The sequence below is a fragment of the Camellia sinensis genome, chromosome 1, assembly GCF_055761805.1.
Source record: "Camellia sinensis isolate YWXY chromosome 1, ASM5576180v1, whole genome shotgun sequence".
NCBI lineage: Eukaryota > Viridiplantae > Streptophyta > Magnoliopsida > Ericales > Theaceae > Camellia > Camellia sinensis.
The window spans coordinates 140,844,197-140,916,285 of NC_138961.1; the positions used below are offsets into that span (position 1 = coordinate 140,844,197).

General features: G+C 43.4%; 2 protein-coding genes across 2 annotated transcripts; both read left to right on the top strand.

Annotated features, from left to right (window-relative positions):
• Positions 1 to 30,091: 30,091 nt before the first annotated feature.
• Positions 30,092 to 30,664, top strand: LOC114313903 (uncharacterized). The gene has a single exon (XM_028260337.2). It carries the CDS (start codon positions 30,092 to 30,094, stop codon positions 30,662 to 30,664), a length of 573 nt encoding a protein of 190 aa, XP_028116138.2.
• Positions 30,665 to 30,718: 54 nt separating this feature from the next.
• Positions 30,719 to 32,164, top strand: LOC114313904 (uncharacterized). The gene has a single exon (XM_028260338.2). It carries the CDS (start codon positions 30,719 to 30,721, stop codon positions 32,162 to 32,164), a length of 1,446 nt encoding a protein of 481 aa, XP_028116139.2.
• Positions 32,165 to 72,089: the final 39,925 nt, after the last annotated feature.

Consider the following 72,089-nt stretch of genomic DNA (forward strand, 5'->3'; position numbering starts at 1 on the left):
AGTGTGGTCAGAAATTCACCCACACAATTTGGCGCCGTCTGTGAGAAAGAAAAGAGAATAGATGGCCAGTGACGGATAGAAGGATAAGGTTGGGGACGAAATCCCTGCTGGGAGTGGTAAACACGTTGACCCAAATGTAGAGGAAGATAGTCACAATGAGGAGACTTAGAACCAGAATCACGGCAGGAAAGACGTCGACCAGGATGGCGACGTGCCAAAGAAACCAGATCAAAGCGGATACTACAACGAGGACGACCTCCAGGTATGGAAGGGTAAATGCCTGCGGAGGGACGAAGAGGTGAAAGAGATGGCAAGCAAGTTAGCAGACCTGCAATCGGTCGTCAATTTTATGATGCAAAATAACGTTATGTAGCCACCATTCCCGCTGCAGGACACGCCGATTCCAGCGGCCAATGCTCAGAAAGGAGGGCAGAAACCAATCCCAATAGCCCCTCAGCACACCAAAAGCGAAAAACACTCTCATCGGCCTTCCAGGGAGGTCGGGCGAGAAGAGTCGAGGAGAGAAAAGTCACGAAGGACACATCGCACTAAAGAAGCAGACACCAGAGAACATCGGCATGTTCAAAGGCAGGAGCTGTGATTCGACACAACTCATGGAGAAAGGTCGAAAAGGGCCCACAACGAAGCTGAGAGTAGTATGCCGAAAAGACTGAAGTGGGGAGATAGTCGAGCTCCTGGGCGGAACAAGGAAGACTTGAGAGATTACCTCAAGAGGAAACAACATAATGCTGATGCCGAGGTAACTTCACCTGTTAAGCCGAGAACATCATTCTCGGTGGAATTGGACAAATTTGAGGCTCCAAAGAGATTCAATATGCCGAGGTTCCAAATATACGATGGTAAGTCAGACCCCAACTTCCACGTTGGATTATACCTGAACTCAATGGCATTGTACAGTGGGAACGAGTCGTTGCTCTGCAAAGTGTTCCCCTCATCCTTCGGGGAGATTGCATCGGATTGCTTTCACAAACTGCCAAAGGGAAGTGTGAAGACCTGGGAAGGCCTGGCAGAGATGTTTGTGGCCAGGTTCGTAACAAACAAGCTACAGCCATTAAGGGTGGACGCATTGATGGCTTTGAGAATCAGTAAGGATGAAGGCCTTAGGGCCTACGCAAAAAGGTACTACGAGGTGTTCAATCGAATACCCGAGTGCAACCAAGAGGTGGCGGTCGTATCTTTCAAGAACGGCCTAAAAGACGACTGTCCACTACGAAAGTCTTTGGCAAAGACATTGCCAAAAAGCATGGAAGAGCTCATGGCTAGAATCGAGAAATATGCCACAGCCGAGGAAGACACATCAGGAACTAAAGAGACAAAGCAAGAGAAAGATAACGGCTCGTCGAAGCGAGGCCGAGGTAACAACGGGTCCAACAAAGAGATAGGACTGAGGGCTACACAGGCAGTCACAACTGTGTTCTGAATCCCAATTCATAAAGTCCTAGACAAAATCTGATCCCAACCCTATTTCAGAGCACCAGCCAGGGTGCCAGGAGAATTTATGGGAAGAAGCCTTGGTAAGCATTGTGCTTACCATAACGAAGATGGGTATATGACTCAGGGTTGTAGAGCCCTGAAAGCACACCTGGAAGACCTGGTAAGGCAAGGCCATTTAAGGGACCTTGTAGACGAGGCCAGGACAAGGAAAGAACAGGCAAGATAGCCTCAAGCACCAGCAGCTCCATCCTTCCCAGCACAACAACCGCAGGCGGGCGGACCTCGGGTAATTAATGTAATTCACTCGAAGGTCAACGAAAATGAAATACGGGGGGAAACCCAGAGGGTAAAACACTTGCAGCACGTGTACCAGGTCGGGGAAAAACGACATCGGGCTAAGGTGTACCAAGGACCAGCAGTGTCCTTTACTGAAGTCGACCTTGAGATGGTCCAACATCCCCACAATGATGTCTTGGTAGTATCCCTCCAGGTCGGGGAGTGTCAAGTGAAGCGCATCCTAATCGACCAAGGCAGCTCTTGTGACATCATGTACGTTAGGTGTTACAAGGAGCTTGGCCTTCACCCAGATGATTTGGAGCAATCCAATGGCCTAATGGTCGGGTTTAATGGAACGCCGACGTGGCCACTGGGAACAACGAGCTTGGTGGTGTAGGCTGGCACTAAAAAGATACAGACAGAGTTCACCGTAATCGACACACCCTTCCCTTATAATGCAATTCTGGGGAGGCCATGGCTGCACGCAATGAGGGCTGTTCCCTCAACATTGCACCAACTATTGCGGTTCCCAACAGAGCATGGGATAGAAGAAGTCAGAGGAGATCAGCTGCAGTCAAAAAATTGCTCCATGGCAGCAATGAAATCTACCTGCAACATACGAGAACCAAAGAAGGCAGAAATCGAAGACGAGGACGTGAAAGTCCTAGAAGATGTCGGCAAGGAGCTAGCCGAGAAGAGTGAAGAAGCACTGAAGAAAATCCTCGTCCAGGAGGGAGATGAAGAACGCTTCTTCCTTTTCGGCTCGGGCTTAGCCGAAGAAAAGGAAAAAGAGTTAGAGGCTTTCCTGAGAGCAAATATTGAAGTGTTTGCCTGGACGCCCTACGAAATGCCTGGCATTGACCCCGAGGTCACTTGCCATAAATTGAACGTTGACAGGTCAACCAAACCTGTAATCCAACAAGCAAGAAGACCGACGTTGATGCACGTCGAGGCAGTGGAAGAGGAAGTAGACAGACTTCTGGAGGCCAGGGCCATTCGAGAGGTAAACTACCCGACATGGCTATCGAACATAGTAGTGGTGAAGAAAAAGAATGGTAAATGGAGGGTCTGCGTTGACTTTACCAGCCTAAACAAGGCCTGTCCCAATGACAATTTTCCTTTACCCAAGATTGACCAACTGGTGGATGCCACTTCAGGGCATGGAAGGATGAGCTTCCTGGATGCCTACAGGGGGTACCACCAGATAGCCATGTACCCCCAAATGAAGAGAAGACCGTGTTTATCACCCCAAAAGGGCTGTATTGCTACAGAGTGATGCCCTTTTGGGTTGAAAAACGTAAGAGCAACTTACCAAAGATTGGTAACTAAGATGTTCAGACACCTGATTGGCGGTGGAAGTTTACATCGACGACATGGTTGTGAAGACCAAGGAACCTGAGGGTCGTCTGGCCGACCTAAAAGTAGTCTTTGAAATCCTTAAAACATATCGGCTCCAACTTAATGCATCGAAGTGTGCATTTGGAGTTGGATCTGGTAAGTTCTTAGGGTACTTGGTGACCAGAAGGGGCATTGAGGCCAGCCCAGATCAGATCAAGGCCATCCTGGAGTTGAAGAGCCCGACGTCGACAAAACAAGTACAAATGCTGACTGGAAGGGTCGCAGCCCTGAATAAGTTCATAAGCAGAAGCTCAGACAAGTGCAAACCTTTCTTCAACTTAGTGAAGAAAGCCATAAACTTCTTATGGACCGAGGAGTGCGAAGCTGACTTGGCCGACTTGAAGAAGTATTTGACAACAGCTCCAGTTCTTTCAAATCCAGAACCTGGAGAGGAGTTGTTCCTGTACCTGGCAGTTTCAGAACATGCGGTAAATGTAGTGGTAATCCGAGAAGAAAAAATGGAACAAAGAGTTGTCTACTATGGAAGCAAAACCCTGGCTGACGCAGAAACCAGTATTTACCCCTAGAGAAGTTAGCGCTGGCATTAGTAATGGCTTCAAAGAAGCTGAACCATTACTTCCAAACCCACAAAATTGTGGTGTTAACAGAACATCCATTGAAGTCCCTGTTACAGCAGGGAGACCTGACAGGGAGAATAGCCAGATGGGCAGTGGCCTTGGGCCAGTATGACCTGGAGTTCAGACCCAGAACAGCAATCAAAGGCCAAGTTTTGACCGACCTCGTGGCCGAGTTCACGCCTGAATCCATCATACATTGGGCTCCGTTAAGCCGACGTGAACGATGTCCAAACCAGCAAAGAGGAGCCCAGCCGAAGGCAACGGAACAAAGGAAGGAAGAAAAACTCAGACCCTGCAGCATTTACATCGGCGACTTCTTTCGACTGTTTGTTGATAGGAGTTCAAACCGACAAGGAGCGGGGGCAGGAGTAGTTCTAGTATCTCCAGATGGACAGATATTAGAACAATCCATTCGTTTGGGGTTTAAGGCCTCAAACAATGAAGCAGAGTATGAAACACTGATTACAGGACTGAAGCTGGCAGTAACAGCAAAAGCAGATGAGGTAATAGTCTTCTGTGATTCGCAGCTCATAGTCAACCAGACAACGGGCGAGTTCGCAGCTCGAGATAAAAGGATGTCGGCCTACGCAAAAGAAGTCAACAGGTTGGTAGCCTTGTTTCAGAATTGCCGACTACATTAGGTAAGCCGAGATGATAACAGTCACGCCGATGCACTGGCCAACCTGGGTAGTGCAATACAACCTGGAAAAGCAAGAATAATTATAGTTGACTACTTGTCGGGCCCCAGCATCGAGCCATTGACCACAGAGCGTGAAGCAATATGTGTGAATATGGGACCAAACTGGATGGATGCAATTGTAGCATTCTTAAAGGAAGGGAGCCAGATGACCATAAAGAAGCACACAAGATCAGATTGAAGTCGGCAAGATTTAGTCTGACAGCGAAAGGACATCTCTACAGAAGATCCTTCACTGGACCCCTTTTGAGGTGTGTACATCCTTCACAAGTTGAAGATTTTTTATATAAAATACATGAAGGAATTTGTAGAAGCCATGTTGGGGGCAGATCACTAGCTCATAGGGCCATCACCCGAGGATATTGGTGGCCCTATATACAGAAGGATGCAGAGGCCTATGTCAAGAAGTGTGAAAAGTGCCAAAGGTTTGTGCCACTGATACACCAACCAGCAGCAGACCTGAACCCAGTATCTAGTCCTTGGCCGTTTGCCCAATGGGGCATGGATCTTGTTGGGCAACTGCCCCAAGCAACTGGACAAAAGAAGTACTTGCTGGTAGCAACAGATTACTTCACCAAGTGGATAGAAGCTAAGCCCCTAGCCAAGATCTGAGATGTGGACGTGAAGAACTTCATATGGAGGAACATCATCACCAGATTTGGGATTCCAAGAGCAATAGTTACCGACAATGGAACACAATTTAACAGTAAGCTAATCAAGAGATTCTGTGCAAAATTCAAGATCAAAAATTATTTTTCAACCCCAAGCTTTCCTCAAAGCAATGGACAAGCAGAAGCATCCAACAAAGTTATCTTGGATGGGATAAAAAAGAGGCTGCAGGTAGCGAAAGGAAAGTGGGTGGATGAACTGCCAAGTGTACTCTGGGCATATCGGACTACGCCGAGAAGATCAACTGGGGAATCCCTATTTGCCAAGGCTTATGGCACAGAAACAGTCATTCCTCTGGAGGTCGACATCCCAAGGATCAGAACCCAAGGAGTAGAAAATGGAACCAATGATGTATTATTAGCCCGAGATCTGGATCTACTAGAAGAGAGAAAGGAGAGAGCTGTTGTAGACGGCGCCCGCGTGGGCCTCGCTGCTACAGTTCGGACTCGATTTTTGTCACGGTTCTTAATCTGAACCAAAGAGTCCAAATCTGGCAAATCGTTTTGAGAAACAGATTTTTGAAAAAGTAGTGCCAAACATGGACTGCTTTGCCAGATACAGAGTCGCCACCTAAATATTTTTGAAATGGGAAATTTAGGAAACCCTGACTCGGTGCCGAAGGCCACATGTCCGTCATCACCGGAGTTGTCTCGGCTCGGGAGCTTGGGTACGATCGGGGAAGGTCAGCTATGAGCACCCCCTTTCGCCCGGTCCGAAGACCGGCCTCTACTAACCGCGATATCCAGTTTTGAAAACGTTATGTGTTCTTATTCCAATTATTAGCCTAGAATTACTATGTTATGCGTGCAGCAAACAAGTATAGACTAGATTGCCTAATTTGGAAATAAACATTGCATATCCGTTTGTTTTGAAAATGCTTTGGAATTTGCTACTCGCAAGTAGGCTAAAATGCGGATTTCAACGAGTCTTTCCAACTCAAACAATCCGGCCTTCACCCACAGGCATTCAAAACGGTTTAACACATAAGCATCTAGCCACATGTTAAGCATGCTGTCATGGCAACATTCACACTCATGCGATATGCTAAAGCGGAAATACTTACATAGCACTCCATGCCAAAACAAAGAACTTGTTAGCAAACATGCATGATCCAAGTCCATGTTAAGTGCCTAATGCATCGCATACAAAGTGTTGTTAGAATAGGCTCGGCTATCCTAAACATGTCATGTGAAAATGCACAATTATCACGTATTCAGTTTGGGAATTGAAGTATTGATGCAATTAGCGTGATGTACCGAGCCTAATGCATGCAATACAAATGCATGGATGCACACATGCATAGCATAAGGTATGCTAAATTAAACGTGCCCTAATCTACCATCATAAGCAGGTAAATAAAAGGGAAGAAAGACGTGAGGTTGGAAGACATACACACACTCACGCACACTTATTACAGAATTGCCCTCGCTCGGAGGGACCAAATAAATATTACAAATTAATTAACTACGCAAGCTAATTAATATTACAAATTAACTAATTTAATTAACAAATTAAATAAATTAATTAAAGCAGGAAAACGCCTCGGGAAGCGTGCCACCATGCGCAAGCTGCCTCTGCTTTCCTTCCTTTCCTCCTCTGGAGGCTGTCAAAACCTCAGGACTGATCCCTTGGACAGAGAGGATCACCACCGGCTGATTGAAATTTCCACCGGCAGTGTAGCATGGCCATCGGCACAAAATAGGGTCTGTCGGCAGAGAAAATGGTGCCGGTCGGCACATTACACTGCCGGTCGGCAGAGTATTCCTGCAGAACCTGCAACTCAGAGCAACAGAGGGCAAAACAAGGCATGGCAGCACAATTCAAGGCATGTATGCACCAACCATGTCTCTTATCATTGTAATGACTCAAAGGGACATGTGCCTCGGTTCTCGGACCACCAATCACGCATTTCCATGCATGATGGTCCAAGGAACCAAGCATGCAACTTTGGTTTCAAATGCACGCAAACCAATCAAACAAATTAGGCCCAATTCCTATCACCAATTCAAGGAACAAGGCATGCATGCAAAATGCAATGCAACCTAGGCATACAAGCTAGGAATGCAACATGACATGGCAAGGCACTTATGTAATCATGCAAGCATACATATGGCAATGCAAATGGATGGCAAGATGGACTTATACATGAATTAGGCAACTCTAAAAAGGCCTAAAACAGTAGCCAAAAGTGCTAAAGAGTGAGAGCTAAATGGCATGCACACACACATGCACATAAGGGCCAACACTTAAGCACAAATCAAGCAACATTCAAGCACACTTGAAAGGAGGAAACATGGACAATTAGCATGCGACATGAGCCCTAAAATCATGTTATAAAATGATGCCAAATCAAGTTATAAATCAAGTCAAGCATGCAACAAATGGCCTAAGTGTTCAAAGTAAACCAAAGTGGCATTGAGCTACACTTAACAAGACCAAACAAGGCATGCATCAAGCAACCAAAGACAGGTTTATAACACGTTAAATCAAGGCTAAAGGGCTCTTTAGATGGCATCTAAATGGCCCAAATACAAAGGCATGCACCATGGCCAAAACATGGAGCATTGCAACACATGCTTTCAAAGCATTAAAGAGGCATGCAAGGCAATCAAACAAGCATGGAAATGGGACTGAAATAGCATGTAGAATGATCCCAAATCACCAAAACAATGCGAAGATGGCATGCTACACATGCACATGCTCAAGGCCAACAAGCCTAAATACAAAGGAGCTATATAATGCATGTTAAAATCAACCCAAACGACTATGGACAGAGCTAAAACATGGCAAAATAAGCACATAATCTTCACAAGACTAAGCCTAAAACATGCTCCAACTAAGGCTAACAACCTAAGACATGTTAAGGCGAAAGCAAGGCATTACATGGCAACTATGCTAAGCATGCATGGAGTTCCAAAACCAACTTGAAATCATGTTATATTATGGATATATAAGCATGAAAAACAAACCAAACATGCTCAACACACACTCAAGCATAGGCTTCCTAAAGAGGCCAAAATGTGTCCTTTTCAAGGACAACAAGGAGAGGGGGTGGCCCTCTCCTTCTTGGGACTTCAAAGCATCATCTTTACCACTGAAATCCCTCAAGATTTCAGTGGTGAAGAGACCTCAACACCAAAATCCCGGAGCTAGCACAAAATGGTCCAAAAAGAGGCCTTTCAAGGCCTAAGGGTGGTCAACAACCCTCAAAAAACGAAACACTCTTGATAAACAATGAAGAGGGCTTAAAAACAGAACTTTTTTATGTTATACAATAATCACAAAAACAGCTCTAAGACTAGTAGAAAATCAATGCAAGAATGGGGAAAAAAAGGACTAGAATCTCACCCTTGAAGACCCCTTTACAAATGGTGCTCCAATGGCCTCCTTGAGCTTGAATCCAACACCAAAATCTCAAAACACACTCTTTAGAACCTCAGCTCCAAGAGGAAGGTGAAACACTAGGTGTTTGTGTGCAATAGTGAGACACAAAACACCTAGTGTGCAAATAAGAGGGAAGGAGAGATAGAGAGTGTATGTCTAACCCTAACCCTAGAAAAACCAGAGCTTCTCTCTGTATTTTTTCCTCTCAAAAATGTCTAAAAGCCTCTTCTTTTCCTTAGAGAGAGACTCTCTCTATATGCCTCTTGTAAAGCTTACAAGACAAGCTTTGCAAGAGGGAGATCCCTCCATACACGTGTATGGAGGGGAGCAAAAGCAATACAGCTGTCTAAAAATATCTGCAAAAGCAGATGAACAGCAATCGGCCGGCCAAAAATGCCATCTTGGCCAAAAAGAGTGCCGACCGGCACAAAAAAGTGCTGACCGGCAACAAATAGTGCCGGCCGGCAAACTATATTGCCGGTGGCAGCAAAAACCAGCCGGTGGCATCTAGCCACTGCCGGTGGTGGGTAGGGATGGTCTACAAACCCTACCCTGCCTCTCAAAGGCAAGATGCAAGTGTTTGGTGCAAAACCAGACACTAAACGGTCGAGTTCGGGGATCCTGAGGCAAGGCGCGCGAGCCGAGACCTCCGGGAACTCCAAACGAACACAAACAAGGATAATCACCGAGTGTTCAAACGGTGACGTCCAAGTCTTGAGGACGGTCAAAAATGGGGTGTCTACAGTTGCCCCTCTTTGGCAGAACTCGAAAGTCATAACAATGACGGGAGTGAATGTCAAAGCCCAGAGACGACCCATTTTTGACAAGGCCGAAGACTTAGACAAGCATACAAGACAAATAAGGTATGCGCCCGAAGGCAGGGGCAAAATGCAAGACAATGCACGGAGCCGAGCATAACTTATGATCATGCAAAGAAAGCTGTAATGAAGCAAACATGCGACAATTTTAAGCTAGCATACCAAACTACACTACAATGCAGAAAGGATGTAAGAGAATTATGGAATTCTCAATACGTCTCACTCGGGAGATACAATACCTGTGCGGCTCGTCTGGTTACACCAGCTTCAAATGAACCGTACATACAATATCGTGCCTGCAAAGAAAACAAACTTAACAGGTGCAATATGGTTAGCAACATGCATGACAATGCAAATGTGGTGTACTCGAAATGCGTGACAGCGCAAAGCAAGTGGGGAGCATGAAAATGCTGTGAAGATACAAATAGGTACGTGGAGCAAGCGGTCTACGCAGGCAACAAAATTGATCATGAACATGCGGTCTACGCAGGTGATGATATTAGCAAATATGCGGTCTACGCAGTTGAAACATGCGGTCTACGCAGGTGATGAAATTGATAATGCGGTCTACGCAATCAAGACATGCGGTCTACGCAGGTAATGAGATTTGGATAAGCATGCGGTCTACGCAGTCAAAACATGCGGTCTACGCAGGTAATGAAATCGATAAATCATGCGGTCTACGCAAGCAAAACATGCGGTCTACGCAGGTAATGAAATTAAACATGCGGTCTACGCAATCAAAACATGCGGTCTACGCAGGTAATGGAATAGTAATACGGTCTACGCAATCAAAACATGCGGTCTACGCAGGTATTGAAATTGAACATGCGGTCTACGCAATCAAAACATGCAGTCTACGCAGGTATTGAAATTAAACATGCGGTCTACGCGATCAAAACATGCGGTCTACGCAGGTATTGCGCGGTCTACGCAATCAAAACATGCGGTCTACGCAGGTATTGAAATTAAACATGCGGTCTACGCAATCAAAACATGCGGTCTACGCAGGTATTGAAATCAAACATGCGGTCTACGCAATCAAAACATGCGGTCTACGCAGGTAATGAAATTAAGCATGCGGTCTACGCAATCAAAACATGCGGTCTACGCAGTCAAAACATGCGGTCTACGCAGTCAAAACATGCGGTCTACGCAGGTAATGAAAGTTTAAACATGCGGTCTACGCAATCAAAACATGTGGTCTACGCAGGTAATGAAATTAAGCATGCGGTCTACGCAAGTAAAACATGCGTTCTACGCAAGTATTGAAATTAATAATGCGGTCTACGCAAGTAAAGAATTAACATGCGGTCTACGCAAGTAAAGAATTGATATGCGGTTTACGCAAATAAAGAATTAACATGCGGTCTACGCAGGTAAAGAATTGACATGCGGTCTACGCAAATAAAGAATTAACATGCGGTCTACGCAGGTAAAGAATTGACATGCGGTCTACGCAAGTAAAGAATTGACATGCGGTCTACGCAAATAAGGAATTGATATGCAAACATGCGCAAGTAAGGAATTGAGATGCGGTCTACGCAAATAAAGAATTAACATGCGGTCTACGCAAATAGAGAGATGATTACAAACATGCGGTCTACGCAGGTAATGTAATTAACATGCATGACAATGCAAAATGCAATGAGATGCGCAAAACAGCGCGACGAAATGCAATGCACAAAACAGTGCGACGATTTGAAATGCACAAAACAGTGCGATGCGCAGAACAGTGCGAACAATTTTGAAATGCACAAAACAGTGCGATGCGCAGAGCAGCGCGAGGTTTGAAATGCACAAAACAGTGCGATACGCAGAACAACGCGAGGTTTGAAATGCACAAAACAGTGCGATGCCAAGTGTGACATGCATGCCACACGGAGTGTAAATGGGTTTGAATGCGCAACAACGCACGTATTCCGGAATGCATGACAATGCATGGAATGGAAATGCAATGATGATGCATGAGAAATGTGCACGACAATGCAAAGGGGTGCGTGTTGCAACGCATGTAATACGTGCATAACAATGCAAATGTGTGGCGCACGACAGCGCGATGCAATGCACAGAAGTAGTGTGATGAACTCGCGCAACACACATGGGGTAACTTTTGGATTCAAAAGGATACAAAAAGGATACACCTTGCATGAATTCGAGTGCCACGCACTGGAGACACGGCCCGCGGTCAAAACGGAGGCCGGTTGAACGTCGGAGATGCATTTTCTTGCACTTTCTTGAGCTATGAAGACCACAAACTTCTCATATGGCCTAAACAAGGCTGTGGGAACCCCACCGGCCGAAAGATGAGGCCACCGGCTGGCCATCGGCACAAAAATAATTCCATCGGCACAAAAAAGTGCCGGCCGGCACAAAACATTGCCGACCGGCAAACAGTTGCTGGTGCAGGGCAGTTTTGTCTTTTCACCTTGGGTGTTATAAAATAGGGCTTCATGCCCTATTTTCTCACTTCTCCACCGCCGAAAACCTTTGCCCTCTCTCTCTAGAGCTTTTCCCTCTCCTTTTTCGTCCATTTCTTCGCGTTCTACGCTCGTTTCGTCGTCGGATTCGCGATCCTCTTCGCGTTTCGGACATTTTCCACCGATCACATTTTCGTTTCGGTGCCTCGTTTGGCGTTCTAGCCTTTTCGGGGTTCGTTCCCCTCACTTTCCTCTTCATTTCCGTGCCTTTTCACATTCCGACCTTCCCGGCCATTTCCGACCCTCTCAGGAGTTGACTTTCCGGTTGACTCTTGGTATTCCGACCCGGTTTTCCTTTTCCGGGCCATTTTCACACCATTCTCTACATGGCGGACGACATTCCACGTGGCGGGACTCCCCTGGACCACGAGATGGATCCCGGGGTCGAGCTCTTACCACTGAGCGAGCGCCCGTTCGACCCGGCGACCTACCGGCCGGCGATCCACGTTCTGCCCCCAGACGGTCTGCGTCAGTTCCGGAGCTTTGAGAGGTACGCGGCGCCTGAGCTACTACTACGCGAGCCTACCTCCCACCTTTCATTCGGCACTTCCGAGGTAACTTTTCATCTTCTGCTTTACTTTCTGCAATGTAGGATACAAAACTGCCATAGTTAGTTGTATTCTCTAACTGCTGAAATCTGATATGCCGTAGACCGTAGTTGACTGTAAACATACATACAACTGATATCTGCTTGAGACTGATACATGCACACACACTGCACTAGCCCTGAATCATTCAAACACACTGCACTCACTGTATTCTACTGCATACACACTGGCAACCAGTATTTGTCTGAATCGGTTAGATTTGCACACAATGCTATATCTGTTCTGAAACACCCAAACACGCTGACACAACACACGTATTCCACTGTAAGCACACCGGCACCCGGTATTTGCCTAAAACTGACAAACTTGCATACATGCTATATCTGTCCTTTTCAAAACTGCATTTTGAATGTTGTCTTGCAATTGTCATTTTCTGTTTGCAGGAGGGTTCCCATACCATTCGCGGGTATGGGAATACTGGTGCGCGGGAGTGGTATGATGAGCTCCCTGATGCGGTCCAGCGCATCGTGGACCGGGCGGGCTTCGGCACCTTCTGTCGAGGGCTCTCCAGGTTGTCCACATGCAGGCCTCTCTTTGCCGCTCTGGCGGAGAGATGGTAGGACACCACCGATTCTTTCCACTTCTCTGCTGCAGGGGACATGACGATGACCCCTTATGACTTCTCGATGCTCACAGGCATCGGGGTAGGGGGTGATCCGATCCCCTTCGACACCGACATGGATGAGTGGACCGCCGCTCAGGTCCATTTACTGGGGGAGGCCCCACCACTAGCTCGTCCAGGCTTCGTGCGGTACTCCTGGTTCGAGACACAGTTCAGGGTTCAGCCCGTTTTGGAGGAGGTGCAGATGACCCCAGAGGACGAGGAGAGGTATGCTCGCGGCTTCCTCATGTTCCTGTTCGGGACTACCATCTTCGCCGACCGGGCGAACACCGTGCCTCTCTGCCTTCTCAGCGCACTGGTGGACGTCCGTGACATCTTGCACTACGATTGGGGCGGCGCTGCTCTGGCCACCCTGTACGGATACATGAGCTCGGCTTCTCGTGGCAGCGGCCAGCTGCTTGGAGGCTACTGGCGGGCTTGGGAGGTACATTTCTTCTCCGCTTTTTCATTCCTGTCTCGTACTTTCTGTACTCTGTACACTGCACACACTGTAGTCTGCTTTACACTTACTGTATACTGTACACACGGCACACACATACATTCTGCTTTACACTGACTGTACACTGTTCACACTGTACACAATACACTGCACAACACACGGCTCTGCCATTTCTGCTTCATTCTGTGTATTCTGCTTTATCTGATGGTCATACTGACATCTGTTTTACAGTTGTGGGTTTACGCCTACTTCCCTAGGCTTGCCCCTATGCCAGTTGCGGAGCCTCCTCCGGCTGTTCCCTTCTCGAGTCGCTTCGACGGGAGATGCACCCGGCGACCACGGGAGACATTCGGCTTCTTCCGCCGATATTTTGACACCATCACTCCGGCCGAGGTATGCTTTACTTTCAGTTCATTTAGCTTCTCTTTCCCACTGCATATTTCAATAACAGTAGATAACAAACTGTCTGTCACTTTCAGATCACTTGGCGGCCATGGGCTTCCTTGCCGTCGGCGATGCGGGGTCGGTTCCCTGGTGCTGAGGAGACCTCGCGTTTCCGGATCTTGCTAGAGGGCCCGGTCTGTCGGGCTTGGTACCTGGGGGAGCGTTTTCTACGCCAGACCCTTGGGTTACCTGAGCAGATAGTCCCGGTTCACCCTCCTGCAGAGATGAGGGAGACCGAGGGGCTGACCACTGAGCAGCTGGATGATTACTCCATCGGCTGGGAGGAGGCCGGCTTCCGAGGCACCGGCGACTATCAGGAGTACGTGCGGACGTACCTGATGCGTCCCTTGAGCGGCCGTCGAGCAGAGGGGGCCAGGCCTGTAGCATCGGCGGCTGGGGCCGGAGCGGGAGCAGGGGCTGGATCTTCGAGGAGGGCCCGGGTCCGTGGTAGGGGCGGAGTGCGGGGAGGACGAGGAGCTGGCTGGCCTGCCCTGCCTGCTGTACTGACTTTCCAGGGGCAGGGTGGGTCGACCTATCAGATCCCCTTCGCCCCTCCACCGGCTGGTCACGAGTTCATTGATGTCCCCGACTTACCGCCGGTATGTTCTACTGCATTTTGTACAGTCATTCACCTCAGTTTACTTGATATTCCACAGAATATTGATGCATCTGATACTTTTGCAGGCCTCTTCTGCGTACACCCGGCAGTCGTTGGCGATGAATGCCTCGATGATGGGGATGCTCCAGCGGACATTTGACCTCCTAGCCGTCTACAGCATACCGGTATGTCCTTCTGACACTGGCCTCAAACCATTCATTCATTGCTTTACATAATCTGATGCACGGCACAACACCTGATACACTGATCTCACAGTATCTAAACACTGCATACACTGCATTCTGCACCAAACTCTGTACTGATAAAATGCTCACGGCATTCATACACTGTACTCACACACTGCATTCTGCACTGATAAACTGCTCACGGCATACATACACTGTCCTCGACATTGCATTCTATACTGTTGAACTGCTCACGGCATACTGATGCATTTCCCTTTTCGTGAACTTTTCAGCCTCCTTTCCAGATTCCCATGGCAGGAGGTGCTCCGGCCAGACCTTCTGTCTCTGCTCGGGGGAGAGATGAGGAGGGCAGGATATTTCCCCGTACCAGGGGAGGGCGTACTCACGTTGGGAGTAGCTCGCAAGCTCCAGTCCCGGACGATGATGATGACGAGGAGTCAGAGGCGGAGGCAGGGTCATCGGAGGAGGAGACCGGAGACGGTTCTAGCTCGGGCTCTGATGACGACGCTGATGATGCTCCTGGACCCTCGTCCAGGAAGAGGACCAGGACGGACTGACAGCCCTTGGAGTGTTCGGCAGAGATGCGGATTTTTGTTATCTTTCTCTTTCTTTCTTGTACTTTTCTTTTGTTAGTAGTTAGATTACCTTGTACTGCCGCAGGCAGGTTTTGTTTCCAAAACTTGTACATTTGAAAAGATAATGAAATGAAACGGACTTCTTATCTGAAAAAGTGTTTACATTTACGCATTTCATGCATTGCATCGCATCTCATCATGTTACACCTCAATGTAAATGGAATTGATTGGTTGTCTGAAAATTGAACACTTGCACTGCAATAATCAGATAACTAAAACAGCCAACAGCAAAATAACCCAAGCAACCCACTGCCTGATTCTGGACACATAGTCCTTGCTCTACTGGGGATTAATCTGCACACAGCCCATAACACAACATTCGATTCATTCTGCACACGGCAATTTCTGAACAAACAGCCCAATCTGACAAGACGGCCTCAAAGGTGGAACCGGTTGAAGTTAAAACACGCTCGAATGTAGAGAACGGCACAGCATTCTTGAGCATAAATGATTTTTGAAATCGAATGAGGGTTTTTCAAACCGGGATATCGAGCCTACAACTGAACACAGCGGGGAGGACTCAAATACAGGTGCACGACCTAAACACAACGAGACACGCTCGGGAGAGACTCAAAACAAAAGACGAGACCTTCAAATGAAAGAGACACGACACACAGACGCGTAAACGAAGATGGGAGACCTCGGACCACGAGGAGCCAATTCAATCTGGGTATTGTTTCCCACCCTTTCTCATTTGTGATCCTCACATCACTCGACTCCCAAGCTCGGATTTTCTCTCAAAACCCTTTTCCTCACTTTTCTCTCAACTTACACCTCTCTATTCTTCATTCTCTCATTTTTCATCCCTCCCCGGGGTGATTACTGGATGAATAGGAAGTTGCGGGTTCACGCCTGACGCCGTTAGCTCACAGCTATTTCTTCCGACGGGCAGAGTGCTCTTCTGGCAAGTACGTTGGTGACGGGGGAAAGACAGAACGCCTGACTCAACTGTGCCCCTAGTTCATCATTTTAACCATTCTTTGTTTTTGCTTTCTACTAAAACAGTTTTGATCAAAATGAGAGTCGGATTAACGTACTTGTTCGACTTTTGATTTGAAAAGCATGCAAGTCAGGCAGCAAGCACTGAAAATTTTCCTTTTGGGTCCAAGACAATGGTCCAGTTTTGGAAAATAGAATAGTTTTCGAGAAAATAGTCAACTTCAGTAAAAATTTTCAAAAACTATTTTTCAAACAGCTGACGCTTAACAAGCATAGAACTTACCCTTCGAGATGCGCAACCTCGGATCGGAGGCAATGGAAAATTGCCCCTGGTTTGAAGGGGGGTGGGAGGCAACGGAAAGTTGCCCCTAGTTTGAATGGCGGCTCACGGCGGCTGGTGGCAACGGAAAGTTGCCCCTTGTGTGGATGGTGCCGTAGCAATCTGTAAACAGTCTTCATTGGCGGTGGTCGAGCTCTCAGACACCGAGATGACGAAGACAGTCGCAACACATATATGGACACAATCACCTTGAAGGGTGTTGGCCACTGGACTTTGAGGTGAAATTGAAACCATTGCATGGACTGAGACGCTATGAAAGCGTTGGGGGCTGGACTTCATGATGAAGTTGCCTACGTATCCCAAACATGGGAATCAAGCCTTACGTAGTTCCGGTTAAGGTACACTCGGGTATTTTAACCTTCACTTTTTTTTAGGCTCTCACTTTTGCCAAGGCGCCCAATGCGGGTTTTCGACCTTGCGAGCTTCTTTTCATTTTCTTTTGTTCGTTTCTTTTTCTTTTCTTCTTCTTTTTTTTCTTTTTTTTTTTTTTGCCCCTTTTTTTTTCTTTGTCAATCTTTCTTTTTGTATTTTTCTCTTTTTTTTGTATTTTTCTCTTGCTCTAACTTTTGCCTGGGCCGCCCTTCCGGGTTTTCGGCCCAGCGAGCCTCTCAAAGGGTAAAAGTGTAGCAAGTCCATGCCAAATGGTTTTTTTTTTGGAATTGAAGCCCCTCTGTGTCTAGGAGAACGGCTGTTGCACTGATTTGCAGAAGAATCCATCAAGGTTGCTCCACGAGCTTCTTCCGGCGAAATCTACTCCTTCTGATTCGGCTTTGGTGCCTCTTGCTCGAGGGCTGTTTCGAAACTGGCCACACGGGCCTTTCATGGCGTTTGTCCGTTGAACTTTCTGAACGTTCTGAACGGGTTGAATCTTGAGGCTGAGAGCGATCCTAGGCTGCGCAATCTCAAGAGCGATTCCACACAGGTCTTCGCAGTGCCGCGTAAAACATTTGCTTTTGAAAGTTTTTAAGGAAGCGACGAATCGCTCGCGCCGAAGATAGTGTGGAACCAATCTGGATCAGGCCAGGGTCCTTCTCAGTACTCACGCCGACAAGCATGATTTCATTCATAAAAAGGCTTAGCACGCCTTTCTTTCTCTCAAAATGATCAAAATTTTGCAAAACCCAAGGAATTCCTTCCTCTTCGTTTTTATCAACGCAGTGTTCAAAAATTTGAAAAACTTAGGTTATTGCAATGAGTTTGGCACACAGGAGAGCAGGCGAGATGTACTGTCAGCCCATTCAAATTCTCCGACACTTATGCTGAAAGTAAGCATGAAGTTGAGATAGCAACAGCTGTTTTGATCGGCTTTGTTGGTGCAACTGGCCCCTCGGCAGAAACAGACTCAAAACAAAAACAGATAATTACAAAACAAAACGGTGTTCGGGACAACAACCCCAGAATCACCTGGTATTATATACAACGGGGACTGACTCGATACAACCAGACAGACCCTTAAGCACAAAAAAGACTGACTCAAGACAAAGAGACAGACTCAAAACAAAAGACTGACTCGACATCCAAGCCAAGATTTACAAAACTCGGTTTCACCGATGCTCAAAAATGCGTGCCAGACGCTTCATCCAAAATGTACCAAATGTTGCCCGCAGGCGGTTTACTTTACATACTCGCAGTATCTGAGCCCTCGAAATCCAACAACTGAGTGGTGACGGGCTTGCCCGAGGTGGGTGGTAGGATAACCTTGTTATCAATCAAATCCTGCACTTCATGACGAAGGCGGGAACATCCATCGGTACTGTGACCGGACTGTTGATGGTACGCGCAGTACAAGGTAGCATCATGGGTGGCGGGGAGATTCTTCGGGAGTGGCCGGGGCTCCAAAGGCTTAAGATGCCCATTCTTCGCCAATATTAGCAATGCCCTAGACAAAGGCATGTGGAGGTCGTGAAAGACCCTGCGCCCTCGGGGCAGGTACTTTGCAGTTTGAGGATTCTTGCCAGATGCGCTGGCAAAAGGATCAGCTGGCGCTGCCTTGGCTTTTTTAACCTTCCCCGGTGCAGGGTTGGGAACTACTGGAATTGTCTGGGCATGACGGGGCCCATCCCGGTTTTCTGCCTGGCTTGAACTGCCTTTGATTGGAGCGGGGAAAGCATCATCTACAGCTTTGGTTACTATTGCAGATGTTTGTTGCTTGCTCATTCCTCTGGCCTTCAGAGCCTCGACTGCCTACAGCAATTGTTCAATAGGGTCGGCATCTATCTTTGCCTTGTCTTTTCCTTTGGCCTCAGCCTGATCAAGGGTCTGGGTTGGTGCTGGTATGTCGTGGCTATGGCCGGAAGCCACCTCTGGCTGGCTGAGCTCTATCACAATCCGCCCCAGTAGCGGGGGCTCCTGTGGTACAAAATTCCCGGCATACGGCGCCGCTGGCGGTGAAGCCGACATTCCATAGGTGAGGTCTGCCACAGACCTTTGGAGATTGCCTATCATCCCCATTAATTCGAAAGTGGTGGGCTCACGAGCCTGGTATAACTGGGGAGCCCAGACTGGGTGCACAACGGGCATCCTGGGCGGGTGTGACATACTGATGCTGGCTTCACTTTGCGGAGCGGTTCCCTGCTCCAATGCAGCCGTCATAACCACAATTTCTTCTGAACTTTGTGTCGCCATAAATCCTGCCTCAGCAAAGGGGAGACACTGGCTGTTCTGTATCAACTCTGCCACTCTCTGAACTGAAAGGAAAACAGACAGCATTTCAGCCCAAACTGATCAAACACGGGTGTAGCCAAACAACTGTACCCTACTGCTGATCACTGTTCCCAGAAGTCACTGTTCCCGAAAACTGAACCGATACCCGCGGATAACTGATTCTCACAACTGACACTGATACTGGTGTCCCCAGGTTTGATACTCACACTTGCAAACTGGCATGTGCGTTCCTGTAGAGCAACACTCTAAAAGCACATAGCAAGTAAAGAGAACAAAACACCCCTATGTTGGGGTAGGGTTTCCCTGTCCTATTTTGTCAGGAGCTAGGGTTTCACTACGCACACAGCGGTTTCAAACAACTTAGCATCGGGTAAGCAACCTGTCCTAGCTTGGAATGGTCACTATGGATCCGAATATGCACTAGGTCGAATGGTCAAAAAGGGTGCCCCGGTAAACCGGGGTTTGTGTTCCCATGCTATCAGAGCCCATAGCCGGTCAGCCTTATGGACATGCCTTGACAAGACAAGCCTCGGGCAAACCGTTCAGGAATGGCAGATGGCAAACACTGTGTTCCTAGGCGCACCAATGCACATGCAATGCAAAGAAACACATAAATGAGATCAAAACAGGATATCATGAGTTCGAGTCAAACTCTCTAAAAATCCCCAGCAGAGTCGCCAGAAACTGTAGACGGCGCCCGCGTGGGCCTCGCTGCTACAGTTCGGACTCGATTTTTGTCACGGTTCTTAATCTGAACCAAAGAGTCCAAATCTGGCAAATCGTTTTGAGAAACAGATTTTTGAAAAAGTAGTGCCAAACATGGACTGCTTTGCCAGATACAGAGTCGCCACCTAAATATTTTTGAAATGGGAAATTTAGGAAACCCTGACTCGGTGCCGAAGGCCACATGTCCGTCATCACCGGAGTTGTCTCGGCTCGGGAGCTTGGGTACGATCGGGGAAGGTCAGCTATGAGCACCCCCTTTCGCCCGGTCCGAAGACCGGCCTCTACTAACCGCGATATCCAGTTTTGAAAACGTTATGTGTTCTTATTCCAATTATTAGCCTAGAATTACTATGTTATGCGCGCAGCAAACAAGTATAGACTAGATTGCCTAATTTGGAAATAAACATTGCATATCCGTTTGTTTTGAAAATGCTTTGGAATTTGCTACTCGCAAGTAGGCTAAAATGCGGATTTCAACGAGTCTTTCCAACTCAAACAATCCGGCCTTCACCCACAGGCATTCAAAACGGTTTAACACATAAGCATCTAGCCACATGTTAAGCATGCTGTCATGGCAACATTCACACTCATGCGATATGCTAAAGCGGAAATACTTACATAGCACTCCATGCCAAAACAAAGAACTTGTTAGCAAACATGCATGATCCAAGTCCATGTTAAGTGCCTAATGCATCGCATACAAAGTGTTGTTAGAATAGGCTCGGCTATCCTAAACATGTCATGTGAAAATGCACAATTATCACGTATTCAGTTTGGGAATTGAAGTATTGATGCAATTAGCGTGATGTACCGAGCCTAATGCATGCAATACAAATGCATGGATGCACACATGCATAGCATGAGGTATGCTAAATTAAACGTGCCCTAATCTACCATCATAAGCAGGTAAATAAAAGGGAAGAAAGACGTGAGGTTGGAAGACATACACACACTCATGCACACTTATTACAGAATTGCCCTCGCTAGAAAGGACCAAATAAATATTACAAATTAATTAACTACGCAAGCTAATTAATATTACAAATTAACTAATTTAATTAACAAATTAAATAAATTAATTAAAGCAGGAAAACGCCTCGGGAAGCGTGCCACCATGCGCAAGCTGCCTCTGCTTTCCTTCCTTTCCTCCTCTGGAGGCTGTCAAAACCTCAGGACTGATCCCTTGGACAGAGAGGATCACCACCGGCTGATTGAAATTTCCACCGGCAGTGTAGCATGGCCATCGGCACAAAATAGGGTCTGTCGGCAGAGAAAATGGTGCCGGTCGGCACATTACACTGCCGGTCGGCAGAGTATTCCTGCAGAACCTGCAACTCACAGCAACAGAGAGCAAAACAAGGCATGGCAGCACAATTCAAGGCATGTATGCACCAACCATGTCTCTTATCATTGTAATGACTCAAAGGGACATGTGCCTCGGTTCTCGGACCACCAATCACGCATTTCCATGCATGATGGTCCAAGGAACCAAGCATGCAACTTTGGTTTCAAATGCACGCAAACCAATCAAACAAATTAGGCCCAATTCCTATCACCAATTCAAGGAACAAGACATGCATGCAAAATGCAATGCAACCTAGGCATACAAGCTAGGAATGCAACATGACATGGCAAGGCACTTATGCAATCATGCAAGCATACATATGGCAATGCAAATGGATGGCAAGATGGACTTATACATGAATTAGGCAACTCTAAAAAGGCCTAAAACAGTAGCCAAAAGTGCTAAAGAGTGAGAGCTAAATGGCATGCACACACACATGCACATAAGGGTCAACACTTAAGCACAAATCAAGCAACATTCAAGCACACTTGAAAGGAGGAAACATGGACAATTAGCATGCGACATGAGCCCTAAAATCATGTTATAAAATGATGCCAAATCAAGTTATAAATCAAGTCAAGCATGCAACAAATGGCCTAAGTGTTCAAAGTAAACCAAAGTGGCATTGAGCTACACTTAACAAGACCAAACAAGGCATGCATCAAGCAACCAAAGACAGGTTTATAACACGTTAAATCAAGGCTAAAGGGCTCTTTAGATGGCATCTAAATGGCCCAAATACAAAGGCATGCACCATGGCCAAAACATGGAGCATTGCAACACATGCTTTCAAAGCATTAAAGAGGCATGCAAGGCAATCAAACAAGCATGGAAATGGGACTGAAATAGCATGTAGAATGATCCCAAATCACCAAAACAATGCGAAGATGGCATGCTACACATGCACATGCTTAAGGCCAACAAGCCTAAATACAAAGGAGCTATATAATGCATGTTAAAATCAACCCAAATGACTATGGACAGAGCTAAAACATGGCAAAATAAGCACATAATCTTCACAAGACTAAGCCTAAAACATGCTCCAACTAAGGCTAACAACCTAAGACATGTTAAGGCGAAAGCAAGGCATTACATGGCAACTATGCTAAGCATGCATGGAGTTCCAAAACCAACTTGAAATCATGTTATATTATGGATATATAAGCATGAAAAACAAACCAAACATGCTCAACACACACTCAAGCATAGGCTTCCTAAAGAGGCCAAAATGTGTCCTTTTCAAGGACAACAAGGAGAGGGGGTGGCCCTCTCCTTCTTGGGACTTCAAAGCATCATCTTTACCACTGAAATCCCTCAAGATTTCAGTGGTGAAGAGACCTCAACACCAAAATCCCGGAGCTAGCACAAAATGGTCCAAAAAGAGGCCTTTCAAGGCCTAAGGGTGGTCAACAACCCTCAAACAACGAAACACTCTTGATAAACAATGAAGAGGGCTTAAAAACAGAACTTTTTTATGTTATACAATAATCACAAAAACAGCTCTAAGACTAGTATAAAATCAATGCAAGAATGGGGAAAAAAAGGACTAGAATCTCACCCTTGAAGACCCCTTTACAAATGGTGCTCCAATGGCCTCCTTGAGCTTGAATCCAACACCAAAATCTCAAAACACACTCTTTAGAACCTCAGCTCCAAGAGGAAGGTGAAACACTAGGTGTTTGTGTGCAATAGTGAGACACAAAACACCTAGTGTGCAAATAAGAGGGAAGGAGAGATAGAGAGTGTATGTCTAACCCTAACCCTAGAAAAACCAGAGCTTCTCTCTGTATTTTTTCCTCTCAAAAATGTCTAAAAGCCTCTTCTTTGCCTTAGAGAGAGACTCTCTCTATATGCCTCTTGTAAAGCTTACAAGACAAGCTTTGCAAGAGGGAGATCCCTCCATACACGTGTATGGAGGGGAGCAAAAGCAATACAGCTGTCTAAAAATATCTGCAAAAGCAGATGAACAACAATCGGCCGGCCAAAAATGCCATCTTGGCCAAAAAGAGTGCCGACCGGCACAAAAAAGTGCTGACCGGCAACAAATAGTGCCGGCCGGCAAACTATATTGCCGGTGGCAGCAAAAACCAGCCGGTGGCATCTAGCCACTGCCGGTGGTGGGTAGGGATGGTCTACAAACCCTACCCTGCCTCTCAAAGGCAAGATGCAAGTGTTTGGTGCAAAACCAGACACTAAACGGTCGAGTTCGGGGATCCTGAGGCAAGGCGCGCGAGCCGAGACCTCCGGGAACTCCAAACGAACACAAACAAGGATAATCACTGAGTGTTCAAACGGTGACGTCCAAGTCTTGAGGACGGTCAAAAATGGGGTGTCTACAGCTGTAATTCAGCTGGCAGCATACCAGCAACAGCTTGCCAGGGCTTATAATAGGAGGGTTAACCCAAGGGAGTTCCAAGTCGGCGACCTGGTCTTGAGAAAAGTCGTCGGCAACAAAAGGATCCCAGAGAGGGTAAGCTTGGCCCAAATTGGGAGGGACCCTATAGAATCACTTCGGTATTGGGCAATGGGGCATATCAGCTTGAAGATAATGAAGGCAAAGAGTTGCCAAGACCTTGAAATACTTGCAACTTAAAATTTTTCTATCATTAGACTTTTTTGTTCTTTGTTATTTACCGAAGTAAATAAATAAAATTTTAGCAGAATTCTTCTACATTTATGATTGATAAGATACTTGCCGACGTTTCTGGAATACATGCATAATGAGAACCCAAGTGGAACTTAAGTTCACATTAGGGGGGAGAGAGTTGGAAAATGGATACGTCTAACACTTATTGAAATTTGTAAAAAATTTACAAGTTGAAGTTAGCCGAGATAATGTTTAACACTTGTTAAAATTTGTAAAAAATTTACAATTTGAAGTTAAATCGAGATTATATTTAACACTTGTTGAAATTTGTGAAAAATTTACAAGTTGAAGTTAAACCGAGATTATGTTTAACACTTGTTGAAATTTGTGAAAAATTTACAAGTTGAAGTTAAACTATGGATACGTCTAACACTTGTTGAAATTTGAGAAAAATTTACAAGTTGAAGTTAGCCGAGATAATGTTTAACACTTGTTGAAATTTGTGAAAAATTTACAAGTTGAAGTTAAATCGAGATTATGTTTAACACTTGTTAAAATTTGTGAAAAATTTACAAGTTGAAGTTAAACTATGGATACGTCTAACACTTGTTGAAATTTGTGAGAAATTTACAAGTTGAAGTTAGTTGAGATAATGTTTAACACTTGTTGAAATTTGAGAAAAATTTACAAGTTGAAGTTAAACCGAAATTATGTTTAACACTTGTTGAAATTTGTGAAAAATTTATAAGTTAAAGTTAAACTACGGCTATGTCTAACACTTGTTGAAATTTGTGAAAAATTTACAAATTCAAAATTAGCCGAGATAATACTTGTTGAAACTTGAGAAAAGTTTACAAGTTGAAGGTAAGCCGAGACCATGTTTAACACTTGATAAAACTTGAGAAAAGTTTACAAGTTGAAGTTAAAACCGAGATCATGTTTAACACTTGTTGAAACTTGAGAAAAGTTTACAAGTTGAGACCAAGACCGTACCAAGAAAGGTATTTATGTACTTGCCGAGATACACCATTGGCTTGTATAACCAAGGTATGTCACCTCGAGAAGGTGGCACAAGACTAAGGTGTGCATTGAAGATATGCAAAATATTCTAAAGTATGGAATCATACAAAAGGAGCGAAGAAAAGACAAATATGCAAGCAAAAACAAAGAAGTTATATTTATAAGAAGGCACATCGGCCATGTGAAGAGTGTACATTGTTTCAAAGGAAAACCAAAGAGCAAAGTACAAAAATATAAAGGAAAGGGACAATAGAATTAAGACTTTTCAGCAACAATAGATGGTTGGATTTGAAGATCAGAAGATTGCTGGGAGGACACCTCGGCAGCCTTCTCAGCCACGAGCTCGGCGTCTATTTCCTACAGGGTTTGATCAAGGATCTTGTCGGCAATAGGCACGTTCGATATCGCCTTTTGAGGAACAGCATCTATGGGAACCTCCTCACCCTCCTCATCCTAAGTCAAGTCCAGGACTTGCTCATTTTGAGAAGGGGACTTGGCCCCAGCAGCGTCTTTTGGCTTCCTCACCAAAACCTCCTCCTCAGATTCAAAGTCGTCGTCGGATTGGCTTGGAGTCGGGGGAAATGGCAGAGGAAGGACGTCGGTATTCCTAAGGGGGGTGTCATCGGGGATTTCGAGCTTTTTAAGTAAAGTCAGTAAAGTCATCCAACCAAGGGTGAAACCCTTATTGCATGCCTGCTTTACTTGTTTCTCGTAATTCGCCGTAACGTCGGTCACCCCCTCATTGTATCCCTTCTCGTTGGTGGCCTTGACTTCGGCCTCTTTTGTGCCCAGGGCTTCTTAAAGTTCCTTCTGGCCTGGGTCATCTTTTTCTCGGCCTCTCTCTTTTCGGCCTCGAGAACATTCTTGATGGCCTCAGCGGATTCTGCTTTTTCCTCTATATCATCCTTAGCTTTGATAGCAGCCTCGGCTTGATCCTCCAAGGTCTTCATCTTTGATTGCAAGTTTTTATTAGTCTTCTTTAGACTAGCAGCCTCCCTCTTCTTGTCGGCCAGGTCCTTCCGATTCTCAAAAGCTTGCATTGAGAAAGAATGAGCATGCTGGATGGCCTGAAAGTGAACAGAGCAGAAGTTATTAGAAAATTTTCTAAGTACAAAAAAAAAAAGAAAGAAAAATACCAAGTATGAAGACTTACTTTAACAGAGTGCTGGAGCATCAGGGCAAAATTTTCATACTCGCTCGTATCGGCGTTCCGGTTGAGATCGCCGGGAAGAAGCAGAGCGGTACTAAGGGCGACATCGACATTAACATCATCGGCGCTATCACCAGCTCTGACTGACCTGTCCTCCAATGTGATCTAGGGGGCCCAGGGGGAATCATGCTTCAAAGATCCTGAGGTGGTTACAGAGGATGATCTCAGCCTCTTTGATCTAGCAGACTCGGATGGTTGGGTCTCGGCAGGCCTCTTTTCAGCGGCAGAATTGGACTTATCACTCTCAGCCAATTTGGAGATTGGCAAGGTGTCCTCAGCGTCAATCTGAGTCACCTTTGCCTTTGGCTGAGCCTTCTTCAGGCATTTTTTCGGCTTTGGTTGAGGCTGGGTTTGTGCTGGTTGATCACTAACTTTGTCAGGAATATTAGCCAAAAGATCTTTAGCAACTGCCTTCTGGCGGCCCATCTCGGCAGCAAAAACAGTTCATCGCCGGCGTTGGCGTTGGGATATCGGGATCAGATAAGGAGCCGAAGTTGATGGCTGCTTTGCTGGATCAGAAGTCGATCTCTGATCTGGTCGAGATGTGAAGGCAGCTTGAGGAGTTATGGCAGAAAGAGGAGACAGACTCTTCTTCTTCTTCTTTGGAACGTTGGGAAGAACCGACTTATAACTCGAGATAAAGTTGAGTAGCAGGGGAGCTTTGCGCTTGTAGCACTTGTGAACTGGAAAGTCTAGTAGCTTCTTCAGACCTTTGCTGGGGAAAAAAGACTTTCGGAAGCCTTTTTCTGGTTTTGGAAGAGCTGCAAGAAAAACAAACATTAGAATAAACAAAGTATTGAAGACTTTAAAAACAAGTAAGTATGAGCACAGGGCTCTTACCATTACCCTCTACAAAAACTGTTCGAGGAAGAGGGTAGAGGTGGAGGTCCTCGTCTGGAGCGAACTCCCAGTTTCCCGAGATAATGAAGTAATCATCCCTAGCTCCCTTGTTGGAGTCTGGGAGGTCGGCAATAATTTTGTACTCTGTGGACCTCGGTTTGAGGTAGTAAACATAGCCTGTATCTTTTTTGAGGCCACACATGGTATAGCAATATTGGATGTCGGCTAAGGTAACCCTAGCATTTTCTTATTTGGCTAAGGCAATTATACCATTTATGACTCGGTAGGAATTGATTGCAAGCTGCATTGGGTTCAATTTATAATAATGGATTATCTCACGAAAAAGGATATCGAGTGGGAGCCGAAGTCCGCACTCGATGAAAGCTACAACTGGGAGGGACATAGAATTAGCTGTGGGCATGAGAGAGTCATCCTCCCCAACCAACCTCAGATTTACGTCGGCAGGAATAGAAAACTCTCGCCTAAAGTATTCTAGCTTGGTCGGGGTGTCTACCCTATGCCTCCACATACCCATAATATCGGCTTAAATGAAAGGTGTGAGACTTCAGAAGGGAATGTTTTGTGATGATTTTGAATGACCTCGGCTAAAATTGATGACTGAATACGTTTTAGTTTTTCTTAAGAATTTGTGGGTTCTACAAACAAATCCCAAACCTAGATCTACAGGAACAAAGATTGAAGGCAGGAATCTGGAAAAGCCACAGAAAACAGAAAACAAGAACGTGTTTCAGAATCAAGAATAAGGATGAACTACCAAGAACACTGTGACAGGGTGTGTGTAAGGGTGCAAGGCCAAGAACAATGGCAAAAGTGAACAAATGTGTGTGCAGGTTGTGAATACTCAAGAAAAGATTGGGCAAAAACAGAATCGTGGGACAACCATACTCAGGTACATGAACAGATTAAACTAATCAAGGTCATAAGCAAGTTCGCAAAAATGACAAAGATTCAAGATACCATCAAAAACTGAAACGAGAAGTTAAATCGGGAGGAAACAGTAACTCACCGAAGAGGGGAAGCTGGTGTAAGGATCGCCGAAGTCAGACGAACGGCGGCAGCAGAAAAAGAGCCTCGCTGGAAGAGATGAAATGGCGGTGGCAGCAAAGCTTTAGAGCTTGGAACAATGGAGGATTAGAGAAAGTGAGAGAGAGAAAGAGTTTGAACAAAGACGATGTAAAGTGAAAAGACGAAAGGAGAAAGAAGTTTTGTCAAAACTCGAAACGGTGGCAAAAAGGTAATTAATGCGCCTAAAACAACGTATGCGTTAGACGGCGCATGCAAGCGTGAGACGATTCACAAATACGTATCAAGTACAATCCAGTAAGGGGAAGACGCGTGGCTAAAACGGTTGAGTTATTGTGCACGACAACTCATACGCGTGAAGGAGCTCTTGAAATTCATGTTTTTTAAAAAAGACATGTTGGCCGGAATGATGATCTCGGCTAAAGAAATTTTAAGCCGACGTACTGGAAGGAAGTTCTGGTATAGGTTCCATCACCTCAAATTGCCGAGGTAATAGAGCCTAGGGGGCAGTTGTAGGGATATATTTTCTGAGTACCAACACGTGGCCAAGGTGACGCCGACGTGTCAGCTGAGGTGCCACGTGTCCTGGTCATGACGCCGAGGTTATCTCAGCTAGGCCGAGGTTACCTCCGAAGATATCAGAATCCGGGATAAGTGGATAAGGCACAAGAGTCCTAGAATGAGAAAGGACTTCAGTATGGATAAGGATAACACTCTTAGAGAGTTTATCTTTATCTCTTGGAGAGTCCAGGATAAGCACTGAGCAGAAGTACATTGAAGCTAGGCTTCTATGGGGACTAGGATTGAATTAACTATAAAAGAGAGGATGGGTCTAAGGTACGCAATTTATATTCTGAACAGTGAGATTAGCACTATTGATTATCTTTGAGATATACTGACTTGATCGTCGGAGTGCCCTCGGGTGGACGAACCACCGCCTGAATCTTCTCTTTCTGTTGCAGGTCAGTCAGGTGCCATCTATTTTGCTAGTGCTCTCCAGCTGAATACTGAGTTTGGCAGTGTGGTCAGAAATTCACCCACACATGATATATTCATCTCACTTTTTTTCTTTTTTTCTTTTTTTTTTTTTGTTTTTTGATTATGTTGGACTCACGGATTGGTTGTCTTTTTTTCACAGTCGAGCTTCAATACTTAAGCTCAAACACATTTTAAAAATTATTCGTGATAGCTCAGTATGCCTGAGGTACAGACTTCGGCTATGTAAAAATCTAGTAGGCTTATGCTGGGTCGTGAGCTTTTGGACTGAATGAAGACTCTTTATGTATGAAAAAAAAAAAAAAAAAAAAGAGAGCTAACTTTAGTACTAAAAAGCTTTGTTTGGGAAGTGCAAGGGCGGACCTAGGGCTGGGCATAGGTGGCTGCAGCCCAGCCCAAAATTTAAAAAATCTATAGAAATTTTTTTTTCAGCCTAGCCCAACCCAACCTCCCAACCTCTCTCAGCCCAGCCCCAAATAAGGGCCAATAGTGTTTTTGTTTATTTTTTAGATAGACAGCCCAACAATAGTCCAATATTTACCCAAATAAATAAATAGGTAGCCCAATAAATTTGTATTTATTTAAAGAGGCGGCCCAAAAAATAGGCAGCCCAAAATTATAAATAACAGCCTTATATAGCACCTTCTTTATGCTTCTTCACGTCCTTTTCTTCTTCACGGTGGTACAGGTATTGCTCTCTCTTAACCTTTTTTTTTTTCTTCATCTTAATCTTATTTTGGTTGAGAATTGATTTAATTAATCTTATTGCTCTTAATCTTATCTGACATTTATTGACTTCAAGGCCTGAATGGATTTTTTTTTTCTTAATCTTCTTTCTTCTTAATCTTTTTTACTCTTAATCAAAAGAATATTTTTTGCTCTTAACCTTTTTGTTCTATATTGTTCTTAGTTTTTAAACTTTGAACAATTTTTTTTGGACATATATCAAAATAATGAAAGCCTAAATAAAAATTATTGAGGATACATATAAAAATCCTAATATTTAAAATTATTGTGAATATACTCTAGTTTAATATTAAATAAGGCTAATTTTTTTTTTTAGGTTATAAATAATGGAACCTCCACCACTCAAAAAAGGCAAAACCCTTTTCTCATTCTACCAATCAAAACAGAAGTCTAGTAGTACAACATCCAATGTTGTTGAAACCTCATTTTCTGATGTGCAACCGCCGCCTTCCATGCCTCAAGCAAATAAACCAAGCGAATTTGATTCAACTGTTATTGAACGGGATCCTGGTTTACGCTTGCAAATTTGTGAATATCCGGTTAATCAACGAGATGAGGTTAGACGAGCTTATATGAACTTGGGGCCTTATCAACCTAAACTTGAGTATCTTCGGTCCTCATTTGGAAAGCAAAATCGCCGATTCCAACATATTTGGTTTAAACAATTTTCTTGCCTAGAGTATTTTCCTTCAAAGGATAAAGCATATTATTTTTCATACTTTTTGTTTGATCAGCCAAATAAGTCGATCAGTTGTTCTGCACTTGTTGATGAGGGGTTTAACAATTGGAAGAGAGTAAATGATGGATCCAAATGTGTTTTTTTGCTTCATGTTGGACTTGCATCTTCCTCACATAGTTGTTGTGTTATTAGTCATGACAATTTAAAGAAATCTTCCTAACACATTGAAAAAGTGCTGAATGCGCAATCAAAAGAAGAAATTTTGAAGAATCGAATGCGGGTAAAGGCAACAATTGAAACTATTCAAGTACTTACTCTTCAAGGACTTGGTTTTAGAGGTCATGGTGAAAGTTCGACTTCATTGAATCAAGGTAATCTAATTGAATTATTAAAGTTCAAGGCGAGAGGGAATGATGCACTTGAGAGCATTATATTTAAGAATGCTCCACAAAATGCCAAATACACTTCTCCAAAGATCCAAAAGGAGATTTTGTATATACTTGCTAACAGAGTTAGGAATATGATTTTTGATGAAGTTGCAGGAGGTTATTTTTGTATTCTTGTTGATGAATCCCAAGACGAGTCTAAAAAAGAACAAATGGCCCTTATTTTGAGATATGTCAAGAATGATGGTTTGCTAGGGGAACGGTTCTTTGATATCGTGGGTGTCAAAAATACATATGCATTGACTCTTAAAAAAGAGATATCGAATATCCTTTCTCAATTTAATCTCCCTATTCAAAACATGTGTGGTCAAGGGTATGATGGTGCTAGCAATATGCGTGGTGAATGGAATGGACTTCAAGCTTTATTTCTTAAAGATTGTCCATATGCATATTATGTACACTGCTTTGCACATCGTCTGCAATTGGCCTTAATTGCGGCAGCAAAAGATGAGCCTAATGTTTGGCAATTTTTTTCTCATTTGAGTTGTATTGTCAATCTTGTTGCTTCTTCTTCAAAGCGCCTTGGTGAGTTAAAATCTTTTCATAGGAGTGAGGTTGAAAATATGTTGGCTAGTGGTGAGCGTCAATCTAGTAAATGGGCCAATCAAATTGGTACCTTGCATCGAGCTGGAGCTACTCGTTGGAGCTCGCATTATGAATCTGCTAGAAACTTGATTGATATGTATGAGGCATCTTGTGTAGTTGTTGAAAGTCTCAATAAGAGTACAAATCAACAAATTCGCGGGCAAGCTAATGGTGTTTACAAAGTAATGAAGAGCTTTGAATTCATATTCATCTTGCACTTGGTGGACAACATTTTGGGAATCATGAATGCACTTTGTCAAGCCTTGCAACAGAAAACTCAAGACATCTTAAATGTGATGAAATTAGTCTCCACAACAAAAGCTCTCCTTCAAAAACTTAGACAAGATGATTGGGATACTTTTCTTGCAAATGAGGTGTCATTTTGCAATCGACATAACATTGCGATGCATGATATGAGTTCTCCTTATGAAAGGGGTACAAGTTGTCGTCGTCAACAAGATCACATTATAATTGAGCATCATTATCACTTTGACATATTCAGCTCTACAATTGATTTTCAATTGATAGAGTTAGAACATAGATTTAATGATGGGGTAGTGAAACTTCTTTCTCTTAGCTCGCCTTTGGATCCTAGTGGCAATTTTAATCTTTTAATGTGGATAATATTTGCAATCTTGCCGAGAAATTTTATCCCCAAGATTTCACTTCTCAGGACATCCATGCTTTGAGATGTCAATTAATGCATTATAAGCTTGATGTTTTCTGTGATCCCGAGTTTCATAAGATATCTACCCTTGCTGAATTGTGCCGAGAACTATTTGTGACAAGAAAGTTCGAGCATTACACCATGATCTACAAATTGATTCGTCTTGTGTCAACCCTTCCTGTTTCTACAACGACTACGGAAAGAGCATTTTCGGGTATGAAGCAAGTTAAAACTGCCATTCGCAATTCAATGGGGGATGAGTTTCTTGCCGATTGCTTGTCTCTCTACCTTGAACGAGACCTTACTTTGAAAATTGATCTAGATTCTATAATCGATGAATTTGAATCTTTAAAGACTCGTCGAGCACAACTTTGTTAGATTGTTTTTAATATTAATTTAGATTATATTATTAAATTGTCTTTTTTCTTATGTGCTTATACTTATAATATATTGTATAATTTTACCTTAATATTAGCCCACCCCATCGACAAATCCTGGGTCCGCCCTTGGGGAAGTGGGTTGGCTTTTTGACTTTTTGACTTTTTAACTTTTTGGCTTTTTTGGCTTTTTTTGTGAGAGAAAAGTGTATTAATTATGGGTTTGATGTGATGTTTTGTTTGTTGTGGCTAAAATAGTCTATTTTGTCTTTTATGGCTAAAATAATCAAAAAAAGCCTGTACGAGCACGAAATAATGTTCTCGTATAATCCTAATGATCAAGTCTGCGCTCCTCTGTATGTCGTCGCTTTACTCCCTGAAAACACAAACGTGAGCTAGCCGGCGGGTGTGTGCCGGATACTTCTTCGATGCCTAAGTCAGCAAAATAGACAAATAGACAAAAGCTATGTATATTCCGAAAGTCAAAGTTGTGTTACCTCTCCATAGGTGATGTTGTGAGCTTTTATAGGTTCCGTGTGGCACAATCCTAGTAGGACTCTTATTCCTCTATGTAGAGTCCTCCTAGGAATCACACTCCTGAAAGATAATGTTTATCCTTCAACACCTCCCTCACTGCTTAAACCAAGTGAGATGGTTTTACCTCGGTAGTATGACAAAACGACCGAGCTAACATGGCCATGCTAAAGTGGCAGAAATGACCGAGCTCTAACTAGCTCGGTTCTTCCCTTCATTGCTTGTACCTCGGTTTGGTCCGTTGAGACCAAGCTAACCACAATAAGCTTAGACCGAGCTAACGAGAGTAAGGTCCGTCACAAAAAGCCCAAATACCTCAGTTCTGAATACCATAGCCGAGCTAAATATTACCATACCGACCGTGGTAACCACAACCACAATTGGACCGAGCTAACTGCAAGGTCCTTTCACTAGGCCATTTTTACCGCGGCCCACGGAGCGGCCCATTACCCAGCTCGGACCAATTTACTCATAAATTACCCTCTCAATTGTCCCTTAATTCCATCTGCGCAGCATGATTGGGATTACCCGTTACCAACCAAGCTAAAAAACTTTTGCCTTTCAACCGAGCTAAAATGCTGTCGGGCTACCAATTGGTTTGGTCAAAAAACTTCTCTTTAGTTACGCTGTCATTTGAATCGCTTGCTATCTCATAGACACGCGGCTGGCCTCTATTGGTTGAGTACAACCGTCAACGCCGACTTCGTATCTCGCAAATTTTGAACAGTCCCGCCATTTTTCACTCTCTTTACACCAAAACCATATGCTTTGAACCATTCATTTCTACTATTCATCTTCCCTCTCTCTTTTCCCTTGACTCTCTGTTCTTGCAACCACAATGCCTGCGAATCTCGTGCTTTTGCTGATATTGTTTCCATCTTCAGTTCCTCTATTCTTGACTGGTATGTGGCTCAAATCTGTTTCCTTTTCGTTTATTTCGTACTAATTTGTAATGCATAGCATATTATGTATGTTTCTCAAAACACTTTCTAGTTTCCATGGGATATGGCCACTTTTGCCCAAGAACCATGTAGTAGATCCGATGGATTCACAAACAATCTGGGAAACAATGCTTTTGATCCAAAATAAAACTTCAACCGAACTAGGAAATTGTTTGTATTAGGTGCAAACCTAGCCAAACTAAACAACCGAACTAAAACTTCATGCCATACTTGTAGTTTCAATAGGTCCACGTACCTTCTGTTTCATTTAGCCGAGGTAGCGAGCTGTATTAGGTTTGCGCAATACCGCGCTAGAAAGCTTCAACCACCAACCGAGCTATAACTTGGGGCCAAACCAGCTCCCTCACTTTGTCAAAACCCAACTAAGAATGTTGCACCACAAGCTTCAACCGGGCTACCAACTTCTTATTTGCTTAACCGGGTTAAAGTCCCTCGCTCAAACCAGGCTAAGAATGGATAGTTTCCCACGTAGCCGAGCTAAGACAAATTTATTTTACCTTTGTTACTTTTAGCACGGTCCATCGATCTGTGCTTAACACTTTTCCTTTGTACTTTGCAGACTGACTTAGGTTGGCTAGGCACACCTTTACACGCTCAATCGAGATACTGAAGGTCATCTTAACACCGAGCTAAATTATACATAATTTAAGGCCACACGGGGAAGTATCGATTTTTAGTGAACTCTCCAGGGGCCATAGCCAAGTTCTGAAAGGATTACCAAATTCCAGACGACGTCCACCTCTCACTAGCCGAACTAGACACCATTCCCTGGGGAAAACCGGGCTTCGTCCCTTTCAACGTTATTTCTATCGTAGAGGCTGGCCTCCGTTTTCCCGTTCAGCCTCTTCTTTGTGAATTCCTTAGACAAACAAATCTCTGCCCTACCCAGCTTTTCACCAATTCTTACCGAATAATAAATGGCATCGCCGAGCTAAATCGCAGGCTTGGCCTGAACCTCGGTTTAGCCGAGCTATTCCACCAGTACTCTCTAGGCCAGAACGAAGATGGTTGGGTTTATTATTTAATAATAAGACGTCGCCAAGAGAAAATGATAAAAAAATACCCCGGACAAAGATGTAAATGATGAAGATTTTTTCTGGGTCTTAGGCAACTTCGAAGACCAAGAAGCCCAAATACCAGGAGACCGAATCAACTGGAATAAAGGAGTAGCCAGTATAAATACCACGGCTCAGTTTTGTGCTTTCTTTACTTTGTTATCCTTATTTTCAACTGTGCTAACCATTGTCTTCTTTTATGCAGACTTGGACCATCTAAAGTCGTAGTACAGTTATCCTAACCTTGACGCAGTTCACGCCGCACTAAGATATCCCAATCGAAGTTGGGCCGAGCTACTTAATTTCGAACCAACCTACAAATATAGCAGCAGGAGGAAGACCAGGGTGACAGACTTCCTCTTGGAACCCTCACCAAAACCAGATCCAACACTTCCTCAAATCAATTTGATTCCATTAACTGCAGAACAAGAGATGGCCAAAAAGAGAGCTGTTAGGGCCCCCATTACCGAAACAAATCAAGTCGAGGTACCACAAACCGGCCAAACACAAGAGGCCGTGGTAGCCCTTCTAACCGCCCAGCCTTCATCATCTCGGCCCAGCAAGCGTGCTCGGACTTCCACAACCGAGCCACGCCTTGTTGATGAGGATGAAACTGTTCTTCCCCAAACCACACCACCGAGCCCACAACCTCAGCGATCAGACTGGGCTAGCCCATCAGAATGGGTGCCCAAGGTCACCTATAAGAACCGAGCTATCATTGACTCTGACTCAGTGGTTGTCGAAAAAGACCATTCATTGGCTTTTAACTTTGCCAAGAGTGTATGCCTTCCAGCTGATATGGAGCATCACGACCATCTCACTGAGCTGAAGGCCATTCGCTCGGCAACAAAATCAATGGTGTTGGTAAGTTCTCATTTTTCCTGTCCTAATTTATACATCTGTTTGCTCGGTTTTGCTCAAAATTGTTTCTCTCCTTTTGTAGGCCCTACAGAAGAACCACGTTGCTCACAAGCGCGTGTTGGAACTTCGAAAAACCACACGGCAGGCTGTGGCAGAGGCCGACGCAAAGACGACCGAGCTAAAAGAGTCCCAATAAAAAATGGCCGAGCTACGCACCGAAGTAGCCCGTCTGACCGGTCTCGTCAGCTCGGCTGAAGCAGACAAGCAAAAGGCTGCGACCGAGCTGAAAGACAAATCTGCGTGAGCTGGCCAAGCTCGAGAGAAAGAAAAATGACGAAATAACCAAACTGGAGAAAAAGATAGAAGACGTGGAAGACCGCGGTTACAAGGAGGGTGAAGCCACCTATATCCAACAGTGTGAGGCTGCTAAGGATATTTTTTTTTTAAGTGTGGGTGGAAAGCAGACGTGGCGCAGCTCGGTTATGGTTAGAAAATCGAGGTTTTTCAGAGCCCTCCTCCCCATTTTATTCCCAACTACATGGTAGAGTACGCCAACGCCATTCAACAAAAATTTCTTCAAGAAGGGGAGGATGACGAGTATTCTGCTCCTGAGGCCAACGCCTAGCTCGGTCGCCAATCCATCTCTTCCACTCCAGTGGTCTCTGTCCCACCTTCAACTGTTGTGACTACCGCGGTGCCTACGACCGAGCTAAACCAAGGTGTGCTTGTCTCGACCGAGCTACCTCTGGGTGAAGCCCGGGTTGATTTGGACGCTGACTGGAAGGACCTTTTCTCCTGATTTTTTTTTTCTTTTTTTTTCACAAAAAAGCCTGTAACCGGGCTGAGGCCCCACCTTTTGTACTTCTGCTTTTAAATGAAAATCTTCTTCTTTTTGTTCTGTCTGTTCCATTCTTGCACTTTATTTTTCAACTGTAGTTGTATGAAGTATAACATTTCCTGGCCGAGGTACGTACCTCGGTCTTAACCTTGAAAGCTGTTTGGTTATACTTGCCAACCACTCTTCAGCCTAGATCCATATCTCGGCTGAAGAGTACTAAAAGTTGGTTATTACAGCCACCCACTCTTCGACCTAGATCCTTATCTTGGCTGAAGAATACTTAAAGTTGGTTTATTTCAGCCAACCACTCTTCGGCCAAGATCCTTATCTCGGTTGAAGAGAAGAAAGTGTTGGTCATACCTGCCAACTTCCTGCAACCTAGATCCTTATCTCGGCTTAGGTAAAAGTAAGTGTTGGTTTTTCCAGCCAACCTCTTCAGTCTATATCCTAATCTTAGCTGAAGAGAGCTCAAAGTTGGTTATTCCTACCAACTCAGAACGAAGTGTTCGATTATTCCTGCCAAACGTCCGGCAGCCTAGATCCTTATCTTGGCTTAGGAGAAGTGTTGGTTTTTCCAGCCAACCTCTTCAGCCTAGATCCTAATCTTGGCTGAAGAGAGCTCAAAGTTGGTTATTTCTACCAATTTAGAGCGAATTGTTTGGTTGTTCCTGCCAAACGTCCTGCAGCCTAGATCCTTATCTTGGCTTAGGAGAAGTGTTGGTTTTTCCAGCCAACCACTTCAGCCTAGATCCTAATCTTAGCTGAAGAGAGCTCAAAGTTGGTTATTCCTGCCAACTTAGAGCGAAGTGTTTGGTTATTCCTGCCAAACGTCCTGCAGCCTAGATCCTTATCTCGGCTTAGGAGAAGTGTTGGTTTTTTCAGCCAACCTCTTCAGCCTAGATCCTAATCTTAGCTGAAAAGAGCTCAAAGTTGGTTATTCCTGCCAACTTAGAGCGAAGTGTTTGGTTATTCCTGCCAAACGTCCTACAGCCTAGATCCTTAACTTGGCTTAGGAGAAATGTTGGTTTTTCCAGCCAACCTCTTCAGCCTAGATCCTAATCTTAGCTGAAGAGAGCTCAAAGTTGGTTATTCCTGCCAAACGTCCTGCAGCCTAGATCCTTATCTTGGCTTAGGAGAAGTGTTGGTTTTTGCAGCCAACCTCTTCAACCTAGATCCTAACCTTATCTAAAAAGAGCTCAAAGTTGGTTATTCCGGCCAACTCTGCTTTCAATGTCCCTAGCTTGCTAAAACAACTTTTACAAAGGAAAACAATTATACTGAAAAGAAACTCCTTGTTTTATTGAAAAAGGAAAATTACAAGTACTTTAAAGAAAAGATAAAAATAAAATAGTTTGAGATTGGCAGTGTTCCATAGCCTAGGAATGGCCTTGCCATCTCCATCCTCCAAGTGGTATGCCTCTTTTCCTGCTAATCCAACCACTTTGTATGGTCCTTCCCAATTAGGCCCTAACTTGCTGTCTCCGGGTACTAGAGTATTTCCCATTACTTTGTGCAGCACCCAATCTCTAATCTTGAATTGCTTTGGATGTATTGTTTTGTTATATTTTCTAGATAACTCTTGTTGGTATGAGGCAATGTGAACCAGTGCTCTTTTTCTTCTTTCTTCCGCAAGGTCAAGTTCTAAGGCTATGGCTTCTCCATTTAACTATGGGTCAAAATTTTCACTTCTAATTGTGGGGAGGCCGACTTCCAGTGGGATTACTGCCTCCATGTCGTAGGCTAAGGAGAATGGTGTTTCTCTAGTTGATCGCCGAGGTGTGGTACGGTAAGCCCATAAAACATGAGGAAGCTCTTCAGCCCACTTTCCTTTTGCTTTTTCTAACCTTTTCTTCAATCCATCCAAGATGACTTTGTTTGATGCTTCCGCCTGGCCATTTGCTTAGGAGTATGCTAGTGTAGAGTTGTACAATTCTATCTTGTATTCTTCACAAAAGCCTCTAAAAATTTTACCGTCGAACTGAGTGCCGTTGTAAGATATTAGAGCTTTTGGTATGCCGAACCGAGTGATGATATTCTGCCAGACGAACTTCTTCACATCTTTCTCTTTTATTAAGGCGAGTGCTTCTGCTTCTACCCACTTTGTAAAGTAGTCTGTTGTTGCAAGAAAGAACTTCCTGTTACCGGGTGCCATTGGAAGTGGTCCTACTATGTCCAAGCCCCACATTGCGAAGGGCACGGGCTAGTTAATGGTAGGAGTTCTCTAGCTAGCTGATGTATTTGGTGTGCGAACTTATGACATTTCTCGCACTTTTTGACATACTTCTCTGAATTTGCTTGCATGTATGGCTACCAATATCCTTGTAAAATTGCTCTGTAGGCCAATGATCTTCCTCCTTGGTGGCTTCCGCATACGCCTTCATGTATCTCGAACAAAAATGCTTCGACCTTGCTGGGATGAACACATTTTAGGTAAGGTCCTGTGAAGGATTTCTTGTATGAGGCCATTGATAGGGAGAGCCAAAATCGCTGTGACTTTGCTCTTATTTTGTTGGCCTCTTTCTTCTCTTCGGGTAGGATGCCGTCTTTTAAGAATAGTATGATAAGATCCATCCATGAAGGGCCTAGTTCGGCATAACATACCTCAGCTACTTCAGGCTCTTCAATGATTGGTCTTGGTAAGAAGTCGATCAGTAATGGATGTGGGATGGATGTATCTACCATCGAAGCGAGGCCTGCTAGTTCGTCTGCTCTACTGTTTTCTTCTCGGCTGACCTGCTCTATCCGTACTACTTCGAATTTCATGATCTCCCTTCTTACTAACCCTTGGTATTTTTCCATCTTTTCATCTTTTGCTTCATAGTCGCCTGAAATTTGGTTTACCACCAGCTGTGAGTCACTGTAAACTATTAGCTCGGTGGCCTTCAAGTAGAGTGCTAATTTTAGTCCTTTCAGAAGCGCTTCATACTCCGCTTCGTTGTTTAATGCTGGGAAGCCAAGGTTGACTGTTTGTTCCACTATTAGGCCATCTGGTGAGATAAGGACTATGCCGAGTCCTGCGCCATGCCTGTTGGACCCTCCATCCACAAAGAGCTTTCACATCTCTCCAATGAACAGCTTCCAGCAAGTGGAGGGATTGGATGATGCCTTGGGGTCATGAGTGTTGCTGGTTTTTTCTTCAAAGTCCACACTTACTGTTTGCCCCTCACGATCTGACTATACCAGGTTTTTGTTTGTTGATGAGTCTTTGCCTGGTGTAGCATGGTTTGCTTCCTCCTGCTTATCTTCAAGCATGTGTGGTTCGCAATGTGGCTGGGTATCTTGTTTTAAGGGTTGCGCATTTACTGCTACACTTTCTGTCCCCCTTTCGATTGTACCAGTCAAGTCAACTGGGCAAATGTGATGACTTCCTGGTGTGAATTCTGCCACAAAGTCTGCCAAAGCTTGGGCTTTTATTGCGGTTCTGGGTTTGAACTTGATATCAAATTGTCCCAATTCCACTGCCCACTTCAAGATTCGCCCAGAAAAGTTCGCCTTCTCAAACAAAGCTTTTAATAGAAAAGCTGTGAGGACGATTATGGTGTGGGCGTGGAAGTAGTGTGGTAGCTTCCTTGAGGCCATCATTAAGGCTAAGGCCAGTTTTTCCAAAGGTAAGTACCTAGTTTCTGCTCCCAGCAAGGTCTTTCTGACATAAAAGATGGGCAGGTGCTGGATTCCTTCTGCTTGGACCAACACTGCGCTGACTGCGTGCTGTGAAACTGTCGAGTACAGAAAGAGCTCTTCTCCAGGTATTGGGGTGACTAGCAGCGATGGAGAAGACATGTACTCTTTCAGGCTTTCTAGGGCTCGGTCGCATTCTTCGTCCCACTCAAACTTGGTCTTTAATGCTTGGAAAAACGGTCGACATCTATCTGACGACCGACTTATGAACCAGTTAATTCGGCTACTAGGCCAGTGAGATGCTGCACCTCTTTGACTGTACTGGGCCTCTCATGATCCTGGATTTGCTTTGATTTGAGAGGGGTTTGCTTCTATACCGAGGTTGGTCACCAGAAAGCCTAGGAATTTGCCCGATCCTATGCCGAATGCACACTTGGGTGCATTTAGGTGCAACTTGTTCTTCTTCAGAATCTGAAACATCTCATCTAGGTCCCTGAGATGGTCCTTCTCATCCTTGCTTTTGACCACCATGTCGTCGATGTAAGCCTCCATTGTTCTACCTAACAATGGTTCAAACATCTTGGTGACCATTCGCTGGAATGTTGCCCCTGCGTTTTTTAGGCCAAAGGGCATGCCCTTGTAACAATACAATCCTCTAGGTGTTGTAAAGGATGTGACCTCCTAATCTGGTTCATACATAACGATCTGGTGGTAACCTCTGTACGCATCAAGGAAGCTAAGTCGATTGTGTCCTGCCGTCAGGTCTACCAGTTAGTCTATCCGTGGTAGGGGAAAGTTGTCCTTTGGGCATGCCTTGTTCACTGTTTTGTAGTCCACACAGACACGCCATTTTTCATTCTTCTTTGGCACCACTACTGTATTGGATATCCACTTGGGATAGTGCACTTCTCTAATAGCTCCTACCTCTAGAAGGTTTCCCACTTCTTCCGCCACTATCTCGGCGTGGTGGAGTGCTGATCTGCGAGTGTGCTGTATAATTGGTCTGGCATTTGGGTGGATGTTTAATTGGTGACAGATGAAGTTTGGGTCAATGCCAAGCATGTCATACGGCGTCCAGGCGAACACTTCGATGTTAGAGGTTAAGAATTCCATGACCTCTATTCTCTCGGTGCTAGACATAGATGAGCCGAGCAAAAAAAACTTTTCTGGGTTCTTTTCATCTATCCTTATGTGTACCAAGTCTTCCACTGCCTTCTGTTCAGCGACTTTGCCAACATCCGCAAACAATTCATTGCTCTCAGGTTCCTCAACCATCTGTGCATACCCTTTGGCAGCGCGGCTGCCATTTACTGTGACGAAGCACTATTTGGACATAATTTGGTCTCCAAAGACCTCTTCAATTACTCCGGCTTCGTTGGGGAACCGTAATACTTGATGGTAGGTTGATGCTACCGATCGCATGGCATGCAGACATGTCCTTCCCAAGATTATGTTGTAAGTGGAAGGGACTTTCAATACTCAAAATTCCACTTGTTTCGCTATGCTTCCTGCTCTGACTGGGAGGATTATCTTGCCCACTGGCCACTCTGGCATTGAGTTGAATTCGATTAGGGGAGATGTTGCAGTTGCCAAGTCTTTGTCTTCCAATTTCAATTGTTTGAAAGTTTCGTAATACATTATCTCACACGAGCTTCCTTGGTCGATCAAAATCCGTTTGATATCGAAATCCTTGACGCGGAGAGTGACGACCAGTGCATCATTGTGAAGGCAATATATCATTGCCAAGTCTCTGTCTGAAAAAGATATAACATTCGTGGCCTCTTTTCTCCCCTTTTTGATGGTAGGTTGTGCACCTAATATTTCCCTTAAGTGCTCAGCCTTCTTGATTATTCCCCTGAGCTCACATACCCACTCAGGTTCGTATACCCCATGTATTACGTTAATCACACCTTGAGGTGGGGCGTCGATCGACATTCCGTTTGGGTTGTCGTGGTTCTGGGGAGCTGGTTGTGTCCCTCATTCTATGTACTAGTCCAGGTGCCCAGCTGCCACTAACTCCTCCAAATGCAGCCTCAACGGCATGTAATTTTCTGTACGGTGCCCCTTTTCATCATGGAAGGTGCACCGGGACCTTTCGTCATAGTCTTTCTGTGCTTCTCCCAACTTAGCTGGCCATCGGACGGAAGGTTCGTCACGTATCTCACTGAGAATCCGGTAGATTGGTTTTTTGAACACCGTGGTAATGGCAGTGCAAACTCTTAACCACCTTTTGTCTGGGTCCTCTCTGTTGGCCCGCCTGCCTCGCCCATTCCTCCTTAGTCGTTCTACTGTGTTGACTTTTGTCGTAGACTTTTTATCTGGTACTGCTGTTGCACCAGATTTTGCTTTAGCACGGGTGTCATCCTCCTCCACCCGAATATGCTGGTGCACTCTTTCCATCAAAGCCTCCATTGTGAGGGGTGGCGTCATGGTAATTGAGTCCCTCAATTTGTTGCCGACTGGCAGGCCCCGTTTGTATTGTGCAATGGCGAGGTTTATAGGGCAATCCCCAATCTGGTTAAAGGTTTCCTAGTATCGACTATTGTAGGATCTCAACGTCTCCTTGTCACCCATGTCAATGGAGAGTAGCTGATTGATCTCCACTGGTGTTTTGGTATTCGTTCTGAACCTAGTCACGAACGCCTCTGCCAATTGCGCCCAGGAGGCAATGCTGCCTTCTGGTAGCCTTTCGAACCAAGTTAGACCTAGGTTGCCAAGGCTAGATGGGAACAGGATACACATCAAGGCCTCATTCCGCTGGTATACTGCCATAACCTGGTGAAAGTGGCGAAAGTGCATGTAGGAGTCCGTCTTCCCCTCATAAGTGGTGAATTTGGGCTAGAAAAAGCCCGAAGGTAGTGGTGCGTTCTCAATTGCCAGGACGAACGGCGAGCTTTGTAACCTTGCTAATGCTTTATCTGTTGGTTCGTAAACAAGGCGCGGTATTAGCATTCCTACCTCGACGCTCCCAAGCGTCCGAGGAGCCAACTGCTGAAAGGCTGAAACTCTGCGCGGGTCGCGTGCCCTGGTATCCTCCTTCCATCGTGCCCTTTCTTCAAGCACAGTTCGCAAGTCAGATGATCTGGGCAACTCCGTGTGCCTAGATGACGTCTGGTGCGTATGCGAGGGCCGATAGGTGCTTCCCTTAGTGTACGACCTCTCTGTTCTCATTCTCTCAGACCTGGAGTAACGAGTCTTGGAAGTCCTTGATTGAGTGTCACCTGTTCTCAGGCTCCTACTCTCTGCTTGCAATGGTGTGGTATGCCTACCATGATCTTCTGAGTGGCGAGGGGGCGTGTTGCTTTTGCGCCCCTCTCCTGTCGCCACCCATTTTCCTTTTATCTGGCGCTTCATCGACTCCATGTCTGCCGACATCCTCCTTATCAATTCATCCTGCTCCTTTACGCGATCCTCCAGAACTTGAGGGTCCATCCTCTGCCTCTGTCTTTCAGGACTTTAAGAGCGACGGGGGTTGTTAGCTCGCCTCCCCCTTGTATCCCTTCGGGGGTTCTGTCGCTGGGGTTCTAAATCCGCCATAGAAGGGATAGAAGGCAAACCTTCGCGCCTCCCACCCCCCTCTGTGGTTTGCCCGTCAATAGCTGATTGCGGAAATTCTTCATTGTGCATCATTGCTTTCAATTAGAGAGGAAAAACTTGATCAAGAGGTTTTGTTCTTTCTGGAATTCCCACATATGGCGCCAATTGTACGAGCACGAAATAATGTTCTCGTATAATCCTATTGATCAAGTCTGCGCTCTTCCGTATGTCGTCGCTTTACTCCCTGAAAACACAAACGTGAGCAAGCCGGCGGGTGTGTGCCGGATACCTCTCCGATGCCTAAGTCAGCAAAATAGACAAATAGACAAAAGCGCTGTATATTCCGAAAGTCAAAATTGTGTTACCTCTCCATAGGTGATGTTGTGACCTTTTATAGGTTCTGTGTAGCACAATCCTAGTAGGACTCTTATTCCTCCATGTAGAGTCCTCATAGGAATCACACTCCTAAAAGATAATGTTTATCTTTCAACACCCCCTCACTGCTTAAACCAAGCGAGATGCTTAAAAATACAACTGTTAAAATTAATAGAATCTTTTTGGTTACCTAAAAAATTATGGGATTTATCTACTACAAATCTTCTTCATGGGCCTTGCCATGGAAACCACCTATTTTTATTCAGCAAGAAAATGTACACAAAGCATAGGAATATGGAATCAGGTAACAACCGGACAAATTATCATTTCTACTAAGAAATTGAATCCTTTTAATAAACTTTTGCCATGTAATTTTAAGCTCACGGTTTTTCATCATAAACAATTACAAAAAAATAAAAAATAAAAAACTAAAAGATTGAACATTGATCTAAAAAAATATAAATGAACATTGATTTTTAAAATTAAATAAAGAGAAAATTATACAGGTGTTCCCTATATTTTACCCTTTTTATTACTTTAATTCCTACCCTTTCAATTCACTCAATTTTGACATTTAATTTTAAATTTTATGTCAATTTGGTTAAATTAATAATGCCATTAAAGTTGTTGACAAAAAATAATCACTAAATTGGTTGAACTTAACTCATTGATTTAAGTTTATAATTTTGTTTTTAAAAATATAACACATTCCATTTCTATACATATTTTTCATAAAAAAATTGTAAAATTTATAATCAATTGAACTAAATTGAAAAACACATAATTTTATTTTTTTTTAACAAAAAGAGAATGTATATTGAAAAAAATCACAAAGAGAAAGCCAATACATCATCTCGCACAATAGCAACTAAAGCTAAGGGTGGGTTTACCACCCAACCAGAAGGGAGCCTCTGATTGGCATGAGCTTTTTGCTACCCAATTTGCTGCCATATGGTGATCTCTGCTTGTCCATTTTAAGGTGAAATTGCCCTGATACACCAGATGCCGTATGTCAAGCAAAATAACCAGGACCTTTCAATGAGCGACATTTTCTAAAGCACCCAAGCTTAATAACTTCTAAGTTATCACTTTCAATAGTGACTGAGAAAGATTTGAGGCATATGCCAACAAGGTTGCCAACCTTACTGCCTGTGCTTCAGCCACAAAAGCAGAGGAAGAACGAAAAGAGGAAACCACGCCATTAATGAGACGACCCTCTAAATCTCTCAAGATAGTCGTTGTAGCTGCATGAGCTTTGTCCATGCCAAAACTTGCATCACAGTTGATTTTAAGTTCACCCATCGATGCAGGCCTTTCTACCGACTCCCCACTAACATAGGGCGTGGGAGCTGTAGTAGAAGAAAGAAAATCAAGGGACTAGTCATGTCCCTCCCGCCATGAATGCGCAATTTTATCAATGGTTTCTTCTGGATTAACAGGTGTGTGATTGAAGATAAATTCATTCCTCGCCTTCCAGATATACCACTTAATGCAGGCCAATTTGCTCAAAAACAAACTCCCTCTCTTGGCACGGCGTTCTTTCTCCATCCACACCACAAACCAGTTCAAGACATTATCCACATCCCCTTATTCAATAGGGAGGCTAAGTAGACTACCAAACCACATATGTTTTGTCCATGGGCAGTCCAAAAATAAATGTTCCACCGATTCATCCTCCCTCAAACAAATAGGGCATATCGGCGAAGGTAAACACCGATGCCTATACATATTAGCTTTTGTGGCCAACATATTCTTATACACTGGCCACCAAAAGTGACGGATTTTGGGAGGGACTTCCATACACCAAATGAGTTTCCAAAAACCTTCAAGTATATGATATGAACTAGATGGAAGCGCTCGAGTTTCTTCATGCCGAGAAGACTTTGCCACCCAATAACCCAATTTAACAAAATAAATTCCTGACCTGTTGTGACGCCAAACCAAGGAATCTTCTCTACCTTCCAATGAGATGGGAATGTACTGAATTACTTGGAGCTCTTATAGGGATAGAAGGTGCTTATATTCTCAATTCGCCACTGCTTATGGACTGGATCAATGGCATCCGAGACATACTCATTATTGCAATTCGGCGGCTTTGGAGACGCAATCTGAAAATGATCCGCCGCAGGTAAGCACTTGTCTTCCCAGAATTTAATAGATTTCCCATTTTAAACTTGTCATCTAACCCCCTTACGAAGTAAATCCCTTCTATTCAGCAAACTATTCCATGCCCATGAGGCTCTAACTCCACGTGGAGCTTGAATAAAATTGGAATTTGGAAAATACAGACCCTTAAAAATTCTTGCGCAGTATGATTGAGGGTTAGAGATCAACCGCCACCCTTATTTTGCGAGCATTGCCTGGTTAACAGCTAAGAAATCTCTAAAACCCATACCTCCATGTAGCTTGGATGAGCTCATAATATCCCACGTTGCCCATGGAATTCCTTTATTCAACAGGTTTCATTTTCACCAAAAAATTCGGATGGCTTTGTTAAGCTTGTTGCAAAATGATTTCGAGAAAAGAAAACAAGCCATTGCATAAGATGGTATCACTTGTACCACAGCCTTCACCAAAATTTCTTTGCCAACATATGAGAGAAGCTTACCCTTCCATCCTTGCATCTTAGAAATCAATCTATTCACCAAAAAACCATAAGCTTTACCTTTTGAGCGGCCCCACCAAAATGACAAGCCTAGATATTTACCCCTTTGTTCTGCTTCCAGGATGCCCAACAAAGAACACACCTGTCCCTTTAACTTTAACTGATGTAAGAGGAGCTAATTTAAGCCCACTAAATTATTTAGGCCCAATAGCCCAAGATTAGTGGGCCCGAATTTATCGCAAGTCCAAGATTGGTGGGCTTGGATTTATCGCCGTCAAACGGGCTGAATGGCTCTAAGCCTCGAAAGGGTTCGGATCCATGAACCTAGAGACTTACTCAAGCCCGGACTCGAAAGGGTTCGGATCCACGAACCTAGAGACTTACTCGGGCCCGGACTCGAAAGGGTATTAGGCAAGCCTAGAGATCCGAGGCATTCGGACTCGAAAGGGTTCAGATCCACGAACCTAGAGGTCCGAAATACTTGGCTTCGAACGGATTCAGACGCAATCTAGAAGTCGCTCCGTTAATGAGTCCCAGAACACTTGCGGGGTCGGAGCTTTCCGGGATCTACGCACCAGAACCATGGGCGTAATGGAGTTCGAACAAAGGACCCGATCCCGAGGACGGTGAGTGGAGACAAATTCACTCTTCGGTTAAACTAGCCTATACCCGGGTCGAGGTGGCACGACCCCGGGGGGTCCATGAGACTCGGCAATATTTTGCGGCAGGACGTCCTCTGGGACTACCCCTGACCCTTTGGGATGATTGGGGATCATTGGTTAGGTGTGGCTAAGAAGAAGGGTTCGCCGAGGGATTGATCTCCTCTTCGGGGTTTTCTCATCCTCGGAGAAGTCACCTCCTCGGAGAGGTCACCTCCTCGGACAAGGTGGTTAGAGAGAATATCCCCCATGTGCCTTGCACATGGGTTCCATCCTACATCATGAGGTGCCTATAAATAGCACCCACCCATAGCTTTACAAGGGATGAATTTTGGAGATTTTTAACTCTTGGGAAAGAACTAATTTCCCTTCTCCATTATCAACCTTGAGAGTGAAAGTGGGAGATCCATGGGAGAGCCTTGCCATTATTCTATTCTCTAGCCATTTTGCCTTCTTCTTCACCCAATCTCTTATCTCCATCATCTCCTTTGTTGTTGTGTTCCTAAGTTGAGATTATTGAAGAATCTAAGCCTCTCATATTTCTTCTAGAGAATTCGAAGTTGTTCTTCAAGGATCTTTGAAGATCTTCGAATTTTCCAACTCCTTTCTTGAACCCTCTCCTACATTTTGGCGACTCCGCTGGGGAGGCGGATTGGTTAATGGTCTCAACGAGATCTGGAATCCATACAACTCCAACAAGGATGGCGGAAGAAGATGAAGTTCACCAACAAGGATCCTCTAATGGTGGTGATGACAGAACCATGGCTCCAGATCAACCACTTTTGCTGGAGGCCATTCAAGGACTCCAAAATACTCAGCAAGAGATTCTTACCACTCTTCAGAATCTCACTCACACCATGTTGGTGATGAGTTCTAACTTGGCATCTGCGCCAAACGGAAATCAAACTGGTGGTGGAGTTATTCCCGCCGGAGCGCAAAATCAAATCCAAGGAGAAGTAGGCCCCAATCAGCCTATGGCTCATGGCAACACGGCCACAGTAATACATGCTCAAACCACAGTAGGCGGCAGCAGTTTGCCCATGCCCGGGCTCCATGGCGTGCCGAGCCAAGATCCAATGGTGACTAGGGGAGTTTCTGGTGTAATGAATGGCGCTCCGACGACTGTTGGTGTCCAGGAAAACATAAGGAGCATGATGGCGTAAAAGGGAGCTCTGCCCGTACCTAATCTTGTTACGCCATCAATAAATGTTACCCAAGCACCAAGCGGGCCTCCTTTGGTGCCGACAACAAATCTGCAAGCACAACCCGGTATAGCGGCGCCGTGCGGTGGACTCTACGGGCCTCAATTCAATATCCCATCACCAACTGGCTTGTCTATAGGCGCTGACGGCCAGTATCGTCAAATGTCCTCACCAATGATGAATTCGCAGCACCAGAATGGCCAAGTCGCCCCTAGCTCAGTCTTCGGGTCCACAGGCCAAGTCCCGGGAATACCACCATCAAACTCTCTCCCTCAACAGTTTCTCACTCTCGCCGATGTGCAGGCCATGTTCGATCTCGAACGGGGCAAGAGGACCTTACCCTCTTTGCCTGATCCAGACGTCAAGCCGCCTTACCCCATTAAGATGCTGAGCTATCCATACCCTGAGGGGTATACAGTGCCGAAGTTCATCAAGTTCGACGGCAAACAAGGAAATGCCCGAGAACATGTTGTGCGATTCATCGAGACTCTGGGTATTCATGGTTCAAACCACGCCCTCCGACTGAGAGAATTCTCTAAGTCCCTCACCGACCGAGCATATAGTCGGTATGTTAATTTGGCCCCAAACTCTGTCCGAAGTTGGGAGGAAATGGTTAACAAATTCCACTCCAAGTTCTTTCAAGTGGCGGAGAAGGTGACCACACTTACATTGTGTAAAGAGAAGCAACAAGAAAGTGAAGACATCCTTGACTACGTCAAAAGGTTTCAAGACAAGGCCGTAGATTGTCATGAAGCAGTTGAGGAGAGTTATCTGGTTCAAATCTGTCTAGAAGGGGCATTGAGCAGGTACAAAATGTTTCTAGTTAATCACAAGCTACCCACCTTCTCGGCATTAATGGAAGCAGCTCGGAACATTAGCATTCCTCAAGCTCAGGAGTCCGGATTTAAGGCCAGTTACAAGACTAGTTTCAAATCGTCTCGTGGACCTATTGTTGCTGCTGCCTCTGCCCCAGATACCCGAAATTCACAAGGAGGAGGTCATAGAGGCCAGAAGAGAAAGCAATATAATGGTGAAAAGGGGAATGTTTCTTATCCATGTGGAGTCGAGGAAGTGAAAGCTCTAGTTAAGGAATGGGTGGCTGACGGAGAGTTAAAATTGCCTTATGTTGAAGAAATGCCATCAAAAAAGGACCGTGAGAGCCCTGAATTCTGTGTCTACCTTCGTACATTGAAACATCCGACAGAGAAGTGTTGGACTCTCAGGAAAATCTTCAGAGATATAGTCGAGGCAGACGAATTGAGGTTCAAAAAGCAAGGGACTCAAGACATCCGAGAACAACCATATCCTCAACACCGAGGCAAGGGCAAGAATGTTGCTATGATAGCTTATGAAGGCCCGATGATCGAGGCTATCGCCAATCTCGATGACGATGATTGTTATCTGGACGACATCCTCGACCCAGAGGGTGATCAAGTTTGCTATGGAAGTGCTCTCGATCCAGAGGGCAGAACATTTATGACTCATGGCGAAGATCCTTTTGATCCAGAAGGAGGAGCAGAGTACTACGGAAGAGGAGGACACCATGTTTATGTGGCATCTTATTTTGAAGAGACCGAGGAGATGGTTAACTACGAGCCTCCAAGAGTGGAAAAAGATCCGGATCACTATGCCAAAACCTTGCAAGACTGTGTAAAGTTCAAGCAGTTCTTTGACCAACTTGGACTTTCCAAGGAGGCAAGAACGGAAATCACCAAGTCTATCATTAATATAGCCGAGGCACACCATGAGGAATGCATGTCGACTAAGGGGTCTATCCCGAGGAAGGCAAAAGAGCAATCTAGTGCCATTACTTTCTCCGAGGCTGATCGAAAGTATCCTTTTTCTCACAATCGCCCGCTTTATGTGACTGTTTTTATTAACGGGGTTGAGTTCAAAAGGGCCTTTCTAAATAGTGGAGCCTCTATCAACATTATGACTCGCGTTACTCTAGAAAAAGCCGGAATCTCTGAAGAACACATTATGAAGCAGCCGATAGTCATCACTGGCTTCGGTGGAGAAAGGAGAGTTACTATCGGATGCGTAACAGTTGATTTAGCCGTTGGAGAGATTCGCTCGGCCACCAAGTTCCATATTATCGATTCTGAGGCAAATTATCATATCATTCTAGGGAGGACCTGGATGCATAGATATGGGGCTGTACCATCAAGTTATCATCAGTGTGTTAAGGCTAAATGGGGAAAGAAGACGGTGACAATTCAGGCTACAGAAAGGCCATTCGAGATCCATGAAGCTCATTATTCTAATGCCATCTACTTCACCGAACTGGCTGTCGAAGAAGTTCCCACCACCTCTAAGCCTCGAGGGGTCAAAATTCCTCGTTGGGAGGATATCAAAGATGACAAGGAGCCGATGACAGAATCAAGTAAGCGGGCGATGTCTAGACCAGAAAGTCCGCCTATTCCTCGGAAGGTGATGAAAGTTCGAGAAGGAGGCAAGATGGTGTACTATTTATGAAGGTGCGGGGAGTCGGTTTCTTCAGTCACCGACTCCGAGTCAAATGAAGAGCCTCCTGACAATGATATAGTAATAAAGCCTGAAGTGGCTCCAGAATGTATGCAAGATGGGCCGAAGCCTCAGCCCGAACAACTTATTGAAATAGATCTGAGTGATGGACAAGATGCACCGAGGCCGGTATTCGTAAGTTCAAGCCTTAGCCCAGAGAAGCGGGAACAGTTGTTAAAGTTGATAGGCCGATACTCAGATGTGTTTGCTTGGTCATATAAGGAAATGCCCGGACTAGATCCTGACCTAGTCTCCCACTATCTTGATGTGTTCCCAAACTCCAAGCCAATTAAGCAAGCTGCTCGAAAATATCATCCAGATCTCGAAAAGAAGATTAAGAAGGAGATTGAAAAACTTCAACAGGCTGGTTTCATCCGGCCAATACAGTACCCCACGTGGTTAGCAAACATCGTGCCAATAAAGAAGAAGAATGGCCAAATCAGAGTATGTGTAGACTTTCGAGATTTGAACAAATCTTGCCTGAAGGGTGAATTCCCTCTTCCTCACATCGACACCCTCGTGGATACTACCTTGGGACACTAGATGTTCTCATTCATGGATGGATTCAGTGGATACAATCATATTAAGATGGCTGAAGGGGACGCAGAAAAGACCGCTTTTAGAACACCTCTCGGAAACTTCTTCTATACAGTCATGCCTTTCGGACTCAAGAATGCCGGTGCAACTTACCAAAGGGCTATGACTGCAATCTTTCATGACATGATCCATCATGAGGTGGAAGATTATGTTGATGATCTAGTGGTGAAATCCAAGAAAGAAGAAGACCATCTCCGAGACCTTGAGAAGGTATTCAAGAGGTGCCAGAAGTTCAAAATGAGGATGAATCCTCTCAAATGTGCTTTCGGGGTGACGGCCGGGAAGTTCCTCGGGTTTCTTGTATATAGGCATGGTATCGAGGCAGATGAAGACAAGGTCAAATCTATCAGAGCAATGCCTCTCTCGCATTCTCAGAAGGAGTTAAAGAAGTTCCTCAGGAAGATGTCTTATATTCGGAGGTTTATCCCATCACTTGCAGAGATCTCTGCCCCTTTCGGCTCATTGTTAAAAGGAGATGCCAAGTTCGAGTGGAACCAGGAGCACCAAAAGGCCTTTGAGAGAATCAAGGCGGCCTTGACCTCGCCTCAGACCATGATAGCCCCGCAGCCCGGGGTGCCTCTAATGTTGTACTTAACTTCAACCCCCAAGTCCATAGGGGCATTATTGGTCCAAGATGTAGATGGAGCAGAACGCCCGGTGTATTACATCAGCCAGAAGATTCGAGGAGCAGAAGTCCGATATACTCCGATAGAGAGACACTGCTTAGCTTTGGTATTCACCGCCCAAAAGCTCAGACATTACTTCTTAGCACATCAGATTCAGATTGTTACTAGGAGTGATCCAATCCGATACCTCATCAGCAGGCCTGCTATAACCGAGAAGGTGGCAAGATGGTTGTTAGCACTGGGTGAATTCGAGATCACGTGTGTAGCCCCCAAGGCGATTAAAAGCCAAGCCTTAGCTGACCTCCTTGCTCAAATTCCAAGTGGTGACTATGAACCAGTGAATGAAGAAGTAAGAGGAGAGGTACATGCAGCTATGGCTTCTGAGGAAAGCTTTTGGACATTGAGCTTTGACGGAGCAGTAGCCGGAGGTAAAGGAGGAACCGGGATAGTCCTTACAAGCAAAAATGGGGAAAAGTTATATTTGTCTTATAAACTGGATTTCCATTGTTCGAATAATGAAGCCGAGTATGAGGCTCTTATGTTAGGCTTGATAGCAGCTGAGAAGCACAGTATCAAGAAGATTCGGATTCGGGGGGACTCAAAGTTGATAGTGAAGCAAGTTTCAGGATAGTTCGTCTTAAAGGAGCCTGCCTTGGCCACATATCGAACAACAGTCCGAAGGCTTCTTGACAAATTTCAGAAGGTCGAAATAGAGCATATGCCTTGTTCCGACAACAAGTTTTCAGACGCCCTCGCTACATTAAGGGCAGGAGTTGATATCCCAGAGGAGGAGGCGACAATTATTATCAAGAAGAGAATAGAGCCTTCGATAATACCTGAAGACAAAGGCCTTCCGGAGGACTGGAGAGGAGAAGTCCTCGAACAACTCAGAAGCAAAGTTGGAAAATTGACTATGGCCAAGCTTGCCCAATTCATAATTATTCAAGGTGAACTTTATTTCCGAGGAGGTACCGGATTCCTAGCCTGGTGTGTTGGCCAACAAGAAGCGAGCTTCCGACTACAACAGATCCATGAAAAGTCTTGCGGAGATGTGGATATCAGTCTGTACAGAAAGATCCAAAGACATGGCTATGATGGTGCATGATGGCCACAACCCGAGCAGCTGGTGAAAGTTTTCCAAATGATCTTGCAACTCTAGGGGCAAATTTCAACATTCCGTGGAAGAAGTCTATCTATGACATTTACAGTTTGCATTTACTACATTGTCCAAGAAGTTCTATCTTTCTTATGTTATGAAGAAATTTATTTCCTCTATATTATGTATCTCCATTAGAAGTTATTTTCTCTACATTGTATATCTTCATTGTGTTATGTTGCTTGAAACAGTTTTCAATTTTTTACTGCCCCTCGAAGAAGAAAGGGGAATAGTAGACTCGGCTACCAACCTGAAGATACCTTTCTTGACGTAGTAGAAGTATACTCCCACTCAGACCTCCGAAGAGCAGCTATTGCTTCCATCAATGTAAGCTTTGAGGATCTTTCTTGCTAAAGTAGAGTGTGTTCTCCGCCTCAGACTTTCGAAGAACAGATCTCGCTTCCGCCAGTGCGAGCTTTGAGGAATAGCCTTTGCTTCCATTAGCTGTCGAAGTAGAAGTGTGCATCCACTCGGACTTCCGAGAGACAGCCTTGTTTCTGCTCGGACTTCTGAGGGAGAGCCTTCCGAGGGACAACTCTTGCTCTCATTAGTGCGGGTCCGAAGAACAGCCCTTGATTTCATCAATACGAGCTCCGAGGATCTTTCTTTTCAAAGTAGAGTGGACTCTTACTCGAACTCCCGAGGGATAGCCTTTGCTTCCATTAGCTGCCGAAGTAGAAGTGCACATCCACTCGGACTTCCGAGAGACAGCCTTGTTTCTGCTCGGACTTCTGAGGGAGAGCCTTCCGAGAGACAGCCTCATTTCTGCTCGGACTTCTGGGGGACAGCCTTGTTTTCACTCGAACTTCTGAGAGACAATCTTTACTACCGTTGGTGCAAGCTTGGTAGATTCGGTTATCTTCCAGAGGAATCTTTCTTGCCAAAGTAGGGTGTGTGCTACCTTCGGACTCCCGAGGGACAGTCTTGCTTTTGTTCGGACCTCCGAGGAACAGCCCTTGCTCTCATTAGTGCGGGTTCCAAGGGCCCCGAGGTCGTGGATTTCAATCAAGAATTCATTTGCCTGAAATAGCAAAGCCCACAAATGAGACAAACAATATCAATTTCAGATCATGATTCAGGCATTATCAGAATGGGGCAACATCAACAAATAATAATTATCTATTTAAGCTACAACAATTTTATTACTCTGAGCAAGTTCATGAAAATGCAACAATCAAGTTTTTGTCTCTCCGGGCTGGTTCCTCTCAAGCCGACGTAAAACTACAATGGTCACACAAAATTTTGGCATCAACATTTTATTTCCTCAAGTGTCCACAAGATCAACACATAACAATATATGGTCTTATGCTTTGTTACATCAGTTTATTCTTCCAAGCGAAACATTCACCGAATTTGGATATCGGAAATTCATTCATCAAGTATATAAAGCTCAATATCGGGTTTTACTATTCTTGGAGCCGCAACAATCAATCATTCGATAACAAGATTTATATACGATATGAAGGACTTATTTCCTCAGATTTCTTTTGCAACAACATTTATTTACTCTACAAATTTCAAGACGAGCACGTCTAACAAAATTTTCAGTAGCAACACCAACGCTTCGTTTGCCACATTAATACTCTATCTATGTCAGATTTATCAACACAAGGTCAAGCTCCAAAAATATAAATTTCAGGATTACATTTCTCATGCAAATCAAGATTCAATAAGAGTGGGGGATATCTCAAGGTCAGAAGTTTCAAAAATGCTTACCCACAAATTTATGGAAGAATTTCAAAATACTTACTCACATACTTATGGAAGTAATGAAGAGAATCATGACCAAAAGCGGCGTAGGTCGAGAATGGCAGACGAAACAGTGGGCGAGAAAGGAGATAGGCAAACCGACGCCGCGTTGAGTCGGCGACATGGTCCGCGTTGATTAATCACGGCCGAATCTAGTGAGTATGCAAAAATCGAGATTCAAACTCTGAAAAATAGCGTCGGGCTGTGAGAATAACAAGCTGGATGGTGTTAGGCAAAACCACACATCGCGTTGAGTGGGCGACGTGTGGTTCGCGTTGAACAGCCGAAGACGAAGGCAAAGCACTGGAACAACTAGGCAAACCAACACCACGTTGAATCGGTGGTGTGGTCGGCATTGGCGGGTCATAGCTAACAGTGATGGATTTCAGTGGGCAATCGACAGACCGACGCTGCGTTGAGTGGGCAGCGTGGTCATCACTGGTCAGTTGCAGTTAGAGCTGAGACATCCGAGCATTTAACAATGCCAATGCAATACCATTTTTGGAGGCACACATAATCAAATTTGGCCAAAGTTCACTTTCCATTAGCATGATCGCATTTGGCTTCCAATGACCAAGAAAAGCATCCATGGCAGCAGGTATATCAAATGGGGCAAACTGATATAAGACACCACTTGGAAGCTGATTCTTTATTACTTCAAATGCACAGTAGGTAGAGATGTGACAGGATGCTAGCAACACGAGAAGGGAGCAGCCGTGATGAGCTGGTGCTGGCCTACCGTGACTGTGGTTGGATCTTCGGCGACTGTGGAAGCAAGATTAAGCTCTGATGAGTCCGGAGCTCTGACAAATTGATGCTGGATTGGAGTGAAACACTGAGGGTGGAGTAGAGCTAGTGTCGGAATGTGCTAACAGTAGCTCGGATAGTGGCATCGGCAACAATCAGATCCGCGACAGTGGGCAACCTGGAAAATAATAAGAGTTGATTCGTTAATACTTCAAAGAGAGAAAAGCATAACCAGAAAGAGAAGAGCACTGAGTTGTTGCTCCGATTAAAGAATGTTAAAGGAGGAGGCCAGCGACAGTGGTCTTCAACGGGTTGCAAAAACATGAAGAAGCTCTGGTAGGATGTTGGCCTCTGGTATTGCAGCAGCCCCTAGTTTATTGAAGAAGGAGAATATGGCAGTGGCTTCTGGTGTTGAACAAACAGAGCCTTCTAAAAGAAAAAGAAAAGCCTGGGTTGGCCTCTGTAGAGAGAGAAAGGCAAAACGGCTGTGGGCAACAATAAAAAAGTTGAGCTATGAATTAGGGTTGTTATCTCTTTCTTTAAATAAAAAACAAAAAGGTTTGATGCATGGAATATTCTATCAAATATTTTGAATATATATATATATATATATATATAAAAGAGGCTGTCGTATTCACTTCTAAGCCATGAAAAAATGTTTGAGCCTTACCTTTTTTTTTAATAAAAAATAGGTGAGTGCTTTGCTTTTATTACCTTTGACTTGAAAAAAAAAGTGATCCTGCTGTATTTTAAAAAAAAAAGTGTGGCTTTATCTTGTTAAAAAAAAAAAAATTTTATTTCTTAATTCTTATTTCTTTTACTTGGAGAAATACTTGGAGAATTGAAAATGTAATTATCAATATTCTAAGTTGTTGTAAAAAAAAAAAAAAAGTCTACAAAAAAAAAAAGTCTACAAAAAAAAAATATATATATATAATATAAAAAAAAAGAGAAGTTATTTATTTATTTTTTATCCGTAATTTACAGTGAGTCCTCAGTTTTTATCCATAGATTTTATCAAGGCCAAATATTCTCGAAGACATAATGTGAAGCATGGCTGATAAGGTGAAATTATGCATGTCCGAGAAAATTACAATTTCTCATACACGCAAGGGGCAAATGTAAGAGGAGCTAATTTAAGCCCACTAAATTATTTAGGCCCAATAGCCCAAGATTAGTGGGCCCGAATTTATCGCAAGTCCAAGATTGGTGGGCTTGGATTTATCGCCGTCAAACGGGCTGAATGGCTCTAAGCCTCGAAAGGGTTCGGATCCACGAACCTAGAGACTTACTCAAGCCCGGACTCGAAAGGGTTCGGATCCACGAACCTAGACACTTACTCGGGCCCGGACTCGAAAGGGTATTAGGCAAGCCTAGAGATCCGATTCATTCGGACTCGAAAGGGTTCGGATCCACGAACCTAGAGGTCCGAAATACTTGGCTTCGAACGGATTCAGACGCAATCTAGTAGTCGCTCCGTTAATGAGTCCCAGAACACTTGCGGGGTCAGAGCTTTCCGGGATCTACGCACCAGAACCATGGGCATAATGGAGTTCGAACAAAGGACCCGATCCCGAGGACGGTGAGTGGAGACAAATTCACTCTTCGATTAAACTAGCCTATACCCGGGTCGAGGTGGCACGACCCCGGGGGGTCCATGAGACTCGGCAATATTTTGCGGCAGGACGTCCTCTGGGACTACCCCTGACCCTTTGGGATGATTGGGGATCATTGGTTAGGTGTGGCTAAGAAGAAGGGTTCGCCGAGGGATTGATCTCCTCTTCGGGGTTTTCTCATCCTCGGAGAAGTCACCTCCTCGGAGAAGTCACCTCCTCGGAGAGGTCACCTCCTCGGACAAGGTGGTTAGAGAGAATATCCCCCATATGCCTTGCACATGGGTTCCATCCTACATCATGAGGTGCCTATAAATAGCACCCACCCATAGCTTTACAAGGGATGGATTTTGGAGATTTTTAACTCTTGGGAAAGAACTAATTTCCCTTCTCCATTATCAACCTTGAGAGTGAAAGTGGGAGATCCATGGGAGAGCCTTGCCATTATTCTATTCTCTAGCCATTTTGCCTTCTTCTTCACCCAATCCCTTATCTCCATCATCTCCTTTGTTGTTGTGTTCCTAAGTTGAGATTATTGAAGAATCTAAGCCTCTCATATTTCTTCTAGAGAATTCGAAGTTGTTCTTCAAGGATCTTTGAAGATCTTCGAATTTTCCAACTCCTTTCTTGAACCCTCTCCTACAACTGATGAGATGCATTTGTCGAGAAGAAAACCTCTGATTTCCCCAAATTGATTACTTGACTTGAGGCATTGCTGTAGGACTTGAAGAGTTTGCATCATCTTTAAACATTCCGTGTTGCAAGCTTTGAAGAAAAACAGAACATCGTCCGCAAAGAACAAATGCGACAGAGAAGTAGGGCGATAAGAGATCTCCTTGTGACAGAGAAGTAGGCCGCAAAAAACATGCATGTTCGTCTCATCTTGATGCATGAAATGTCCCCATTACCAATGCCTTTGTCTATCAATTTAGATAAAATTTCTGCCACCAACAAAAACAAGTAGGGGCGATAGGGGATCTCCTTGTTAAAGGCCGCACAAAGGGATGAAAGAGGCCTTTTTTTCCCCGTTGGCGAAAATACAGAATTGAACCGTAAATACACACCTCATCACCCATTTTACCCAGTCAGCATGGAAACTCAACCTTTCTAGAATAGCTTTTAAGAAGTCCCATTTAATACGATCATAGGCCTTGTTGAAATCCAACTTAAGAGCCAAATCAACTTGTCCTCCCCTCTTTTTCTACTTCAAGTAGTGAAAACCCTCATGAGACACCAGAATGCTATCTTGAATTTGTCTTCCAAGGATAAAGGCTGCCTGATTTGGAGAGATAATTTTGTGGAGCCAACGCTTGAGCCTGTTAGCCAAGATTTTAGTAATAATCTTCTTTTTTGAAATTACAAAAACTAATTGGCTTGTAATGAGATAGCTTCTCTGGACCAACAATCGTAGGGATCAATACTAAATTGGTGAAGTTCTATTTTTTGTGAAACGAAACCTCCTTAAAAAAATCTTTAACTGCCAGACACACCTCAGGACCCACTATCTCCCAATGCTTTTGGTAGAAGATGCCTTGGAAACCATTCGGACTTGGAGCCTTAAGAGGCCCCAATTGGAAGACCGCTACTCGGATCTCATCATTTGTAACTGGTTTAGTAAGCTCCATATTCATTTCATTGGGAACCTCATGTGTGATTGAAGCCAGGGCCTCTGAGAAATCCCGCTGTCCAACAACTTGGAACAGATTTTGGAAATATGATAACATATGATCATTAATCACTTCATCGGATGCTAACACAACCCCTTCCTCAGTTTTGAGCTTAACAAGCTGATTTCTTTGCCTTCTTTGAATCATTGTGGCGTAGAAGAAAGAAGTATTTCTATCCTCGAACTTTAACCAATTTACTTGGGACTGCTTGTGCTAGTACATCTCTTCTCGATTTAGTACTACTTCCAACTCCTGTTACATATCTTGAACTCTAGCCATTCTACCACCAAAATAAGGCTGCCCCTAAATCATTTGAATTTTATCCTTGCGCTCTTTGATTTTTATCTGATTGTCCTTAAAACGGGCCTTACTCCATGCCACCAGATTTTGGCTACATTTTTTGAGTTTCTGAGACAAACGAAGCATGGATGGACCTGTCGATCCCCCAACCGAAGATGAATTAATAACCTTAGCACACTCTGAACGAGTCGTCCACGTAGATTCAAACTTGAAAATGCGAGGAACTCTTTTTGGCAGCACCACACAGTGTATCAATAAGGGACAATGATCTGAACCTATTCGAGCATCATGATGTACCTAGGCATAGGAAAACATCCGCCTCTAGTCCACAGTAGCTAGCGCCTTATCCAATCATTCTCTAACATTTGCATCAGCCTCCTGACTATTTGTCCAAGTATATGGAGGCCCTTTAAATTTCAAATCCATCAGTTCACAGTTAGCCAACAACTCTTGGAACTTTTGCATTTAAGCTCAATTATCTCTTCTACTGCCTTGTTTCTCCTATTATAACATTGCCTAGGGGGCACCCGTGCACGTTAAATAGTTCAGACCCTCGATTTTTTTGATTTAGCCTCACAAGTACAATGTGAAGTATAGATGGGAGTTCAGATTTGCCAACTTTAATAGAAAATCCGTGTTTATTACAAAACATTTGCCAGAAATGGACTACATCACCAGATCTTAGAGTTGCCACCTAATATTTTGAGAAAATTAGGAAACCTGTGATTCGTGCCAAGGCTACTGTTCGTCGTAACCAAAGATGCTTGGCTCTAAACCTTAGGTATGAGAGGGAAAGGTCTTTAATTGAGCACCCTCACTCACCCGATCAAAAATCGACTTCTACTAAACCATGATATGAGTTTTATTAACTTTATATGTCCATATTTTGATTATTTAATAAATCCTAAAATTTACTATGTGAAGTATACAAGTATAGACTATGCCATCCATTTCGGAACAATTTGATTTCATGTATTACAAAAGAGTTTTGAAGATGTACAACTCAAAGAAATTGAATTTACAAGCGTGAAAATCAATATCATTCCAAATTAAGTGGCACAACCTCTATCCACTAGTATTCATAAAGTTATATCAAATAAACAAATAGTCTCATGGTAGAATGTTTAAACATAGTAAGGAAAATACACACAAGCGGGATGCTAAAGCATTAAAACTTACATATTTATTGACGTCTCGCAAACAGTTACAAAACAAAGTTAGGAAATATGCATGATCTTATATACAAAATCATAATGCAATGCACACAAAATGCGCCTAGAGATTTGGCTACTAAAACATGACATGTAAATCATCTCAAGAACATAAGGTAGCACATATAATCACATAAGTATTGATTAAATCCATAAATGCAAATTTAGCAGAATCAAGATGCATGAAACATGGATGCAAATCATGGATGAAAAGCAAAATATGATGCATATTTGTACAAGTAAAAGAATGGGATAGAAAGAAGTGAGGCGGGGAATTATTATAATACTTGAATAATTATATACAAATCGAATGAGAGAGCAAGGAAGAAAATATTACAACTGTCAAATAAAAAAAAAAAAAACTTCATGTGTCTCGAGGATCGCCAGAAACTATTATGCTCAACATCAGAAGATTGCTTTGTTTTGTTAGTCGGCTGGCCGGCCAAATAATTAGTCGATCGGCCAACTAGGCCTAGCAAAACTAGTTTTGTTGCAACACTGAGAAAAAAACAAACAATGAATACGTATGTGGCTCAATTAACCACTTCTAGTTAGATTACAAGAAGTTTATACTATGAAATCAAAGCAAGAAAATTAATATAAGAAAGATAATACAAGAAAAATAAGAGAAATTGAAAATTCACCTTCCAGAAAAATAATGAACTTCTTGATTTCCAAACTTCCTTTTGATCACCCTCAAGGTTGTGAAGTATGTTCTCAATCCTCAATTCAAAAGCTTGGAAATTGAGCTAGAATGATGACTTGAATTGTATAACACTATATGTAGGGGAGAATTGGTGAACTCCTTGATTTTCTATCTTTCAACAACAAACACTCCATCTTTGATCAAAGCTCTAGAATTTGACTACAATAACATCACTTGGATGACTTTGTAATAGAATGTGAGATATGGTGTATAGCTTAAGAAAATGGAAGTTCATAACTAACATTCAATTTTGACTAACTCTTGAATTCAACGCTTAGACTCTTTCTTTCTTTGTCTCTAGCCGTCTCTAATTAATCTATCCTCTTTATCTCATCATTCTCTCTACATTTATTCTCTCAAATTCATTTTTCAAAATTCAATAATTGAGCTCTCCTTATATAGGCAATGCAAGTGGAGCAATGGTAGAAGGGATAAATGGAGCATTGAGGAAGACAATGGAGCAAATGGAGCACAAATGGACTTAATGAAAGACAAAAATGGAGCATTACCTTTAATGGATCGAGCACTAGGCAATGGAAGCTGAGTATACATGCATTCAAGGCATGAATGGGTTAGAAAATGAGGTTGTGAAGTGCCCCACCCGTACCAACAAAAATTTGAGCAAAACTGTCTTTGGGAAGTCGATCGGCTAGATGATCGGGTGGTCGACCGACCAAAGAGAAAATTGGTCATTTTGCTTTGGTTTAGTCCAGCTTTGCTCCCGTTGTCCGACAAGGCTTAAAAACTTCGCCAAAGCAAGCTTAGGGTTGGGAACAAAGCTTAAATTCCATCTTTTTTTTACTGAGGATTTTGTGGGAAACACATTCTGATTGTCATCATCGGGTAATTAAAAGAAAGCGCCCAAGTCTTAAGGCTGGTTAAAATGAGGTGTCTACACCCATGACCAACTAATCTCCTTTAAATCTCTCAAACAAATCCATAGATACCTGTTCTCGGCCGCCATCTTCTGAAGTGTGTTCCAAAAAACTTTTCGATTTGTTCATCTTAGAGGAGCATAAACAAAAGTGTCCAACCAATTACTAGTTGCACCATATGACTTGATAACACATCTAAATGCATTCTGGGACTGAGCCCGGATTTGGAGATCGACTTCATCAGTCCACCACCAAGCAAGGCTACCAAATACACCTACTGAGTCTATATAACTGTAATTAGTGAAATAGAGACGTCTTCTCACTTTTTCTAAAAAAAACGTTTATTTTTGGTTTCCATAAGAAACATTAATGTTGGGCAATGGGTTTGACATAACCCTTTGAGGATTTGGAGTGTCAGGGGTCGCCTAATTCCTTGACAATTCCAACTGATAATCAACATCGATCTCGTGGCACTTTAGAACTCATAACCATAGCCCGATCATTGACATCAATCCCCTATTTAAGAAAAGTACTAGGGACTTGTGAGAGGCAATCATCCACCTCATTTTGAAGAAGATTGCAACTGACAAGACAAAGACCTATATTTTTAAGTTCACTTACCTCAGTTTGAATGACCATATCCACCAGATCCTGCCTCCCCAACAAATCAGTCCTCTAACCTCATGGTCTGCCCTTCCTGGCCCCCTTTGATCCCTCTCTTACTGTAGTAACATCAAGTGACTTGGTTCCTGTCTGAAACTAGGTTTGAGACGATACTACCAGTAATGGGGAATAAACCCCTAGCTTCTGAAACTTCCTTCGACACAAGTCAGAGTCCTCACCCACAACTCATTTTCTCTTTATTGACAAATGTTGCAGAGCCTGGGATAAACACCTTTCAAAAGCTTGGCCTAGGCTTATAAAAGACAGCTCCAAGGATGGGCTTGAGCTTATAGGAGGCATCTCCAAATGAGGACAAGGCCATAAGATTGTTGGAGAATTTGGGCCCAGTAGGGCTTATGTTGTAGCCTCCCAGTCCTGGTTGTTTACTCCATGGCATGGGGCCTCAGAATGATTTGGGCTATCTAGAGGTTCTGTAACAAAGCAACTTGGCCCAGATGTTTGAGCGAACCTGGCCGTGGGGCTTGGTTGAAAGCTAGGGCCTTCTTTGGAATTGACTCTATATGGGAAATCTGTAACAATCCCGACCTATGATTAATTATGCCTAATGAGTAATTAAGATGAAATTCTGAATTAATTGCATATGTATGGCATTATTTGTGTTTATATCTGTCTATTGTACAAATATCTGCTTGTGTTTCTGTTTTGTTCTTCGAATTGAAGGCCTTATCGGCGTCCGATCAAGAAATTGATTTGATTTATGTGTTATTTGAAACTTTTAGAATTTTATGGTAGGTATGATTTTTTTTTTTTTATCGGAAGAAATATTTCATTCAAGAAAGCCAAACGGCACTTACAAGAGTCCATTTAGTCCAAAACTTACACCAAACAAAATGAAAATAAAGCAAGAAGTCTAAGGAAGAGAGCAATGAAAATATTCAGACGTACATTTTGTACTCTTGCTCGTACTGCGAGGCAGAGCTGATCATAAAAATTCAACAATAGAGCGTGTCTGAAATAAATCATAGATCCCAACCACAATGAGGGTAAGCATAACAAATCCGCACAAATGGACTCGAAGAAACCAAACACCCAGTAACAGCTAACAAACAAATAGGAAAAGAAGACCAAGGAAATAACTCAAAACTAAAACCAAAACAACAAATCAAAAACAAACCCACAACCAAACAAAACCAGCAGCGACGTCGACAAATTCGACAATGGAGGTGGTGAAGGCAGTGGGGAAGATGCGGGGAAGGCGTAGATCCGTGAAGGCGCGGATCCGTGAGGCCACTTCCGGAGTGAATAGAGAGGAGAAAGAAACACCTCACAAAGGAGGGAGAGGGCGGAGAGCCAAAGCTTCCAAGTTATTGGAAAGCAAAGTGGGGAAAGGAAAGAACAAAAGAGGGGTAGGGGGAGGGGAGAGGAGGCTGGAGGCCGCCGGAACCCCCTCCCCCACTACCGTTGGTTAGAAGCTCTGAAAACCCTAGGAAAGAAAAGTTTAGAGAGAGAAGCTCTCAAACTAGAGAGAGAATTGTGTTTATGGTAGGTATGATTAAAATTCGATTCTGAATGAATTAAATTAGAATAATTAATGTCACTTAATTAGTCATTGATGAAATCTTCTAATCAAGCCTATATAAGGCTAAATTGTTGCTAGAACTTCCCACTACACTCTTATTCCCTCATCCTTGAGCTCAAAAGCCCTGGGAGAAAGTGATTAAGAAGAAAATTGAGATCAAAAGCTAGGAAAAAGGGGAATTGCTAAGAATTGTAGGAGAATTGCATAGAATTTGGGAGTTTAAGCTTCTAAACTTGTGAATTTAATATTCTAGGTAAGAATTTTGTCCTTAAGCTTTGTAATCAAGACTTTAATACATGAATTCTAGAGAATTAAGATAAGTGATACAAGAATTAAACTTAGACGATAGAATTGAGCATGATTTATGCATACATGCATTTTCATCACATTTTGAGTTTGAATTTTAATCAAATCTCACATGCATGTGTCTATCTTGACTTTGTTTTAAGAATTCATCACATTTCTTACCATTTGACCTTAATTGATCATGTTTTGGAGAGTTTACGTTTATAACAATTTCTGCATGTCATGTTCATATCATATGAAATTAGAGAGAAGCAACGTGAAGATGAGTTCTTGAAGAAAATTATGGATGAAATTGACTCAAAACCGAAGCCGGGATTTGTAATTGAAAATGGTGTGCTGAAATTCCAAAATAGACTTTGTGTACCAGATTGTTCAGATTTAAGAAAACGAGTTATGGATGAGCCCCACAATTCAAAGTTTGGTCTGCATCCAGAAAGTACAAAGATGTGCCACGATTTAAAACAAAATTTCTGGTGGCCTGGAATGAAAAAAAGCATAGTTGATTTTGTGGTTAGATGTTTGCATTGCCAACAAGTTAAAGCTGAACATCAACGGCCTGCTGATTTACTTCAGCCGCTTCTAATATCAAAATGGAAATGAGAGCACATCACGATGGATTTCATTGTTGGACTACCTCGCTCCTCCTGAGGTATGGATTCTATTTGGGTCATTGTTGATCGTTTAACTAAATCTGCCTACTTTTTGCCTGTCAAATCTTTGTATAATGCAGAGAAGTTGGCTAATTTGTATGTAAATAAGATTGTGAAATTGCATAGGGTTCCAGTTTCCATAGTATCTGACAGAGATCCTAAGTTTACTTCGAGATTCTGGCAAAGTTTGCAACAGGCTTTGGAGACTGAACTAAGACTAAGTAGTGCTTATCACCCATAGACAAATGGCTAATCTGGATGGACCATTCAAATATTGGAAGACATGTTATGGATATGTGTGTTAGACTTTCAAGGTAATTGGGAGACCTACTTACCATTGGCCGAATTTGTGTATAACAATAGCTACCATTCGAGTATCGATATGGCTCCTTATGAAGCTTTGTACGGTAGAAAATGCCTTTCTCCGATCTGTTGGGCCGAGGCAGGTGACAGACCTTTATTGGGACTAGAACTGGTGCAAGAAACAACTGAAAATATGAAATTGATTCAATAGAGATTGAAAACTGCACAGAGCCGCCAAAAGAGTTTTTCGGATATCCGCAGAAGAGATCGAGAATATGAAGTCGGGGATCATGTGTTTGTCAAAGTGACTCCTATGAAAGGGCAAACTTGGTTTGGTGTAAAAGGGAAACTAGCATTGAGATATGTTGGATCATATGAAATCTTGGAGAAAATCAATCCAGTGACGTATGGGGTAGCCTTACCGCCAGTCATGGAATATATACGTAATGTTTTTCATGTCTCAATGCTTTGAGAATATTTGCGGGATCCACACCATGTGATTGAACCAACTCATGTGCTCTTGAAAGATGACTATACGTACGAAGAGAGGCCAATTCAAATTGTGAACCGATGAATCAAAAGATTGAAGAACAAAGAAATACCGTTGGTAAAAGTTGATTGGCAAAGACCTATGCAACTTGGGAGATGGAGGAAGATATGATGAGGAGATACCCTGATTTGTTTCCGTTGGACCCAATGTTCTTTCAAAATGAAGGTAATTCTAATTTGGAGGACCAAACTCTTTAAGGGGGGGAAGACTATAACAATCCCGACATATGATTAGCTGATAAACCATAATTAATTATGCCTAATGAGTAATTAAGATGAAATTCTAAATTAATTGCATGTATATGGCATTATTTGTATTTATATCTGTCTGTTGTAGAAATATCTGTTTGTGTTTCTGTTTTGTTCTGCGAATTGAAGGCCTTATCGGCGTCCGATCATGAAATTGATTTGATTTATGTATTATTTGAAATTTTTAGAATTTTATGGTAGGTATGATTAAAATTCAATTTGGAACAAATTAAATTAGAATAATAAACGTCACTTAATTAGCCATTGATGAAATCTCTTAATCAAGCCTATATAAGGCTAAATTGGTGCTAGAACTTCTCCCTAGACTCTCATTCCCTCATCCTTGGGCTTAAAAATTGTGAGAGAGAGAGAGAGAGAAAGAAGAAAATTGAGATCAAAAGCTAAGAAAAGGGGGAATTGCTAGGAATTGTTGGAGAATTGCATAGAATTTAGGAGTTTAAGTTTCTATACTTGTGAATTTAAGACTCTAGGTAAGAATTTTGTCCTTAAACTTTGTAATCAAGACTTTAATACATGAATTCTAGAGAATTAAGCTAAGTGATACAAGAATTAAACTTAGATGATGGAATTGAGCATGATTCATGCATACATGCATTTTCATCATATTTTGAGTTTGAATTTTAATCAAATCTCAAGTGCATGTGTCTATCTTGACTTTGTTTTAAGAATTCATCACATTTCTTACCATTTGACCTTAATCGATCATGTTTTGGAGAGTTTAAGTTCATAACAATTTATGCATGTCATTGTCATATCATATTCTTAAGTTTCAAGTTAAATTTTGAACAATTGGTAAGCTTTTGGGCCTTAATTTCATGAATTGATCTTTTAATTCTTAATATTTTACAAGTTTGCATGTGTTTCCTCAAGTTTTGGGCCCAAGAGAATGTGTTTTGTTGGTTTGGAATTAGATTTTGAAGCTTGAGAGTATCTGAAAATTCTAGAATTCTGCCTCTCCGCTCAAGCGACAGAACCTGCGTTCGAGCGACCATTCTGTATTTTGCACTCTCACTCGAGCGAGCAAAAGTTGGCTTGAGCGTAAAAGGCATGCCCTTAGAAGTTTACCATTTTTACAGACCGCCGAGCGACAAGAGTTGCGCTCAAGCGAGTACCTCAGTTGCACACTCGACCGATCGTTGAGCGTGCATCGAGCGGAAAAATCAAGCAATTACTACTTTTGTAAAGTTCACAGACCGCTCGAGCGACTGAAGTTGCGCTCGAGCGACCACTCTTATTTTTGAACCTCCGCTCGAGCGAAGAAAGTTGCGCTTTGTAGACGCACTCCCGGGAACTCTCCGATATCCCCGCTCGTGAGGGGCGCGAATCTCGTTTTGTTCTGAGCTACTACAGTTTGGACTCAATGTCACGGTTCCAAATCTAATCTCGCAAAGTGCAATGCAAGACCGATAAATCACCAAAGAGTCCAAATCCGGCAAATCGTTTTTGGAAAACTAATTTTAATAAAGAAATGCCAAACATGGACTACTTTGCCAAATACAGAGTCGCCACCTAAATATTTTATTTTGGGGGAATTTAGGAAACCCTGACTCGTGCCTAAGGCCACGTATCTGTCATCACCAAAGTTGCTTCGGCTCGGGAGCTTGGGTACGAGAGGGGAAGGTCATGCAATGAGCACTCACGTTCGCTCGATCAAAGATCGGCCTGTACTAAGCATAATATTTTGTTTTTGAAAACACATGTGCTCTTATTCTGGTTAATTAGCTAATCTTACTACGTGATGCGCACATCATAAAAGTATAGACTAGATCGCCTAATTTGGAACAAAACATTGCATGTTCGTTTGAAAATGGTTTGGAGTTTGCTACTTGTAAGTAGGCTAAATCAGGGATTTTAATGAATTGTTCCAATTCAAGTAATCCAACCTTCACCCACAGGCATTTAGGCAATTATATCACATAAGCAGTTAGCCTCATGGCAAGCATGCTTTCATGGCAACTTTAACACAGATGCAGTATGCTAAAGGGTAAACACTCACAGTGTACTCCGAGCCAAAACAGAAAACTAGTTAGAAATCATGCATGATCCTGGTTCATGTTAAGATGTCTAATGTAACACATGCGAAAATGCAACTAAAATAGGCTTAGCTATTCTAAGATGGCATGTGAAATGCAACTTGATAATATGCATTGAACTAATGTATTGAAATACAATGCAATTAGTATGATGCGCCGAGCCCGGGGCATGCAACACAGATAAATGATGCACGCATGCGAGCATAAGGTACGCTAAATGAAATATGCCCTAAAACTAACCATCGTAAGCGGTTAAGTAAAAGGGAGAAAGAAATGGGGGTTAGGAGACATGCATCACACACACGCACACTTATTACAATAATTGGCCCTCTCGACGGATGGTCCGAATAAAAATCTAACTAGCTAATCTAAGCTAATAAAACTAATTATTACAAACAATGCTAATTAACTATTCCTAGTTAACTAACTATTATAACACGAATAAGCAGCTAAACACATTAACTACTTAAATTACATAACCAAAGCATAAACTAGCTAAGCAAAGCAGTAAAGAGGGGTGCCCTCAGAGGGAAGAATGCATGCATGCCCGGTCGTCTCGTTCGAAAATCCATCGCGATGCCCTGATTTGCCTCTGTTTGCAAATGCTCTCAGAAACTTGCACCAAGCTTCTAACTCACCTAGGGGACCTATGAGAGGGTGGCCGGCCAGTTGTTGGTTTTACAGCCACCTGCCGACCACTTTTTGCTACTACAAACAAGAAAAAGTGGTCGGCCAGCTAGTTTTTCTGGCTGGCCGACCAGTTGTTGCTGCATTCCTCCAGTTTGCTGCAACAGAGAACAAGAAAGGGCATAGCAATGTATTTGCAAGGTATGTGTGCACAGCCACCCTCCCTATCATTTCATAAGCTCAAGGGGGTGTGGTTCTCGACCCTCGGGCCACCAATCATGCATCTTGATGCATGATGGCCGAGAGGCGAAGTTACATAATTCAATGTAAAATGAATGCACAAGTAAACACATAAGGCCTAGAACTCTATCATATATGATCAAGAGCGTCGGCGATCGAGAATTGAGGCACGTTTTATCACTTTAAGTATGAAACGCCCCTCGTTTCTCGTGTTTGGACTAACACTTATTCCAAACAAAATGCAACACATAACATGGCATTCACAATGCTATGTAACATGGAATATGCGAAAATGCAATGCAACACAAGCATGCAAATATGCAATATAATGCAAACATACAATGCAACATGAACAACCTAACAAGGCTAATGACATGCACAATGCTAATGCATGCATACTCAATGCAAAACAACATAAGCATGCAACAATATGATACAATGCAACTAGCATACACAATGCGAATGTCAACTAGCATACTCAATGCGATATGATCATGGCATACTCAATGCAAATCAAGAGCATGGCATGCGCAATGCAAACAATAACATAACATGCACGATGCGATGTAACATGGCATACACAATGCTCAATGGACTTAAACTGAATGTGGGTAGACCTCAGCTATGCCCAAATCAGTGGCCATAACACCAAAATAAAGGCACAAAAGGCAAGGCATGCATGCACAATGCATTGGCCAACCAAGTAAGCCTACGAGCACAACCCTCAAGAAGGCTCAAGGAGTGACAAATGCAGAAGTGTAACAACACTAAATGCACTGAAATTAAGCAAGAAATGATGCCAAATCATTCAATCAAACACAAGTATAGCATGCAAAGGTCCTAAAGCATAAAAGCTAATAAGGAGGACTACAAAGGAGGCATGCAATACATGGCATAAGTGCATGAAACAACCATGGATAGAGCTTAATTAGATCTAAACAAATATCAAAACATGCTAAGATGAAAGCTCAAATGTCAAGGCATGCAAGCATACAAGCTAGGCCATAAGCAAGGCAATAATGCACAACCATTTTAAGCACTTAAATCATGAAAGAAGTGGGAACATAGTCATGCTACATGCTCTGAAATGAAGTATTAAATGATGCCAAATCATCTAGATAGCTCAAAGATGGCATGCATGAGTCATCAAAACACAAAGCTAGCAAGGCCAATTGCACCACAGCTATATGAAGCATGAAGCATATGGCAAAGGCAATCCAAAACAGTCCCAGAACATGTCAAAATGATACTAAAACATGTATGGAAGGAAGCCAAAACAAGCTAGTATGAAAGGCATAAGGCATGATGCATAAAAGGCAAATAAGATGGATTACACTACACCTATTAAGACCAAGCATGAGATGACTTAACCAACAAAAATAAGAGTTATATCATGGCAAGATAACCCCAAAAACACATTGAAATAATGGCTCGCAAGCTAAGACATGAAGGCATACGCAATAATTCATGTTAAGGCATAAAAGGGCAAACTCTCCAACGCATTGAATAAGTGATAAATGCAAGTGCATGAGCATGAAACATGGACTGAAATCACATATGAAATGATGCCAAATCATTCAAATAGGCCAAGTAAAGCATGCTAGTAGACTTGACACACAAAGCTAATAAGCTAGAATGCACTATAGCTATACAAAACATGTCATGCATGACCAAAACAACACAAATCAGAGCTAGAGCATGCTAAAACATGGATAAAAGCTTCTTGAAGTTAAGCCAAAAGCATGGCAGAATGACATGTTAAAGCATGATGCATGTTAATTCATGGAAATACACTACAAGTGCATGAAGCATGCAAGAGATGACCAAACCAAACCATAACACAGGTATGACATGGAAAAACATCACCAAAAACATGTTGAAATGGACTCAAGGCAAGCTAGAATGACATGCTACTTCATGAAGCATACAAAGCTAATTTATGAGATTTACACTACAAGTGTATAAACCATGCATGGAGTGACCAAACCAAGTAAAAAAAATGGTATGTCTCAGCAAAATAAGCCCAAATAAAAGCTAAGACATGGCCAACATAAACTTAACAAACATGCTCACACATGAGGCATTTAAGACAAGTATTGAAGACATAACGAGAGGGGATGACCCTCTCCTTTTTGGGACCTCAAAACACCATCTCCACCACTAAGATTCCTCTAAATTTCAGTGGTGAGAAGGCCAAAACAAGGTGGTCCCAAAATCTCACAAAAAAGGCACAAAAGTAAGGCCAAACAAGGCCTAAGAGGGGGTAAACAATCCCAAATACAAAATGACCTTAAACAAAGATCTTAAGCACCAAAATTCAAAAATTTTTGTAGTTAAGAGTTAAGATTAAAACATCATGAAAGTAGGGCTAAA

Excerpts from the sequence above, each read along its gene's own strand:
- LOC114313903 (XM_028260337.2), top strand. The coding sequence starts at position 30,092 with ATGGAACCTCCACCACTCAAAAAAGGCAAAACCCTTTTCTCATTCTAC.
- LOC114313904 (XM_028260338.2), top strand. The coding sequence starts at position 30,719 with ATGCGGGTAAAGGCAACAATTGAAACTATTCAAGTACTTACTCTTCAA.